This window comes from Symphalangus syndactylus, chromosome X (genome assembly GCF_028878055.3).
Source record: "Symphalangus syndactylus isolate Jambi chromosome X, NHGRI_mSymSyn1-v2.1_pri, whole genome shotgun sequence".
NCBI classification, from domain to species: domain Eukaryota; kingdom Metazoa; phylum Chordata; class Mammalia; order Primates; family Hylobatidae; genus Symphalangus; species Symphalangus syndactylus.
In genome coordinates, this window is record NC_072447.2 from 53,428,302 (window position 1) to 53,500,390 (window position 72,089).

A 72,089-nucleotide genomic window follows, 5' to 3' on the forward strand; every position below is an offset into this window, starting at 1 on the left:
CTCAGAGATATCCCTCACCCTTTCCACCATGTGAGATCACAGCTGGAAGGCACCATCTGTGAATCAGAAAGTGGGCCCTCACCAGACACTGAATCTGCTGGCACCTTGTTTTTGGACTTCCCAGTCTCCAGAACTGTGAGCAATGAATTTCTGTTGTTTATAAGCCACACTGTTTATGATATTTTGTTATAGTAGCCTGAACAGACCAAGATAGCAACTTACCCTCAAACTGTATTTTAAAAATTATATATGGGTGTATGTATATATAGATAGAGACAGAGAGAAGGTGCATGAATGATAATGCAAACGGGGTAAAATGTAAAATGTGAAAAATAGGTGAAAATGGATAAAGCGTGGTTGGCTGTTCTTTGCAATATGATCATTCTTGCAACATTTCTATAAGTTTGAAAGTTTTTCCAAATACATTTTTTTTAATTGGCTTCATTTTCATTTTTTAATTTAATTTAATTTAATTTAATTTTTTGAGACAGAGGCTTGCTCTTTTGCCCAAGCTGGAGGGCAGTGGTGCAAACATGGCTCACTGCAGCCTTGACCTCCTGGAGTGAAGTGATCTTCCCACCTAAGCCTCTCAAGTAGCTGGGACTACAGGCACACATCACCATATCTGTCTAATTTTTGTATTTTTTGTAGAAACAGTTCTCACCATGTTGCCCAGGCTGGTCTTGAACTTCTGAGCTCAAGCAATCCTCCTACCTTGGCCTCCCAAAGTGCTAGGATTACAGGTATGAGCCACCACACCCAGCCCAGTTTTGTTTTAAATAGTCGGCCTTCCCTGTGTGTCCAAGCATCATTTAATTCTGCAAAATTCAATTTACACTCAACTTTTTGGGGACAACTCTGATACATGAAACTCAGGTACATCTGGGATTGTATTCCTTACATCTTTCATTTATAGCAAATACACTCTACACCAAGGCTGTCCAATAGAAGTTTCTGTGATGATCAAATGACAGATAGCTTTACTGTCCAGTATGGCAGCCAGTAGCCATATGTGGCTATCGAGCATTTGAAGTGAAGCTAGTCCTAATGGAGATGTACTGTAAGTGCAAAATACCACATTTCAAAGGTTTCTTGTAGAAAAAAAAATATGGAAAGCATTTTGGGCATACTGAGTTAAATGTATTAATAAAATTAATTTCACCTTTTTCTTTTTACTTTTTAATGTGGCTACTAGAAAAATTTAAATTACTTACATGGCTCACAGTTATGGCTCATTTTATATTTCTATTGGTCTAGAAAGTCACGGAAGACAGGCTGGTTCTGACTTGGCCTCTCCTGGCCCAACTGTTCTGGCACAGTGAATAAATACCCTTGGGGAATAATGGATGATTTTAGGGTATCCGAAGAGCTGAATACTTCAGAGCCTGAGAATAGGCAAGGGAAAGAGTTGGCAGAGAAGTGTCCTAAATAGAGGCAGCATTTTGTAGAGAAGATGTTTCGTTCAAAGCCCACAGGCAAGAGAAGGCCTGGTGGGTTTGAGACACAAACTGGAGCTTGGAGTGAGAGGAGAAGGAGAGTGGCAAGAGCTTGGGTTGGAGATTAGAACTTTTAATCCCCACTGAGAAGCTTGCATTTTTTCCTAAGCCCAATGGGAAAGCATCAAAGTATTTTAGGCTGGGAAGTGCCCTGATCCAAACTGAGTTTGTGAAAAAAATCATTCTGGTAATTTCCTTAAGTCTGGCTGTGTGGTTGAGATTCCAGATTTCTCCCACTGTAGAACATTATCAGGGTGATCACTTGAGTCTCTTTTTCTTCCAACCAAAAGACCATGATCAACAGCTCTCAACCAGAGGAGAGGACAGGGCCTCACAGAGGACAGTCCCAGTGTGGCCAACTGTATTTTCCAAAAATGCCCATATTATGGTCCTGTGTGCTCTTCCAGCCCCTTGTATTTCCCATTAAGAGGTGGAGGAGCCTATATCTCATGACTGCTCCCACCAATGGTGCTCAGCAGAAATGATGGTATGGGACTTCCAAGGCTAGGTCATAAAAAGGATGCAGCTTCTACCTGGCTCTCTCTGAAGACACTCATCCTTGGAACCAAGTCGCCATGCTGTGAGGAAGCCCAGACTACACAGAGAGGCCACAGCCAGCTAAGGTCTCAGCAGACAGCCAGCCTCAGCTGCCAGACACGTGAGTGTACAAGCTTTCTATTAATCATCATTCCAGCCCCCAGTCTTTGAATCTTCCAACTAAGACTCCAGACATCATGAAGCAGGGACAAACCATTTCCGCAGTGCTCTGTCCAAATTTCTGACCCACAGCATCTGTGAGCATTTAATAGATTGTTGTTTTAGGCCACTAAGTTTAAAGGTTATTTGTTTTGCAGCCCTAGTACTTGGAGCATCCACAGTATGGCCGTAAACATCCAAGCTTTATCGAAAGAGGGCAGCAGCTGCAGTGCATGCTGGGGTACTGGGGTGAGGCCTAACCAATAGCCATTTGCCACAAGCCACTAGCCCTTAGCACACTGTGAGGCAGGGCACATACCAGCTGGTATCCACTGTGAGCCTAGTATTAAGCAGCTGGTAGATAGTTCTCCATTGGGTTTTCTAGAATTATCAGTGGCTTGGGCAACTTTGTAGAAGAAAAAGTCAAATAAAATGCAGAGCAGATTTAAAAGCACTAAGTTTGACATTAAATAGGTGTTAAAATATGTGTCATCTCTCTTGCCTTTTAGCTCTAGAGAACCCCAATCATGACAATAATTAATATAATGGCTTGATTTATTGCTACTCTTCCTCAGGATCATATTTATTTCATTATTTTAAAATGTTTGAATTACCCAGGCAGGCTGGCTAAGGTAAAAGATTATAGAGAATGTTCTGCCAGAAAAAAAAAAAAAAGACAAAACATAATTTATAAAATTAGTAACATAAGGGAAAAGCGACTGTCCGTGTACTTGAAAAATAAGCTAGCTCTAGGCAATCTTGAAGGTAAGGTCAATTTTTTAAAAAACATAGAAGAAACCAAAGCCTGAATTACCTAAGTGGTCCAATGGAGTGTTTTTATGAACTGGTTGCTGGTGTCTCCTGACCCAGCCTGTGTTTCCCACAATGCCTGACGATGCCCCAAGGAAGAAGCAGTGATGTTGGCCTTCTTGGCTTGGGTCTTGTTGTGGGTAGGGGAAAGTGACAGGGCCCTCCCTCCATGTGCAGTCATTCACAAGCACACACTCTGTTATCACCTGCAAGGAAAAAACGCACCCTTCTTGCCTGGACAAAATGCCTTCATGCCAGCCTACTAAAGTGAGTCACTGGGTTGGGGTGGGGACAGAGAGAGCACAGAGGAATGTGTCCCTCCCAGAGAAGGGCAAATCCAGAAAGACAGGATGGAAAAAGCCTGAAGGGATCAACCTTTTGAGTGGGAGGGGGAGAGAAAGTGCTCGGAACTCTCACGTGGATAGCATCATGCCCTTTAATCCTTACAACAAGCCTATGAAGTAGATGCTTGTAATCCCCATATTACAGCCAAGAGAACAGAAGCTGTAGGTTTAATTTCACAAGACCACAAAATCAAAAATTAGAAAACAATAATTATCAGATATTAATAACTACTATTTTTTGAGCCCTTCCTATGGTCAGAGGAAGGATTCCTAACAACTTAACTTGCATTACATGGATATCATTATACACAATGTACAGATAAGAAGTGGCTAAGAGAGATAATTGGCCCAAAGTGATATGGTTTGATTATGGTGTCCTCACCCAAATCTCATCTTGAATTGTAGTTCCCATAATCCCCACATGTCATGGGAGGGACCTGGTGGGAGGTAATTGAATCATGGGGACTGTTACCTTCATGCTGTTCTCATGATAGTGAGTGATTCTCACACGTTCTGATGGTTTTATAAGAGGCTTTTCCCCCTTTTACTCGGCATTTCTCCTTGCTGCCGCCATGTGAAGAAGGATGTGTTTGCTTCCCCTTCTGTCATGATTGTAAGTTTCCTGAGGCCTCCCCAGCCTTGCTGAACTGTGAGTCAGTTAAACCTCTTTCCTTTATAAATTACCCAGTCTCTGATATGTCTTTAATAGCAGCATGAGAATGGACTAATACACAAAGTTATAAGACTTACCCTGCCATCCCTCATCACCTCCCCAACCAAAATATCCCTAGGACTTTGTTCAGCCCAGAGAAATGGCAGGGCTGCACCAAGAATGGGAACGAGGCAGCGAGGTGGGTGAGCCAAAGGATCAGGTGGGGTGAAGCACCTGGAAAGTGGGGACAGTACTAATGGATACAGTGCAGAGAGTGTGTCCCCTGAGACAGACTCAGACAGAAAACAAGCTGCAGCAGCGTCTCTGTGGACGGTGGGCCCAGGGATTCACAGCCTAATGAACTAGATCATGAAATCTCATTTGCGTGTTTGATAGCTCCTGCCATGCGCTCGGGTTCACTTAGGACGAAAAGAAAAGGGGGGGGCACTGGGAAAGGGCTCGTTTTTCCTGCTTTCAAAGAGTGGGAAGATTGATGGGGAGAGAGGTCCCAGGGGGCCTCCCAGGGAGGTGGACATGGCACAGTAAGCTGAGAGAGCTGGGAGGCCTGAGTCGTCACCAACAGCTGAATGGATGTCCTACACAAGCCCTGGCCAGCACAGCCGCCTGCATGGAGCAAGCCTTGCTGTTGACAATTCATAATTTAACTTACAAAGAAAGAAGCTATGCACATCCTCCTACCATCTCCCAGCAGGATGCTGTAGGAGGGTAGCCATGAGACCCCACAGAGCACCGCTTCTCAAACTATTGGTGATGAAGGACTAGTTGTTTCTTATTTTTTTGTTTTCTCAATCTGTCACGGACAAATCTTTGATAAAATACAACAAAAATAAATTACTGGAGAAAAAAATGAAAAGTAAAAAGTCCAAAGTTTTAGTATTTGGATTCAACAGATGTAAAATTACTCTGTCATATTGTTATAGAAGTTTCAGAATGCTTATTCTCAGTCTCGGTGCTATCTCGTCATTTATGGGTAACAAATTGTTCTTGAACCTGCCCTGGTCTGTAGACCACTCTTTAAATAGTGCTGTTGCAAAGGACTTCAGAACAGCTTGGCAGAGCCTCCTGCCCCCAACTAGTTATCCAGCCTGAGGGTTTGGAGGTGGGGATGAGACAGCCCTAAAGAGAAGATCTCTGGGCAATGGGTTTGGCAGGACAAGAATCCGTGGCAACCTTTAGTTGAAACCAAAATTCTACAAATGTTGGTGCTTGTTACACTTTCATTCATGACAACTCCCTGAGGGACCCATATTGCATTTGGTCTTCCTTAAATGGGGAAACCAAGCCTCAGGGCCGTTCTGGGACTTATTCAAGTTCACAAGGAGCTTGCAAAGCCCAGGTCTTCCTCCTCATTTCCAATAACCTCTTCAACCAACTTCCTCGTTCTGATGGGAGGATGCCATTATCTACACAGAAGCCCCCTGAGGGAGATGTCCTCTTCTGCAGGGGCCCCTCTTCCTTGTGGTTGCTGACAGCTTCTGTGGGCATTGCTCAGATTCCTCCTAACCCTCTTATCTGCCTTCCTCATTCCCTCTTTCATGAGGAATGGGATCCCAGTCCCTCCCAAGGAAGGAGCTGAGCAAGATGCCAAATCACAAAACGTCTTCTTGTTGGCCACAGGAACCAGGAGATCCACCTCAGACATTTCCTCTCGCCCACTGTTGAATTGTACCTTCTGGAATTGAGAAGGCATCTGGAACCATGGAGGTCTGGACCCTCTGAGCCCTTACTCCTGCACCCCTCTGTCTGAGCCTGTTTTCCTTATCACACTCAGAAGGGAAGGGGCTGTCCACCCCTCTTTCTCATCTAAGCCATCCACAAGCTCACGCTTGTGGACAGACCACCATCTCCCGGCCTGGCAGCTGTCAGCAACAGAAAAACCCTGCTTTAGTCAGTTCCATCTTTGCCAGCAGATGTCACTACAGCCTGACCTCAGGTTACCCAAAATGAGCTCCTAATTTGGGTCGTGAAGCTCTAGGAGGACCACGGACAAACATGCACCCAGAAGAGAATCCTTTTGCCCTTTTTCTTTTTTTCTATGGGGCAAACTTACTGACTGCCAGTAAGATGTTTTTTATACCTCTGTTTCACCATCTGTAAAATGGACATTTCCAACATGTTCCCTATCTTCCCTACAGGGATGCTGTGGGATTCTGGAATGCCTATGATGTTCCAGAACTAATTGGTTCCCCTCCTCACAGGACCTCAGTTATTTCCTCAAACAGAGGATAAAATTGGAGCACCTTTATGATAATTGACTTACCTCGCATTTGCCTTAACAGGTACCTGGAACCATCTCCACCTACTTCTGTTTCCATAGTAACAGAAGGGTCAAAAAAAATCTAACAAAATAAGACACCTAAGAGGCATAAACAAAATATGTGATGGTGTGGGAGGCTGTAAAGTTTTTATTGCCACCTGTTTGGGAAGACCTGCATAATTCAGTCGTGCTCCTGGCATTTGTGAGCAAAGCAATCACCCCAAAAGTTGTGGCAATAAAGCCTTTATAGCCCCCCATGCTGGCACGCCCGCTTTCTAGGTACAAAGCCCCAGTTTGATAAACTTCCGCTTCTCACATTTGCATAATGGAAACGGACTAGATTTTAAACCCAGACTGTTGGGAAGCATAACTCGCAACTCTCCTGGAAGTGAATCACGAGCTTTCCTGGGTGGAGGTAGCTGGAAGAGGGACCAAACCCCACCGATAATACCGCAGGGCAGGGCAGGGGCACCAGAAAAGACCCTCCCCGCTCCCTTGGATGTAAGGCCGGGCCAGGTTTTGGTTGAAGGTTACATTGCTCCTGGGTCAGAGAACTATAACATCAAAGCGCCTTTATTGTAAGCACACTGGCAGAGGGAGCCTGTCTAGGGCAATTTGGGGGCAGAAAGGGTGGTTATAACCCAAGCGTACACGTGATGTTCTTTCCCCTCGGCCCCTCCACCCCCATGCTGCTCTCTGGCACCCTCACATTTTCTGGTACCCCCTCCTTCAACCTGCCATCCATTGCCCACTATTCCCACAATTTTTTTTGCAAAATGTGCCCATTGGGGATGGGGGGAAGGGGTAGCAGTGGCTGCGCTTGGTGCCTCCCCCTCTCGGGAGATTACTGCAGCCCTGCCGGCGCTCAGTGGTAAAAGTTTGAACGTGTCTGCAGAGCTTAATCAAATGCTAATTCCGTGTGGTGAAAGAATTTGCTGGAATCTGCAAGGGAGCTCCTGGCAGCAAGAAAATGCGTTGATTCACTCCCAAATCTGCTTTGCCCAAGCCGGGTGCGATTTAGACTGTAAAGCTGCATTAAATCACAAAGTGCTGTGTGGATCACACAGCCATCCTTTGTGTCGTTAATGAAGGGAAAAACAGGGCTTTATTCTGAAGCTTTGTGTATAATCAGATGCCATGTTGTAAAGCTCTGGAAAACACACCAGAAATCATAATTGGGAGGAAATAAAAGGGTTAGTCCAAAACAGCATATGATTTAAATAAGAAGGAAAAAGAAACTGCCCCCAAGATTTGTGCATTTCAAGAATCAACTTTTAATTCATTCGCAGGGAGATTACAGAAGGGGAGGAGCAGCCTTTAAAATAGTATGAAAAGCTAGTTTAGATGTAAATGAGAGATAATGGGCTTTCACCAGGAAATAAGCAATGGGTCCAAGTTTGTGCCCAGGGCTGGGGGATGGAGGTGACATCTTGGCCTGCAGGGCTCCGGAGCCCTCTAGATCCAGGTGCCGCAGACAGCGTGGGGTTTGCGGCCTGTTAGGAGCAACGGGAGGATTTGGGGCACAGGGTCTGGTAACCAGCATTCGGAGGAAGAAAAAATGGTGTTGCCTGCCCGTGTTGGTTCCCAAGGGTTCTGGGGCTTGGCGGAGTTGGGGCTGGGGGAGGGCTTGATTGTCGCTTTAACACAGAAAATCTCCTTGGTGTGAACATTTTGAGATCGGTAAGGAAAGGGGTTGGGGCTTTTACGCTTGTCTTACAGCTGGAGTTAAGGAGCGCTGCACGGAGCCCTCCCCAGCCCTAATTCACTAATGATTTGCTTATTAGTTCAGATCAGGGAGCCAGCTTCTGGAGAGATGTGAATTGGCATTGATTTAATCCTCTTCCCAGCACGCGTTCCCGGCCCGGGGTGAGGCTGGGAAGGGAGAGGGGGGCTGCCAGCCCTTTCAAGAGCAAGTTGCTGCTTCTCCTGTCTGGCTTTGTCTGCTTTCCTTACCATCTGCTCTCAGGCAGAGAGGAGCCATGGATGGAGGGGGCGAGCCCCAGAGTCCAAGCCCAGGCTCTAGATCTGGTTGACCCTAGTAACGCTGAGCTCAGTGGCCTCCTGGCAGGTACAGCACATAGATGAGATGCTGTGAAGCTCCCTCAGCTCTGGCATCTATCATTAGAGGGACTGGAGCCTCTGGAACATCTTAGTGGGGAGGAATTTTGCCCATAATGTATTTGGTGTCCTGTGAGCCAGGTGCTGTTTCATGTATGATGTCACCTGCCTATCTGGTAGATACCATGATTATCCACACTTTACAAGGGAGGAAGCCGAGCCTCAGAAAGGTTAAGTAACCTGCCTAAGGTCACACAGGTAAAACATGGGAACCCAAGCTGTATAACTCAAGTCTTTGATCTTCACCACACATTATGTGATTTAATCTGAGCTGCTTCTGCTTGAACATACCTTCTTGTTTGATTATCTCTTTATAAACTGCCATTGAGAACATTTTTCTCCATCCTTCTTCTAGTTAGATGATTTAATAATGGCCACGGACTTAGTATTCTAGAGCATACTGCCCATGGTTCATCTTAGCGACTAAGTACACTTTTCTGAGCAAAGCAAGAAGTACAACCCAATGTTTGTTTCTTCCAACCTGATTGGCCCAATTCTAGTCCCAGCTCCGCAGCTTTGCTTGGGTGGTTCTCATGATCTACGCTCCCCATCCCTCGCTTCTCCACCTATCTAAAGCCTGCCAATACCCCCAAGACTTAATTTAATCCATTAGCACCCACTCTCACCTCTCCCACAGAGAGTTCTCTTTTCTAGACCACCATTGGGCACTTAACACATACCTTCCTGCGTCTCTCTTTCCATATGTATCTGTGCTTTTCTCCTTTGTCAGCCTGAGCTTTTAAGAACGGAAACTGAGTCTTCCACTTCTCTACATTTCTAATTCTACAGCGTCTTGAACATAGTACTCCCTCAGAAAATACTTGCCTGTTAGCTGATTAATAAAACTCGGGACTTGACTTATGGTTTCTTTGGAAATCTCTGGTGCATATCTTTTCAATCCCTGTAAGCCTGGCTGCTCCTCAACAGAGATCCATTACAGATCTCACTCAGTTTCAGAATGCTATTAAGGGTCCAAATAAAGTTTGAGTTTCCAAGAAATCCCTGTAGTTGGCTTGTTCTCAAGTCAGTTCCAAAAGAATCCAATCAACATTTATTAAACTCCTACTGTGTGCCCAGGCACTGTGCTAGGCATGGAGGATATCAAAATGAATAAGATGTATAGGGTTTGCCTTTTCATCTGGAGTATGATTATATCCTGAACCAGACAGCCATTGCATGGGGCTCCCCCAGTAATGGTAAGCTTTGTAAGAATTGGGATAATGCCCAGTTTTGTTCACTATTCTATCTCTAGCACATTACACAGTAGAAGGCATGCTCAGTAAATGTATGTGGAATATGATTATGCAGAGAACTTTGCCATGTTATCTCACTGAATCTTTACCCCAACGCAGTGAAATTCATATATTGATTTCCATTTCATTGACGAAAAAACAGATGCAGTGACTTTATATAAGTCTCTGGAGGTCATATGGTAGAGGAGAGGCGTGGTCAAACCCATGTCTGTCTGGCTCCAAACTCATTTATCACATCCCTCACCCAGGACACCCAGGACTCCCTCCTCAGTCAGTAGAAGATGGGGCAGAAAGGTATGAGCCAATTCTGGCAAAAGTGTAAGTTACTATCGTCCCCTCAACGCCCAATTCATAGACCAGCTTAAAAGAAATTGCTCAAAATGAGCCCACCTAGTCCTTGGTTTCTAAATACCATTTCCCATCAAAAGGAGGCAGCTTCCTTGGAGAAACAGATTAAAAGAGGCTAAAGAGACATGACGACTAAATGCAATATTGATCCTCGATTGGATTGTGGATCAGAAAAAGAACATGCTACAAAGTATAGTATAGGAACTACTGACAAAATTTGACTATGGCCTATACATTAGATATTTTTCTATCAGTATAAATTCCTTGAATATAAAAATGGCCTTATGGTTATGTGAGAGAAAGTCCATCTTCTTAGGCAAAATATGTAGAGGTGAAGTGTCATGATGCCTGTAAATTACTTTCAAATGGTTCAGGAAAAAGACAGACAGACAGATGTGTAAATATGGCACAATAATAATTCATGAATCAAGGCATGGGGCATATGGATGCTCGTATTATTTTTTCTACTGTCTGAAGGTTTAAAACTTTTCAAAATAAAAATTGAAAGAGGAGATAATTATGCAGAAATGGCCCTGAAAATGTTACCCACATCCACCAGAAAGGTCTGGAATGGAGACTGGGGGTCACAGTAAGTAGACAGCTGCTGAGAAAATGGGTACAAGAACACTCTCAAGAAGCTTCTGTGGAAACAGACCGTTTTTTATAGGGTTTTCAAATGCAAAAGCAAATTAACTACTACATGCCATTAAATACAGAGCTATACCTGTGAAAACCCTTGAGTGGTAACCCAGAAGGAGGCAGGAGCAGGTTTGAGGTATCCCACCTCCACTTCAGAGGCTAAAACCTGGGCCACTTATTACCTAAGGTAACAGCTAAATGTCAAAAGGCAAGGACAGAGCCAGAGAGCAAAGCTTGCCTGTGAATACAAATGGGAACAGGCTTTCAAAATAAAGCTGAGGTTCAGGTTCCAATACTCCAAATGCCAATCAAAAGACTCATTTATTTTTTAAATATGTGGGTGAGAGTTGAGAATTACATCTGAAAGGCCACTATCCTGGAATAAGCACAGAATCATCCTGTAGATTTCTGAATATGCTTGCCTGCCTCAGCTTTGGTTTAGTGAGTTGGGCTGTGTGTGTGTGTGTGTGTGTGTGTGTGTGTGTGTGTGTGTGTGTGTGTGTTTTAGAATAACATGAGGAGGAGGCATTGCTAATTGAAGTTTTCATAAAAGAGCATCTATTTGTGATTTTTTTTTCAGAATAAAAATTGGGGTAAAAGAAAAAAGAAATGCTCAGACCTGGCCCTGAAAATATCTATCAAAAGTGGATCTAGAGAGTGGAGATAGAATATTTGTAATTAAACCCTTGAGTGGTAATTACAAGGTGGCTGGGCGCACTGGCTCACTCCTGTAATCCCAGCACTTTGGGAGGCCAAGGCAGGTGGATCATGAGGTCAGGAGATCGAGACCATCCTGGCCAACATGGTGAAACCCTGTCTCTACTAAAAATACAAAAACTTTGCTGGGCATGGTGGCACGTGCCTGGAATCCCAGCTACTCGGGAGGCTGAGGCATGAGAATCACTTGAACCCAGGAGGCGGAGGTTGCAGTGAGTCGAGCTCGCACCACTGCACTCCAGCCTGGTGATAGAGTGAAAGTCCGTCTCAAAAAGAAAAAAAAAAAAAGAGGTTGGGGGGATGAATTGGGTCTAAAATTTTGCCATAAGTGGAACAATCGTTGATGACAGTGATGAACTTTTATGTCAACACTTTGAGGAAGAAGGGGTGAAACCCAGAGGGCTTTCTGGAGACAGCCTCCCTGCTAATAAAAGTTAGGATGCTTTGGTTTAAGAAGTCTCTGATTTCTGTTAGTGAAGTTCTGGTGATGCCTTTAGTAGCTAGTGGCAGAATTTCCTCCTAAGACCTGGCAGTTGAGGGGTGGTCTCTAACTAGGGCAGCTTACAAAGCAGATGATCTTGTTCTCAAGCGGATGAGTTCAGCTCACTGCCAAGGAAAACTCTCACTGTCACCATGACCACCCTGCTATACCAAGCAGCCACTCTGAAAACCAGTTATGGGTAGAAGTCCTGCTCAGGGCTCAGGAGAGTAAAGCCTCTCTCCTTCCTGGCTGGGCGCCATTTTGTTTCTCCTGAAGAGAAACTCAGAACAAAGGCAAGAACAGAGCTGAAGAGAACCAGGGGTAGACCCTGCCAACAGAAGATAGTTTCATTAAAAAAAAAAAATAGGGACAGCCTTGTTCTTTGCTATAGGCCATGGTTATTGCTGTTTGGGTTTTGCTTTTGCTTGTGGGAGGTGGATTATTGCAGAGAACAGAGTAATTCAACCTTCTCCTGCTCTGCCTTTGAAAAGTTGTCATAGAGAAGTGTCCCTGGGCTGAAATAAAAAATGGGTCCCAGCAGGCTGGGTGCAGTGGCTCACTCCTATAAGCCCAGCACTTTGGGAGGCCGAGGCGGGCAGATCACCTAAGATCGGGAGTTCAAGACCAGCCTGACCATCATGGAGAAACCCCATCTCTACCGAAAATACAAAATTAGCTGGGCGTGATGGCACATGCCTGTATTCCCAGCTACTTCGGAAGGGTGAGGCAGGAGAATCACTTGAACCTGGGAGGCAGAGGTTGTGGTGAGTCGAGATCGCGCCATTGCACTCCAGCCTGGGCAACAAGAGTGCAACTCCATCTCAGGCGGGGCGGGGGGAATAAAAGGGTCCCAGCCCTGAATGACATTGAGTCTTTGGAATGTATTTAGATTGCCTTTTTGGTAAGTTGCTTTCTCTCATTTTGTAAACGTGCCATGTGCATTCAAAAAGAATATGTAATCTGTTGGTTGAGTGTCAGATTCTATTCATATCCGCTAGTTAAAGTTTATTAATTGTGTGGTGCAAATCTTCAATAGCTTTATTTTTTGTCTCCTTTATTCATCAGTTTCAGAGGCAGGAATCTTAACATCTCCACCTACACTTCCTGGTTTATCTATTTTATTCTCTAGTTCTGCCTATTGTTGTTTTAAATACTTGAGGTTGTGTTAATAATTGTATAGAATGTAAATTCTAATGAAGATAAGTATTTCTGTCTGTTTTGGTCTCTGCTATCTCCTTCAAACCTAGAGCAACGCCTAGAATATTATAGGCATTCAATATATTTTACTGGCCAGGTGCAGTGGCTCACGCCTGTAATCCCAACACTTTTGGAGGCTGAGGCAGGCGAATCCCTTGAGCTCAAAAGTTGGAGACCAGCCTGGGCAACATGGCAAAACCCTATCTCTACAAAAAATACAACAAAAAGAAATTAGCTGGGTGTGGTGGTGCACACCTGTAGTCCCAGCTCCTCAGGAGGCTGAGGTGGGAGAATGGCTTGAGCCCAGGAGGCATAGGTTGCAGTGAGCTGAGATGGCGCCACCGCACTCCAACCTGGGTGACAGAATGAGTCTCTGTCTCAAATATATCTACATGAATAAATGTGCTTTCATAATTGTTATATATTCTAGAACTATTATTCCTTTTCTCCGTATGTACCATTCCCCTTTGTCCTTTATGATATCTGTAGTTTTGAATGCTGTTTTGTCTGATATTAAAATTGCTGCCCCAGCTTTATTTAATTTATATTTCCTGATATATCTTTTTCCATTCATTTACTTTCAGCTATTCTGTATTTCTTAGTTTTAAGAATACAAAATAGATCAAGGACATGGTGGCTCATGCCTATAATCCCAGCAATTTTGAGAGGCCTAGGTAGGAGGATTGCTTGAGCCCAGGAGTTCGAGATCAGTATAGACAATGTAGCGAGACCCCATCTCTACAAAAAAGTATTAGCCAGGGGTGGTGGTGTGTGCCTGTAGACACAGCTACTTGGGAGGCTGAGGTGGGAGGATAACTTGAGCCTGGGAGGTACAGTGAGCCTTTGAGGGCACAGTGAGCCGTGATTGCACCATTGCACTGCAGCATGCCCAACAGAGCAAGACCCTGTCTCAAAAAAATAATAATAATATAAAATAGCTGAAAGTAGACAATAGCAGTCTGGGTCCTGATAGGTGAGTTTGGCTCACTTATATTTGTTGTAACTACCATTAGAAATTCATTTTGCCATCTTATTTCCCATTTTCTACTAACTGTAATTTCTTTTTGTTTTCTTTTTTTTGGACTATTGACAATATCAAATGTTTCTCTGCTAGTTTATAAGCTACAAATTCTAAGTTTAGTCTTCTGGTGATTACCTGTACCGTCAATCAATTTGTTAAACTTACCGATACCTATACTGTGGCAGCTCGTGTTTTCCAAAGATGGCTCCACCAATATCCCCCATGTCAATACTATTCTATGTCCCACAGTCGTATTCTACAATGGCATATTGACACTCCTCCCATCCAGACAGAGTTAGGAGTGGAGGGTCTATATCCTCTGCCTTAACTCTGGGCAGGCTTGTGATTTGAGTGTAACTTGAATGCATTGTAAGTGACACTCAATGACTTCCAAGGCTAGGTCCAAAAAGGCGAAGCAACTTCTACCTTGCTTGTTGGATCATTGGTGCTGGAGCCCTGAACCACCATTTTTAAAGTCCAACTATCCTGAGGCTGCCATGCTATAAATAGCCCAAATAGCCCACGTAGAGAGGCCAGCTGGAGAGGCCCTGAGACCATGTGAAGAGAGAAAAATGCCCAACCAGCCCTCAGTTGCTACAGTTCCGTGTTGTTTCAGCTCAACAACAACAGGCGGCTGTAGCAATGGGGGGCTGGATGGGCATCTCAATGTGCTTCTCCCACATTGCTTCAGCCACAGTCTAATTGTAACCACATGAGAGACTCCAAGCCAGAACCACTCAGCTAAGCTCTTCCAGAATTCCTGACCCACAGAAATCATGAGAGATAATAAAATGATTGTGGTTATTTTAAGCCACTAAATTTTAGAGTAATTTTTATGTGGACATAACAACTGAAATAGATACATTTGCCTTAGAACAAGAAAAGTACTATACAGCATGTTCTAGCATCCTTCTCTTTTCTACCCACACTGCTACTGTGTTGATGTCCCTAGAATTTTGCTCTGGATTGATATGAATGTACTTGGTAGAATGGTGTCTGTTACCTTTTTGTTTATTTACTTATCTTTTAGCAACAGGGTGTCACTCTGTCACCCAGGTTGGAGTGCAGTGGCAAGATTATACCTTACTGCAGCCTCAAACTCCTGAGCTCAAGCAATCCTCCCACCTCAGCCTCCTGAGTAGCTGGGACCACAAGCACAGGCCACCACGTCAGGCTAGTTTTTTGTTGTTTTGTTTTGTTGTTTGCAGAGACAAGGTCTCCCTATGTTGCCCAAGCTGATCTTGAACTCCTGAGCTCAAGCAATCCTCCTGCCTCGGTCTCCCAAAGTGCTGGGATTACAGGCATGAGCCCCCACTCCCAGCCCACTTTTACCTTTTTATAGAGCAATATGCATACTAAGTTATGAAATCTATCCAGCTGAGGATTCTGAATCTATGTATCATAAATTCTGAAAAATTCCTAGCTATTATGTCATTGAACATTGCTTCTCCCACATTGTCTTTGTTCTTTCCCTCTGGAACTCCAATTAGTTATATATGAGAATTTTTTATTCTATTCTCCATATCCTTTCACCTCCCTTTTTTTGTTTCTCTGTGCTGCATTCTGGGTAATTCTTTGACATCCCTCTCTGGTTCAATAATTTCTGTTTAACTTATATACTGAGATTTTTTATTTCAGTGACTGTGTGTGTGTGTGTGTTTGTGTGTGTGTGTGCTTCTTTGTTTTGTTTTTTGAGGTTCGTTTTTTTGTTTTTTTTTTTTTTGAGACAGAATCTTGCTCTGCTGCCCAGGCTGAAGTGCAGTGTTACAATCACATCTCATTGCAGCCTCAAGCTCCTGGGCTTAAGTGGTCCTCTTGCCTCAGCCTTCTAAGTAGCTAGGACTACAAACTCACACTACCACACTCAGCTTATTTATTTATTTATTGTAGAGACAGGGTCTTGCTATATTGCCCACACTTGTCTCAAACTTCTGGCTTCCAGCAGTCTTCCCATCTCAGCTTCCCAGTGCTCCGGGAATATAGGTGTGAGCCACCATGCCCAACCTCAATGACTATATTTTTTTATTTCTAGAAGTTCTATTTAGTTTCTTCTAAAAATATATATGCATGTTCCTTTTCATAGTGTCTGTTTTTTCCTTTATGTTTTCATTGTTTAAAAACATAAGCTTTTAATCATTTTAAATATGCTAATTATGGGCCAAGCACGGTGGCTCACGCCTATAATTCCAACACTCTGGGAAGTCAAGGCGGGTGGATTGCTTGAGCCCAGGAGTTCAACACCAACCTGGGCAACAAAGGGAGACCCCCATCTCTACAAAAAAAATTTAAAAAATGAGGCAGGAGGATTGCTTGAGCTGGGGGAGTTGAGCCTGCAGTGAGCCATGATTGAGCCACTGCACTCCACCCTGGGTGACAGTGAGCCCCTGCCTCAAAAAAAAAAAAAAAAAGCAAATTTTATGGTCTCTAATAGATTGTTTCATTATCTGAATTTCTTGAGTGTCTAATCCTGCTGTCTCTTGCTCATAGTGAAATCTTTTTTCAACTGTTTCATATTTTTGAATTGTGAGCTCATCATAAACACGGCTTTATGTGTAGGAATTTTGTGAGGCCTGATTAATGGGGTCTCCTTCTGTGAAGTTTCGTTTTTGTTTTTGCCAAGCTGTCCAGAGGTTTCACTATCATTTTTGTAATAATTTATGGCTGGGCACGGTGGCTCACACCTGTAATCCCAGCACTTTGGGAGGCCGAGGCAGGTGAATCACAAGGTCAGGAGTTCAAAACCAGCCTGGCCAAGATGGCAAAACCCTGTCTCTACTAAAAATACAAAAATTAGCCGGGCATGGTGGTGGGTGCCTGTAATCCCAGCTACTCGGGAAGCTGACGCAGAGAATTGCTTGAACCCAGGAGGCAGAGGTTGCAGTGAGCCGAGATCATGCCACTGCACTCCAGCCTGGGCAACAGAGCAAGACTCTGCCTCAAAAATAAATAAATAAATAAATAAATAAATAAATAAATAAATAAATAAATAAAATAAAATTTCTGAGCTTGGGGCTCCAGCACCACATAAGGAATATATATTTAATTCCAAACCCTCATAGGATATAGTTCAAAAATTTCTCAGGAGACATTTTTTTTTCCCACTTGGAGCCTAGACCATGACAAACAAACCCCTCTGGGTCAATGGGCAGATTTTTTTCTAATCTACCCTCACACAGAGGTTTCCACTTTTGTAGAATGTATGTATCACATGTCCAACTTTTTTGCCTTACAGGGACCCAAAGCATCAACCGTTTGTCGCCCCCCCACCCCTCCCACGACCTCAAATGGACATTAAATGGTCTAAGGACCTAGAGTACAGAATCATTGTCTCTTCCCATTTGTCCCCACCCTAAAACAGTCACATAATCATTCACAAACTCACTGCCCTAGTTTTCAGTACCTTTTTCATTCACAGCCCCTGTCAATTTCCTGTGTGCTCATCTATTCATTCAAATAAATATTTGTTTATTTCTAGATAACTGAGGAAAATGGGTTTTCAGGTTATCTTGATCACAGTATTTCCAGAACTAGAAGGAAAAATGTATTTATATAAGCAAATATGAAATCCACCAGTTTCTGAGATTTCTGGCGGTGATACTGATATTCTTTACTTAAGTATCTCTGACAGATAAATAAACTGGTTTACATTTGTGCACATATTTTTAAACATTGCAATCATAAGGGCTAGCCACTGCTCTTTACATGCAGTAGTAAAACTCCTGGCAGAATGTTTGGCCTGCTGAATGGAATTGTTCCTTCATAATTAGAACTCTATCTTAGTATCTCTTCTGTTGGTCTCTACCTAAAAATACTCTTGCCTTTATATTTCAGTAGTACTATTAAGTCATTAACCAGAGAAGTAATTCTGAGTATGAGAAAAACATATATGGGCTTTGGATTCAGGAAGACATGGCTCTGTCTTACTTCCCAGCTGGGTGTCCTTGGGCAATTAGTTCTATCTGAGCCTCAATTTCCCCATCTGTAAACTGAGGATGATGATACCTATTTTAACTGTATATTAGTCAGGGTTCTGCAGAAAGACAGAACCAAAAGGATAGATAGATAGATAGGCAGACAGATAGATACGTAGATAGATGACTAGATAGATAGATAGATAGATAGATAGATAGATAAGAAGATATTTATTAGGGGAATTGGCTCACACAATTATGGAGGAAGCAAAATCCCATGATAGGCCTTCTGCAAGCTGGAGAACCAGGGAGGCTAGTAACATGGCTCAGTCCAAGTCCAAAAGCCTCAGAACTAGGGAAGCTGATGGTATAACTCTCAGTCCAAGGCCTAAGGCCTGAATAGGGGAGGCCACTGGTGCAAGTCCTGGGGTCCAAAGGTCAGAGAGCCTGGAGTTCTTATGTCCAAGGGTAGGAGAAGAAGGGTGTTTCCAATTCCAGGACAGAGACAGGGCAAATTCACCTTTCCTCTGCCTTTTTATTCCGTCTGGGTCCCCAGTTGATTGGATGGTGCCTGCCCATGTTGAAGGCAGATCTTTCCCACTCAGTTCACCGTTCACATGCCCATCTCCTCCAGAAACACCCTCATAGAAACACTGAAAAATAATGCCTTACCAGCTTTTTAAGTATCTCTGAAATTGGTTAGGTTGACACCAAAAATTAACCATCACAAAAGGGTTGAGGTTAGAATTATAAAGATAATGTCTATAAAGTACCCTTCACGAAATAGGTTCTTCAAGTATTATTTAATCCACTTTTGAGTTCTTTTCTTTTAACTACATAAGTATGCCACTTTGACATCATCCACAATGACTAAGAGGGTATTCCTTCAATTATGAGTTCCTTTATCTCAGTGGTCACCACTTATTTCATTTTCTTAACATTAACAAAATTCCCCTTTTTATATGTTTTTGGTCATTTAAGGAGCAGTCACGTTAACTTGAATTACCTTAACAAAACCTCTACACCCAATAAATGTGCCTTGTTTCAGCCATAAAGTTGATCATGGCTTTATCTGCATGTTTGTTGCTGGGATGATATAAGTAGGAAAGGCAAGGTCAGATGTAAGTACCTAGTTGGAAAATACCTGATCCAGAGGCTGTCAGAGCTGAAAGGGCCCTTGGAATCTCCAAAACGAGGAGTCTAAGGGACAGTTAAGAAAGCTGAACTTCCCAGGTTCACCTAACCACTGAGCAACAGAGCTGAGATGAAAAGCCAGACTTTCTGATGCCAGGAGCAAGGCTCTAACTGGAGTCATTTTCATGACCAAACGACAGAATTTGCAACTAACCTTTCGGTTGGATCATTTTGTCATCTGGAAGCAAGCTAGATCATCATTGTTAATAATTCCCCTTCCACTTTGTTTCGGTGGCTCTGTAAACCTATCAATTGTAGTTTTCCAGGGAGCCTTATGACTCAGCGTACACAGTAGAGTTGAATAACTGTGTGCTCAATGAAATAATGAAGAACTATCTGACATTATGTGCCATGAATTCTAAGCCTGAATAGAACCCTTTTACATTCTGGATTTCTGTTGGAAGTGGTCCTTATTATTCTTCTGGTATTGCTATTTGTATATGTTTTTAATATTTTCCCCACTCAATAACTGAAAACATGCCTTTCTTTCATTCCTGGGTGGTTAATCCCTCTCAGACACAGGAAATTGGCAACCTTTCCATGATGAGTGGTCATCTCCAGACTGTACTCTAAGTGGTGACCACCCAATTGATTGATGAATGCCATTTGTCAACAAGGAAACAGGCTGGGGCAGGGGTGGAGGAGGAGGCTCAGTTGAGATCCATTACTTCTATGAGAAGATTCAAATGTTTTATCTTACCAACAGTGGGTTGGGAATGTGCTGGATCTAGAAAGAGATGTATAGTCTCCTGGAGCTCAGCCAGATCCTGCAAGGGTCTTGAGCAGAATGGGAGGCTGAGGGTGAGTGAAAGCATGTGTCCTAGACTTTGGGAACAGCACCACTGTTACAGAACATGGCAGCAGGAAGGTACGAGGCCCATCAGCTGTGGTGATCTAGGTGGGCGGGAGTGGGCACCAACACTGATGCATCTTTGAGGTCTGACTGATGGGTTTGGTCTAGCCACTGGTTTAGGGTGATGTCCTGAAATCAGGTGGACCTTCCTCTAAAGTGAAGGGCAGTGTGTCCTTCAAAACTTGGAGCTGAAATATGGGACCCCTTAGGATTGGGCTGAGTCTGGCAGCTCACCATCAGACTATGTCATATGGAAATAGCTGTGCCATGGAGGTCCCTGGCACAAAATAAATTATTCTCTCCTTGAGCCTTGAACCTTGACCGTGTCCACTTGAGACTTTTGGGCCACAAAACTCAATCCATTCACAACAGCCCTAACCTGGAAGGTAATATACAGAGAGCTAGCTATTCCACCAAAAGTGTCCCCCGCTTTGCATAGTATAGAGTTGTCATTGATACACAGTTGTGCAACCAGATACTACATTTCCCAGCCATGCGACTAGTTCTCTCATCTATTGAATGAGAGAGAAAATGATATTTATCACTCCCAGACTAAGGCGTTTAAGAAGCACACCTGCTTGCCTCATCTCTGTTCTCTCTTTCCTTTTCTTTTAGACTGGAAACTGAGGACACTCAAGCCCTAAGGCGGTGGTTCTCAGTGTGGTCCCTGGACCAGCAGTGTCTGCAACGTCTGATAATTCATTAGAAATGCATTTTCTTACATCCCACTCCAGACTTATTGAATCAAACATTCTGGGGATGGGGCCCAACAATCTGTTTTAACAAGCCCTCCAGGGGATTCCGTTGCTCACTAAAGTTTGAGAACTACTGTCGCTAGCTGATAGCAGAGCCACAAGAGAGAACTCTGAGTTCCTGAATCACCACATAGAAGACAGCCATATACCACCCAGAAAGATCTGCCTCAGACTTTTCTATAAAATAGAAATAAAATTTGGTTGTGTTAAGACCCTGAAACTTGAGGGTATATTTGTTGCAGCAGGCAACATTAATACAGGCTGGAAGTCCAAACCTCTCCCAAACACAATCGCAATATGGGGGGAGTGCTGAATATCACTGGACTCCTGACACTTAAGAGGGCGTACAGAAGTGTCTTAATATAGCTACAGTTAGTGGTGGCAACAGTGGGAATCGAAGATCAGAATGTAGAGGCCACAATGGTGGATCATGCTGCTCAAACTAGCAGGCCTCAAGCATCACCAGGAAGAGTAAGAGACATGGCTAATGCTGAATGTATGTATCTCCCTGGGATCCTCTGCCAGTCTCACATGAATGATTTTCACAGGAAACAAGGCAGACGCCAAGGGCCATCTGCCAATTGTCAGCTGACTATCCAGCGATATAACCACTGCTACTGGCAGACCAGGACAAGGTCCAGGAATTTTCCAGTGCCCATGAATCTACCAACACCTGGGTTTGAAACAGCTACTATCATGCTACGGGCCTCACTAGATTAGCTTCAGAAACACCTGCAAGAATGCAGGGCCTGGTAGGCAGAATTTTCAGATGACCCCCGCTCCCAGTGACTCTTGCCTTTGTCTAATCCCCTCTCCTCTGAGAACCTCTGAATATGATGAAATATCACTCCCATTATCATGTTACATTATGTGGCAAAAGTGAGATCATCGTGGATGGGCTTGACCTTATTATGTGAGCCCTGTAAAAGCCGAGAGTTTTCTCTGGCTAGTGGCAGAAGAGGAAGGCAGAGTGACATGTTCCAGGAGGCCTAGAAGAAAGCAAGCAACCTTGTGGGCTGCCTATGGGGGCCACATGACAAGGAACTACAAGTAGCCTCTGGAAGCTGAAAGCAGTCCCCAGCCAATAGCTTTCCAGAAGATGGAGCCCCAGCCCTACAACCCCAAGGAACTGAATTCTGCCAATAACCAGTGAGCTTGGAAGAGGATCCCAAGCCTCAGATGAGAACCACAGCCCCAACCAACACCTTGATGTCGGCCCAATGAGACCTTGAGCAGAAAATCCAGTGACATCGTGCCAGGACTTCAGATCTACAGAACTGTGAGATAATAAATTGGAGGTGTTTTAAGCATCTAAGTTGGTGGCAATTTGTTAAGCAGCAATGGAAAATTAATACACAGGATACTATGAGTCTGCCAGGGCAGCAGACACTGCCCATGCTTGGCTCTGACCCCCTCAGATCCCTTTGCTGACATCTGTGTGTCCTCCGCCATCTTCTGTGTGCTTTTAGTTCTAACAGCCCACACCTGCGATTCTCTTTAGCCAGCTGGCTTGGGGCTTCTAGAGCCGCTTTACCCAGTTTGTGCGGAGCTGGAAGTGCCTGGGAGTTTATGCTCCCCCAGGGAGACACTTAGTCAAAGAGCAAATGGCATGGGAGCATAAAATTCAGCTTCCCTGCCTCAAGTTGAGCTAAACTCAGAGATATAACTCATGCTCCAGTGATGCTCTGTGGGATCAGGTTAAGGCTGAGACTTGGCCCCAGATTGTGCCTTGCCTGGTTCCCTAGGCTTCCCTGCCCTGCTTCCCCAACCCCCTCACCAGTCTCCCCGGGAGCCTCACCTAAGCAATCCTTTACCCCTTTCCCTCTCTGACCTCCCTCTCTCGGATGAAGGAAGAATCAGGTGAGATGACATATGTGGTGGCACTTTGGAACTGCCAAGTAGCCCCCCACGTGAATTCCCTGATGTGCAGCTCTGCCTCTGCCCTCCTCCTTAAATAGCAGTGTAGCAGAGTGAGGTGATTATCTGAGTGTCTGGTAATGGAGTTCCTCTCAGGGAGGAAATAGTCTTTGTTTAGGAAAATACCTTGAATGGGCAGGGGGGGCTCTAAAGGTATGCTTGAGAGGGAGACCACTAAATGAGGTCAATAAAACGCTTGTGCATAAGGAATGAACAGGAAGAGAGGAGAGGAGAGGTGGGCTGGTGGGAGAGGAAGCAGTCAACAGGCACCCATCGAGGAAGGTGGCTGGTGAGGAACGCACAGTGGTGTGGTGAAGGGAGAACACAGACCGTCAGCCATCCTTGCTCTGCCAAGTTATCTTGCTTACGTGACTCTGATGTGAATCTCCACCCCAATCGGCATGAGCTCGAACCTCAGAAAGTCAGCTGTATACACAGTTGCCCTGTAGGAGTGGCTTTTAGGAAAATCAGGCTCCTGTTCTTGGCCATCCAGGAGCAGGGGAAGAGGACACCCAGATGTCATTCCAGGTTCTGGTGGCATATGCCAGCTGCACACTGGCAGGCTACATCGGCAGCCCACAGGCCAAGTGTCAGTCTCAGCATGGCCCTACCTGAACTCACCATCTCTCCCTCCCAAGCCCCATCCCACTACAGGGTGCCTGGACTCCGGTACTCCCACTGCCCATTCACAAACTGTGGCAGTTCAGGTTTCTCCCAAAGCAGATCGTGAAACAAGGACTTGGGTGTAGGTAGTTCATTTGGGAGGTGATCTCAGAGGACGGGTTGGGCAGTGAGACTGGGAAAAGAAGCTAACCTGGAGAATGTGTGGGCAACTGGGCCTCTATCTTGCTGGAGGACCTCTGAAGAAGTACATAGAACATACCTCAGAATTTCCCACCAGGCTGGGTGCAGTGGCTCACGCCTGTAATCCCACCAACTTTGGGAGGCCAAGGCAGGAAGATCACTTGAGGCCAGGAGTTTGAGACCAGCCTGGGCAACATAGTGAGACCCTGTCTCTAAAAAAAAAAAAAAAAAAAAAATTTTAATTAGCCAGGCATGGTGGTGCATGCCTGTGGTCTCAGCTACTCCAGAGGCTGAGGTGGGAGGATCACTTGAGCCTGGGAGGTTGAGGCTGCAGTAAGCCATGATTGCACCACCACTGCATTCCAGCCTAAGTGACAAAGTGAGACCCTGTCTAAAGGAAAAAAAAAAAAAAGAATTTTCCAGCCAAAGCATGGGAAGGTGGGGTTTTACCTACTGTCCCTCATAGGCTGATCATTGCTCTGGGGAGCGTTAAATCCTGAAACTTTGAGATTGACCATTGCCTCTGCTGAGCAGCTCCCACAGTGCCAGAGAAAGCCCTCAGAGCAGTGGGGAGGCTTGGGCAGCCCAGGTGGGAAGCTGTCAGTGTGCATGAGGGGCAGAGCTGCAGGTGAACTCAGAGATAGGCCACAGGGATGTGGGGTGGAGTGCCGATGACATCTGTAGAAAAGCCTCAAGCTCTGCCAGCTCCTCCTCACCCTTATCCCTCTCGTTCCCTCTCTCCTGCCTAACTCCTGGGCATCTGCTATCACTGCTCCTGCCTTCTCATTCTCAGCCACTGCTGAAGCTCAGTCCCTCATTTTCTCTCTCCTAGAAACAATAACTTTCTGTTATGGACTGAATTTTGTCCACTCTGCCCCCTAAAAGTCATATGCTGAAGCCCTGAGCCCCAATGTGACTAGTTTGGAGATGGTGCCTTTAAGGAGGCAATTAACATTAACCGAGATCATAAGGGTGGGGCCCAAATTCAATAGGATTGGTGTCCTTATAAGAACAGGAAGAGATGCTAAAGCTCACTCTTTCTCTTCCCACAGGCACACAGCCATGTGAAGACATAGCAAGAAGGCAGCTATCTACAAGCCAGGAAGAGAGGCTTCACCCTAAACCACCCCTGCCAGCACTTTCATCTTGGACTTCCAGCCTCCAGAACTGTGAGAGAATAAATGTTTGTTCTTTAAACCACCTGTGGTATTTTGTTAGGGCAGCTGACCAATACATTTATCTACTGATCACCCCACCTCTGATTTTACTGCCTCCCACTGTGATCAGAGTGATCTTTCTGAAAGGCAAACCCACCCTGTCTCTCCCTAGAGCAAACATTTTTGAGAGCTCCTCAGCACCTCCAAGATCAAACAGAGATCCTTGGCTGGGTGCGGTGGTTTATGCCTGTAATCCTAGCACTTTGGGAGGCTGAGGCTGGGGGACTGCTTGAGGCCAGGAGTTCAAGACCAACCTGGCCAACAGAGCAAAACCTTGCCTCTAATTTAAAAAACAAACAACAGAGATCCTTGACATTGGCCCCAATGTCCTCCATGCCCTGTGCACTTATCCAACCTTGTTCTTAACATTTTCTGGGTTTCTCTCAGTATTCTGGCCACCTCAATCAAACACTCCATCTCTTTATTTATTTTAGCTTCCCAACTATGCCATCTCTCTGCCACTGCAATACTATTCCTGCCTCCTCAAATGCCTTTCTCCCTGCTGTCCCCTGACAAATCCCTGCTCCTCCATCAATGATTCCTGCCTCACCCTTGACTGCTGCAGCCAGAGTCAATTCCACCTCCCTGTTTGTCATGACCCCAACCTGGCTTCTAACTTCTTCTGTGGCACAAGCTTGTATCAGGCTTCTCCTCTACCTGTCTGCCTGCTCCCCTATGTATCCCAAGCATCAAGACCAGACTCTGGGCCAAACACAGTGGCTCATGCCTATAATCTCAGCACTTTGGGAGGCCCAGGTGGGAGGATCACTTGAGTCCAGGAATTTGAGGCTGCAGTGAACCATGATTGCACCACCACACTCCAGCCTGGGGGACACAGTGAGACCTTGTCTCAAAAAAAAAAAAAAAAAAAAAAAACCGTGTCTGACACATCATAGTATGTATATTAGTAAATATGCTCACATATTTACTAAATCAATAAGGGAAAGAAGGAATAAAGAATTATTATTTCATAGGTCACTGAGTATTACGATAGAAAGAAACATTAAAAATAATATGGTTCAAGTTCTGTATTTTACAGAAAAGAAAAATGTAGTGACTATCAACATTCCACCCTTCCATTCTTCTGCTTTCCCGTTCTGGTGAAGATCAGCCTGAGTTCCCACTGCCAGGACTCATCTCTGCCTGAGGGCTTTCTCTGGCCCCTGGCACCTGCCCTGCCTATAATTGCAGCAGGCCAGAAATGCTAGGAATTAATGTCTGCTGCTGCTCCAGGAGCAGCCCACAACCAGTGACTGACAGGTGTTGGTGTATGAATACCCCAGCTCCCTCACCCCTTCATCAAAATGTCACTGTGGCATGTTCTGCACTGTCTTCCAAAGATCCCCAGCAGGGCTGACCTCGTTTCCCACAGTAGAAACTAGTTTGATAATTCCTCCTTTATTAATTTCCTTCTCTTCCCTGCCATCCTGGGATTACTTCCCAAATAAATTGTTTGCATTTGAATTCTTGTTTCCAGGTGTCTTCTAGAGAAACCCAAGCTAAGACAGAGACTAAAGGACAAGGAATATGACCAAGGTCACACTGCTGTTCAACGCCAAAGCTGGGTCTATGTGCTGACTCCTGACTCCTCCTGCCAACAGCTCATTCTACTGCCCAGCACAGAGAACTTTCATGGTAATCCCAGGCCCAGGTTTGCATGACAGCGTTTCCCTGTGGGATCCAAAGAAAGAGGCCCCCTCACCCTTAGTGAGGGGCTGGGCCAAGACTGCAATGTGGGTGCCAGAACTAGGACCCCTTTCTTTTCCTTCACCACTGTGCTTCATCCAATTACTGGGTCCTTGCATTAGCACTGCCCAGCCCTGGGGCATTACTTCTAAACCATTTCTCACTACCTCTCTTTGGAGCCCCAAACTTTCACCTCCCAATACAGACAATTCCAGCTGAAAGAGACTTTCTTTTGTGTGTTCGTCAGACCGGGCTACTATAACAAAATACAATACACTGGGTGGCTTATGAACAACAGAAATGTATTTGTCACCATTCTGGAGGCTGAGAAGTCTGAGATCAAGGCACAGGCATATTTGGTATCTGATGAAGACCCGCTCCCTGGTTCATAGACGGTGCCTTCTTGCTGTGTCCTCACATCAAGGAAGAGGACCCGGGACCTCCCTGAGGTTTCTAAGGGCACTGATCCATTCATGAGAGCTCCACCCTCAAGATCTACTGATCTTGAGTCCTCACCTCCTAATCCCATTCACCTTGGGGGTTGGGTTTCAACATATGAATTTTAGGGGGACACAAACATTCAGACCATAACATTTGGAGAACCCCAAAATGTTCCAGCTTCACATCCAGCCCAGCCCTCGTCCCCACCCCTTTCCATTCAGGCTGAAGTGTATGGGAACACTGCACTGATTTCAATGAAGATGACAAATTCCAAGCCAAATACAATGAGTCTTATATTTGAAAGCTCATTTCAAGCCCCTAGAGCTCTGGGGAACTGATAGTAAAAATCTTTCATTCATACAGCATACACATACAACACAAAAAATACATAAACACAATGCCCATAGGCAACACGCACACAACATACAATGCACACAATGCAAACCTGGAATGCACACAACACCCAAATCCCACCAACACATACAATACAGGTAGTGCAGATGACATATACAATGCACACAAATGTGACATATACAACATATAAACATAACATGCACAACACACAGGGCACATGCAACCCACAAAACAAACACAACACACTTATACCACCCACGTGTCCACATACACACACACACCACTTCTTTTCTTCCTGTCCCTTGCCCACCTGGGCAGGAGGCAATGTCTGAAGCAAGCATGGCACCAGCTATGATCTCGTCAACACATGCTGACTGCAAAAGGGCCAGGCTGAAGACAAGGCTATTCCAGTTCATTTCTACTCAGCGTTTTAACTGACTTTCTCCTTTCTTTCTCATGCCTTGGTATTAACTAGCCCCAGGATTTAAGTCTGATGCATTAGGCAAAAACAATTCTAAATGCTTTTGGAGAAACAAATTCCAAATTAGCTGTGGCTGAACATGCATCTATTTGAAAGGCAGGCAGTGTGAACACTGACAGTGTAACAAACAGAAGAGAAGCCCCCTGAGAGGGAAGGCCAAAATCAGTGGTATTTGTTGGCTGCCTGGTTCACAGCCTGGCCCTGGCACGAGCTGTGGGGCAGAAGCTCTTAGTCCACAGGAAGATGGGAAAGACCAAACAAGTTTTACATCCAGATTCCACGTGAGAGAGAGTGACCGCAGTTCTCTCTCCTTTCCACATTCCTCTCCCTGGCTTTCTCTTGTCTTTGGAATAACACTGACTAGAAGCCTAGAGAGACCAATTCTAAGGCTGCTAGAGGCAAAATCCATCTCCAATTTCTCCCCTCTCCAAGCGGTAATTTCCCTCCAGCTGCCTGTCCTCCTCTGCAGTCCACAGAGTGGAGGGCTGGACTAGACCACTGCAGGGGCTGTGGAACATAGCTCAAGGGCCTAACACCTCACATCAGGTTCTGTCTTTTCCCCTCAGTAAGACTTCCTTAAATGCAGGGATGTGGCACCTTGGTGGTTAGGGACACCAGACTTGCAAATGTTTTCTATGTTCAGTTGCCTAACTGGTTGTATCAGCTGGAGTTTGACCAGGGAAGCCGAACCACTCTAACTGCTCTAAAGAGTCGGGAGTTATCGTAGACATCAACCCTGCCCCAGTGAGGGAGCTGCTTCAGCAGTCTAGGGAAGGCTGCTGCTTCTGTGCTTGGTGATGGCTCTCAAGGCAGCATGGGCAGCACTCAGGAAGAGAAGATGGATGTGAAATGGAGGGGACCAAGGACAAACTGAGCCTTCAAGGACAAACTGGAACTTTCATCTATCTCTCAATACCTCCAACCTCAAAGGCATGGGTAAACTGCAGGCTAGGCCAGTGCCATCCACCATGTAGCCACACACACGCCAGCCCCAGAACTCCGAGAAGCCGAAGGAGGAAGTCTGGCACGCACTGGAGGGGCTGTGGGCCCTGCTGCCGCCCACACCAGCAAGGTGAGTCCACAGATCAGTGACAACACGTGTGAGCTGTGACAGCGCCTGCCAGCCCTCCTCCCAACTGTGAGAGTATAGGAATGACTGCTGCTTCACTTCCACCCACACATCGCACATAAACTTCACTTCTGGCCAACCCCAAACAGAAGGAAAAAGGAAAGGAATTCTGGGAAACATAATTCAGTCCAGTTAGGTTCACACAGTACAAAGCCATCAACTGGATAATTCCTTCCCCATCTACTCAATGCCCCCCCTCCAGCAACTCACATTTGCTCCAGATACTAAATAAGCTGGATTACTGGTGTATCGGTCAACTGTTGCTATGTAACAATCTCAAAATCATAGCAGCATCCAACAATGAGCATTTATTTCTTATCCACAAGACTGTGGGTCAGCTGGGAGGCTTGGTTCCACAAGTCTCTCATCCTACTCCTGGGGCCAGTGCAAGCTGGGGCGATGGCAGAGACCCAAGAGGACAGGCAGAAACTCATGAAGCCTCTTGAGGCCTAGGCCCCGAGCCAGAACATCGTCCCTTCTGCTCCTTTCCATTGGCCAAGCAAGTCACATGGCCAAGGCCAAAGTCAAGTGATAGGAACATACAACTCCCCCTGTGATGAAACCATGGCCAGGAAGTGAATGCAGAGAGGGGTAAGCCATCAAAACCAATGACTCAGCTCACCCCAAGGGAAACATTCCCTCCATCTAGATATAGCTCTCCTGCCATCCCATCACCAACGCAAGGAGAGGGCATGCTTTTTGCTACGTTTCTTCAACTTTGACTGCTCAGTTGATGAGTCTCAGACTACATCTGTCTCATTCTTTTATCCCTGTCCTTCTATCTTTCTCTCTTCTAAATCTTGTCTGGCTAGCGATCACAGGGGGAAAAAAATCTCTTTTTCTTTTTCTTCATTTCATTTTTGAGCCAAAAACCATGTGATGCTACATGAAATTCTGCAACAGATACAACTGAACCAAGGAAAAGAAAGGCTGTTAGTTTTGAAGTGAAATTAGATAAAATAAAGAGTCAATGTCATCAATCTGTAACAACCCTTGAAATTGTCTAGAAGTGCCATCCATAATCACTGCAAAGTTTCCATGTGCCTCCTCAGACCTAGCTAATTAATATCTGTTTCTCTTTCTGCCCCAGTATTGAGCTATAAGAAAATTTCTCCGTTTAAAGTTACAGTTGGTGGTATTTGTATTTAAGGACAATGATTACTTTCTACTAGCTTCTCTCTTAGGGTGCTCTAAAGGAGTGGCTGAGTTCAGCCACAGAATGCACTTGGCACAGTGCCCAGCACACAGCCAGATCTCACCACTGTTAGCCACTGTTAGTGTAGCCAGAGTCTTCATTACAAGAGCATAGTGCTATGGATAGCTACTGCTGCATAAGAAACTATCCCAAAATAGAGTGGTTAAAAAAAAATTGCCATTGTATTAAGCTCACAGATGTCACAGGTCAGGAATTCAGACAGGGCACAGCACGGGTGGCCAGACTCTGCTCCATGTTGTCTGGGACCTCAGCTGAGAAGACTCCAATGGTGAGGAGTGATTTGAATGACTGTGGACTCACAGGGACTCATAGGGCACAGGGCACACCTCTCTCCTCTCTACTCTCTGCTCCCCACCACCTTGTGGTCCCAGGGCCTCTCCGCATGGCCTCTTCAGCATGGTGGCCTCAGGCCTCCAAGAATGAGTGTTCCACAAACATGGCGGAAGCCACATGGCCTTTTGTGACTCAGTCTCTGAAGTCACATTGTATCACTTCTGCCATCTTCTCGTGACTGAAGTAGCCACAAGCCCACTGGACTCAAAAGGGAAGGGATACAGACCCCAATTCTCAGTGGGAGAAGAATGAAAGCATGTTCGGCCATGTTTTAAAGCCACCACTCCACAATTTCTGGTACAGTGACAGTTAAATAGGCTTTTGTGGGTTAACCAGGAACCTCAGGACTTTTCTTAGCAGTGTTTCTACGGGAACTGTGTTTTCAGGTCCAAATAAGAGACATACAAGTTCACCTTGGAACAGAATTTATTTATAAGGTGGGACTTCCTGAATTCCCATTTCCCCCTCTAAAATGTCTAATACTGTGAACACTACTGCCAATATTACTTCTTAATGCGCCATGCTGATTGAGCACTTCCTAGGTGCTAGGCTCTATGCTACGTGGATTGTGTCATTGGATCCTCCCAACCACCTGATGGATGCTATGGTTATTTCCATTTTACAGATGGAGGAAGTGAGACTTAGAGAAGGCAATTGATAAGCCAAACGACATGCAGATGGAACTATGACCCAAATTTAGAAACCAAGTCTGTCTGATCCCCAAGCCCATGCTTAACTAACCACAGTGCATTGACCCCATAAATACCATTTAAGTAAACAAAAACCTCTGGAGATCCGTAAAGGCCAGAGGGCTCTCTCCAGGGGAGGAGGCCTAACAGGGGAACTGTCAGAGACGTAGCCATCAGTCCCCACCATGGGTGACTTGTTCTTGTGCCAGCAGGTCAAGGGGCACCAAAGGGACAGCCCTCTTTGCTGGGTGGATCTGGGTCACACAGTCCCTTCATGTGGTCAGAGCTAATTTGTGTCTTCTAGTCTTCCCTGCCTTGTCCCTAGTTCCCAGCCTTCTCTGCCACCACAAGTTCCATCTTTCCTAAACCAGAGCAAACTGAGCCACACTCAGCTTTTTGTCCCTAGGCATGGATGGGGAATGAACGGCGTTTTTTGTCCCCTGCCGTACAATGCCATTTGTTCGGACGCAGCTCTGAGGCTGTGCAGGGGATGGGGGTTGGAGGGAGTGAGGCGAACACAACCCCCTTTCTCCAGAGCTGGGTAACAGACAGCCACTGCGCACCCAGCGGGAGGCCAGGCTCTGGCTGGAACGGCCATCGCCTGTGGGCTGCTCAAGAGGAAAAGAGGTCGCTGCTCTGGTGAGCGTCCCGAGTTTCACAGTCAAGTGTCTGTGTCACCAGCACTGGCCATCCTCCCCCCACTCCCTGTTTCCCCAGCACCCCTCCTCCACCCCGTTCTGCAGTTTAGGATGAGAAAACCCTCTTGTCTGAGGTCTTTGCAATAACCGATGAAAGCCTTTTTTTTTTTCTTTTTCAGAATTCATCTCTGCATTCCAGTGGGGACATTTATCACCCGGTGCCCAGGCTGCAGACATCTCCCTCCTTAAGATCCTCCTGCCCAGAAAGGCAGCCTTGTCAAAGACATGAAACCAGCCCCTCTGGACATCTGGACAAGGCGCAGCCCTTTGGCCAAGCACGAGGCCGTCCCGAATGCCTCAAACAGTCAAAGGAGAGTCCTTGTTCCTGATCCAAATGGCCCGGCTACATGGATGCAGCTGGGTAGAGTGGGGGCGGCGGGGGTGAAGAAAGGAGCCAGCCCCCTTGGCTAGCAGCCCCAGGCACCTCCACAGGGCAATCTGAAAGGCCAGCCTGCATTCGGAAGAAGCTTCTGAAGCCGCCTTAGTAACTTAGTAACTCCGCCAATAGTTAAGAAAGCTCAATTGGTAACCGGTAGTAGATAACTACTGCAATTGTCTGCCTAGCACCCCATCTTCTAGTGAAAGAATCTTTCTTCCTTGTGGGCAACCAATTTCATTAAATGATCTGAGCCTTCCACGACCCCCCCACCTACCCCATACACTGGACTCCAGGACTCAGCCCTGGTTGGCCAATCAGCGTACTCCAATACCCAGGCACAGTCATTGGGCATTTAACACTAGGTCAGCCAATCAGAGCCCTCCTTGGGATTTTTCTCCCAGAGATAAGAACTGTTTCCACCAGGGTAGGATGAGGCCTGCAGCTGCCAGCAGCTATCTTTTCCACCATGTGGCTTGAGGCTGGCTGGGAAATGAAGTGACAGAGCCCTAAAATTAGTGTTTGAGCACCTAAATCCAGCTATGTCTGAACCTATTTGTTGGACATTTCAGGTCTCTCCACCAATAAATTCTACTTTTTGCTGTAGCTGGTTTGAGTTGGGTTTCTGTCACTAGCACCCCAAAACACTCACTCATAGTTCCTCCTTGAACAAATATAAAGTCCTCATATTGGCATTCGAGGCTATCTGTGATGTAGCCACAGCACAGACAACCCAGGCCCCATGGGGCAGCTAGGCCAGCCTTGTCCCTGCTCTAGAAGCATCAATCCCAACTCAACCCTCCAAAAACATGGATGCCCCTGACAAAGTGACTCTGGGAGCAACTGTAACTTCAGGATTTCTGATAATCTGTGGCCTGAAGAAGCCCCAGGAGGAACTTTGCCCTGTGGTCTGGGCAAGGCTCTACCCTTGGTAGCAGGTCAGTAGCCAAGTCTGGGCACGCAGCTCCCACCAAATCACCTCAAGCATGCTCACAGCAGCACGCTCCGGTGCCCCCGGTTGAAGGTGACAAAACAGGGATAGTCTCAGACTGCCCAGGGCCCAGCTGCTCCCAGCAGCATCTCTGGGGCAACCCTCTTCAGGGCCAGTTACCATTCCTCCAATGTGAAAGAGCTGCAGCTGATTTCTGGCTGTGCGAGAAGGTGAGAACACACAAGATCAGCAATTTGGGCAGGGTGCCTTGGGCAGGCCAGGAGAGGAGCCCAGGGAGAGCTGGGCTTCCTGCTTATCTAGGCAGCTTGGGCCTGAGTGTTGCATTTTTACTCCACTAACAACGGGCTGGAATTTGCTTCCCCAACTACAAGGTAAGAGACTCCAGTGACATTGATAGCTCTCTCTCGACACCAACGCACTCCCGGTGCCTTGCACAGAGTAAGCATTATGGCAAAGCTGCTGAAATTGAAAGCAAGCTTTAGGCTCAGAATTGATGTTCAGGCACACTGGTAAAATTGAACCAAGTGTTAAGACATTGAAATACTGAGGCCAGGCCTGGTGGCCCACACCTGTAATCCCAGCACTTTGGGAGGCCGAGGCAGGCGGATCACCTGAGGTCGGGGGTTCAAGACCAGCCTGACCAACATGGAGAAACCCCATCTCTGCTAAAAATGCAAAATTAGCCGGGCATGGTGGCATATGCCTGTAATCCCAGCTACTTGGGAGGCTGAGGCAGGAGAATCTCTTGAACCCGGGAGGCGGAGGTTGCGGTGAGCCTAGATCAAACCATTGCAATCCAGCCCGGGCAACAAGAGTGAAACCGCCTCTCAAAAAAAAAAAAAAAAAAAAAAGACATTGAAATACTTAGGCGAAGGTTAGTAAATAACCACCGACCCAAATTCCCTAAGGGTTTCTCCTGCCACCTAGACTTCCAGCTTTCCTATAATCTGCCAGCTGAAGGGTTAACTCTGGAGCCCTAGCCCAGTCCCAGTAAAGCACCAAGGGACTTTTTTGATAGGTGGGTGGCCAGGCCTTACTGGTGGTTAAATATTCTCTCATCATTAGTTAAGCAGAAAGCTGGTGGCTTGGGGGCAAGTGAACCAAAGGCCAAATCCTGAGGCATGGGGCACTGAGTCCTCGCCAAGGACAGAGTTGGCCACCAAGCTTCACCGGCATTTCTCATTGAGCTTCCCTCCCCAATTCCTAACCTCTCTGCCAGCTCTGTGGTCTAGCACGTACTGTGTGTGTGTGTGTGTGTGTGTGTGTGTGTGTTGAGTATGCAGTGTGTGTGCACCTGTGTGTGTGTGAACAACCAGGCACAAAATCAACCTGAATGGATCCATTCCACCAGCCTTCTTCCCCCTCCGTGCTCTGCCCCAAGTCATTTTCTACCCCACACTCGCTATTTCTCATGCTCTTCCCCTGATGACCACACACCAGATGAGAACATCACCGAGAGCCTACTTTATGCCAGACTCTTTACATGTATAGCAGTCCTAAGTAAGTATTGTCACCTCCGTTTTACAGAACAGAAAACTGAGGCTCAGAGGGGTTAATTATGTTGCTCCAAACCACGAAGCAGGGCTAAGATTTGAACCCAGGTCTGAGGGAAGGGTACACCAACACCCACAACTTCCCACTGCACTTCGCTGTCTCCAATATGGTCACATGCAAAAGAAGCTGCCTGTGGTGTGGCTAGCTATTTGGAACCATTCTGAAAATGGTCTGGCTCTCCTTCCCTGCCTGGATTATAGGCCCTCAGGTGCAGACACTCTATTCTTTCTCTCTCCTTGAGCCCCATCTTCCTCCAGTACTGGCATTATTCAGGCATTCAATCAATATTGATTAAATTGAATATCATAAGATGCAAAGAATTAAGCCATGTGGCCAGGAGGGTGCCAAATCTTTTAAAAAGAGCTAGCTGCAGGACATGGTACTTATCTTCGGTCTACGAAAGAGAAATACTAATAGTATCTACTTCTTAGGTTTATGGTCAGGTTCACATGCAAAAAAAAAATGTTGACTATACAACACAAGGCTGACACACCGTAAATGCTCAATAAATACTAGATAATATTATTGTTATTATTCCCATCCAGTGGTCTAAGCTTGAAATAAGCTTTTTAATTCCCCTTGCTCCATGGCAGCTCTGCCAATTGCTTCCTTCAGTGAGGAAAACACCCAGGAAGACAGATCTACATAACCCAGTGACTGTCTCCTGGACTCTCATGGCAGAATGTGAACTGCTTTTAAGGTCTCTCATAAACGCACTGCTCTACTGAGACCTTTGGGGTGTGGCGGGGGGACTGCCGAGAGAGCCATTTTGTGTCTTATTTAGAAGCCGTCTTACACGCTGGTGTAAAGGTCGCTGTAATGCAGCCCACGTGACTGAGCCTGTGTCCAGCAAAAGTCCGTGGCCAGGATCCCCTGTAGAACCCGTTCCTGCTTCCTGCAGGTCACCAAGCACAGACCCACTGCGTGCCTGAATGCCAAAATCATTTAATGATTTAAAAAGATTGAGATCAATGGCTTCAGCAATTTCTGGGAAGCAGTAACTCAGTGAGCTGTGGAAGGTTCTCAATTTGCTGTCTGCAGCCTGGCCCTATGGCAGGATTTATGCTGAATGGGCTCCACAAGGCAAATATATCCGGGGATCGGGCCCCATCCAATCACCCCGCCCAGGAAGTGCTGGCATACTAACATCACCCTCGCAGCTGCCAAGTCCCCCTTGCTCTGAGGGGCACTCTCTCATTTCACATTAATTAGAAGGCCATTTTCCAAGCATTTCCATCCCATAATGAAGGGCTTTCTGCAGTGGCTCAGTGAAATATTAAAACATCTGACTTGGAATCTTAAGAAAAATCCATCCTGCCTGCTCAGTCTGTCTGTATATTGTATAACCCTTTACATTCAGGGAGGAGTGGGGACGGAATAAGTTCAGAAATAAGGACAGCTTCTCCCAGATTCTGGCAGAGGAGATGGGGTGATAAAGGGGGAAATGACTACACCACCACCATCAAATACTGACCACTGTGCTATCCTCCTCACCCCACATCTGCTTCTAATGGGGAAATACGGGGAGCGGGAGAGAGGAAGGGATGGGAGAATATGGAACACAGGAAGAAAATAAGAACCTGTAAGAGGACAGAGTAGTCCCCTTGTGGTAGATGGTTATTTTGGTGGCTCACTGTAAACTACAACTCCCAGTATTCACCCCCTTGTGTAGTCCCCTCCCACTCTGACTCTGCCTGGCCATATGACTTGCTTTGACCAATGGGGCCTTAGAAAAAGTGATGCAGGTGGAAGCATGTGCACATTGTTCTCTTGGAACACTCTTGGGGTCCAGCCACCATGCAAAGCAGCCCAAGCCCTTTAGAAAGACCATGTGGAAGACCCCAGCCTTCCAGCCATGCCAGCCAAAGAGCTAGGCATATGAATGAAGCTATCTCAGACAGTCCAGTCCCATCTACCATTGCCTTCAGCCACACAAGATACCCCAAGCAAGACCAGCAGAAGATCCACCCAGCTGAGCACTAAACCCACAGAGTCATCAAAAATAATAAAAATCATTTTTGCCTTAAACCAATGAGTTCTAGGGTAGTTTGTTACTCAGCAATGAAGAAATAAAACATTCCGTTAGTTTCCCATGAGAGAGGTCAAGACCACATTTCCTGGTGAGCCCTGATGAAAGTTCCACAGATGTCTCACTGGCATTCACTGATCTACTGTAGGTCCCCACTGTCACCCTTCTCCTACCCACCCTACTCAGTAAAAAATAGGGTTTCTGCTAAACCCTTGCATCTACGTTTCTCACACAGTAAATCTTGATTATAAAGTGCCTCGCTCAGTCATGAACCTTTACTGTGATACCAAACCAGGGCTCTGGGGTTATAAGGATATAAAATAAAATCTCCTTCATTCCACCCTGCATGCAAAGGGTGTGTTTGTATAAAGCACTGTGTGGATGCTTAGAAATGAGGTCTGATTTACTAAAGGTGCTAAATTATATAGATATGTATACACATACACACATATAGTGATTAGATAATTTCTTGGTTCATGCTATATCAGAAACTAAGCATTGAAAGGCTGTTTTGCTATGTGGAAGTCCTTGCTATAATGAATTAATAAGAACGCTGTGCAATCAACATATTAATTGTATGTAAATGGTGCTTTTTAAATGCTTTAAAACAATTTATTCCCCTGAGCATTTTAAATAGGCCCCCTGGAAAGTTGTTTATGTAGTCATTTGCTTGGCAAACTTCTCTCTCTTAGTGGGTTCCTTCAACCCACAAATGAGCACTTGAGGAAACCTTACTGCCCTCTTCCTTTTCTTTTCTAGGACCCAGGAGCAAGTGCCCAGAGGGTGGGGGCCTGGGATCTGCCCTAGTGGTTTTGAAATTGAATCACTTGTCCTTTGCCTCAAACGTCTCTTATCCTTTCTTGCAATTAATGCCTATCCTTCATGAGGTCTGGGTAAGGTTAAAACATTGGTGACGGCCGGGCGTGGTGGCTCACGCCTGTAATCCCAGCACTTTGGAAGGCCGAGGCAGGTGGATCATCTGAGGTCAGGAGTTCGAGACCATCCTGGCCAACATGGTGAAACCCCATCTCTACTAAAAATACAAAAAAATTAGCCAGGTGTGGTGGCAGCTACTCGGGAGGCTGAGGTAGGAGAATCGCTTGAACCTGGGAGGAGGAGGTTGCCATGAGCCGAGATCACACCACTACACTCCAGCCTGGACAACAAGAGCGAAACTCCATCTCAAAAAAAATCGGTGACTATCAGAGACAAAAGAGATTTAATCAAACCACAAACAACTGCTCACTTAGCACTGTCATGTTCCCACCTGGGCATGGAAGGAGAAAGTTACTCAAGCCAGACATCCCATACGTTCCCAAGATGATCATTATTAAAGCAAACTAAATATGACCTGAGAAGGACTCTGTACTTCTATATTTGGGTCCTTGTGGATGAACTGTAACCTAGCTTAGTAACCAGCCAAAAACTGAAAACCTAACTTAAAAGTATGCACCTGTAACAATGGCTGGGTGATGGCCAATCCCAGCGGCCATACATCAACCACTCATTGACTGCTGAATGTTCAAACTGCCTTCAAATAAGGCAAATGCCGAGCTGTAACCAATCTCACTGTTTCTGTACCTCCCTTCCGATTCCTGTATGTCACTTTACCTTTTTTGTCTATAAATTTGTTCTGACCACGAGGCATGCCTGGAGTCCCTGTGAATCTGCTGTGATTCTGGGGGCTGCCCAATTCGCGAATCATTCATTGCTCAATTAAACTCCTTTAAATTTAATTCGGCTGAAGTTTTTATTTTATCATCATCAACATTAAAATGCCACAAGTCACTCCGTGCCTTCCCATCAAGCTAAAGCAATAAACGAGGAATCGTACAGCACCAAAACAAGATGTTCAATAAAGAAAATGCATGAATCTGTGACATGGAAAGAGCCACTTTCTTGTTTTGGTTTGTTTGGGGCTCCAAATAAATTAATCCAGTCTCCAAATTTTCAATTTCCAAATTAACTCAACTTCCCAGGGACCTTTCTGATAAGCAACATTTCTAACAAGTAAGTCCTGATGTAAGGCAGTCCTGTTATCCATCTAGAATTTCCCCACAAGCCCCCACAAAAGTATCACTCTATTTATTTTCTTGAGATACATACTCAAGAAGAAACGTGGATGGCCCCATGTGTGAGGTGTGCTTAGAATTCAGTGCCTCTCACCTGAATGTTTCAAGATGGGTCCTCAGAAAGCTGTTTTAAGTCTTTCTTCTCCCCACAGGTCTCCTTTGGGTTGGCTCCACTGATTTTCCCCAAGTTCCTAAGAACAGAAGCAAGAAGCTTGAGGGAACAATTAATGAAGCAGCTGCATGTCTTGACCTGGGGACATATAGCACAACTGCAGCCACCTTGGTGACAAAGGTAGCATTTGCATCTTATGGGCCAGGACAAAGAAAGAAAAGAAGTAACAAGGGATACTGAATGAGCAATTACCTTGTTTCAGACACAGTTTTAAATGTAGATGCATTACCTTATTTAATCCTCACAACAATATTAGGAAGTTGGTACTTTTATTATCTTCATTATATGGATGAGAAAACTGAGGTTCTGAGAAGTTCAGCAATTGACCCAAGGGGACACAGCTAGGAAGTGGTGGTGTGGGGTACAGGGGTTTCAACCTAGGAACAATTCAGGACAGGCTCTAGGAGCTAAGCCCCCTAACCCATCAGATGCTCCAGGCCCTCTAAGAACCCTAGAGTGGCAGAGGGCATTCTGAGCTGACATCTGAAAAGGGTGTATTCTTGCCGGGCATGGTGACTTATGCCTATAGTCCCAGCTACTGGGGAGGCTGAGACAGGAGGATCGCTTGAGCCCAGGAGTTTGAATCCAGCCTGGGCAACATAGCAAACCTTGTCAAGAAACAAAGAAAAAAAAGAAGGAAGGAGGGAGGGAGAGAGGAAAGAAGGGAGGCAGGGAGGGAGGAAGGGAGGGAAGGAGGAAGGAAAAGGGAAGGACAGAAGGAAGGAAAGGAAGGAAGGAAGGAAGGAAGGAAGGAAGGAAGGAAGGAAGGAAGAAGGAAGGAAGGAAGGAAGGAAGGAAAGAAAGTATACATTCTGGGCCTGAACTGACCATGTGGCTTTGCCTGCTCCAACAGGACATTCTCTGAAGGAGGATGGGGCCAGCTTTGTATTCCCCAGCTCAGGAACCTTCAGCAGTGATGAGTCGAGGGTCCCTCTGCCTCCCTTTTGCAGTCTAGGCATGTGGGAAGGTGTCAAGAGCCAGCTGCTGCTCTCAACACAGCCACAGCTGGCCATAACCAAACCCTGGAAAGGGGTGTGGAAGCTGCTTCAGATTCACCAAAGCACCTAGGCTAGGGTGCTGAGGACCAGGTTGGCCCATTCTGTACCGCTGTGACACTCCAACCTCAGACCTGAAGTTCCCCATTCCCCCCCCCAACAAAACCCCTCCCAGACAGACGGCAGCATCCATGTCTTCCAGCTGGGCAGGCCGGTGAGGTCAGGTGGGTATACCGCCCCTCCCTCTTGGCACCCACTCTTCCCTGGCTGCCTCATCCTCAAGGCACAAGATTTACAAAGACTAAGATGTAAAGAACAATTGAAAACAGGACCATAAGGGAGGCCAAAGATTAATACACAAACAATGGAATCATGGGAGAGATATTTGGAGCCTCCGTGGAAGGAATATTTGAGGATGAGGTCTCTCAAGTTCACCAATAGGTCACCAATTGGCCATTGAATACTTTTGGTAAAAACCAGGTCCAGGGACAGCCTGTCATCCCCACTGACCCATCAGGAGGGACGGGACGTAGACTGAGACGGGGGTCCTGAAGCTCCCCTGCTGTACCTGCTGTTAACCTTTTCATTGTTGGATGGGAGGACAGGCGGAGGGGGCGGTGGGGGCAGAGCGGCAGAGCCTGGGAGAGGGGTACTTGGAGAGTTGAGGCTGTTTACCAAGGAGCACAGCAGATTTTGATATTTTAACAGCTGCTACAGCCTGGCTTGAGCAGGCCAGCTTGAATATGACCCAGGACAGGGTCTTCTGGTGGCTGGGAACCCCCAGGTACAGATGACTGCTCTGTAAGGCAGGTTCTCCCAGGCCCCCAGAAAGGAGTCCTCATGAAAGAGGGTCCCTTCTCTAGCACACACTCTCTGCCACCACCACTGCAGACGCACGTACGGCGTCCTGTAGGGCTAGCTCATGGAGATATCATCCCCACAGGGAGGACAGAATGATTTGCACTGAGCCTGAGCCTCTCAGGTGCTCTCTCTCTCTCTCTCTCTTTCTCTCTCACCCAGTGCCTGGTCTTTGAGGCTGCCTTTGTGAGAAAGAGGAGGCCAAGGCCCCCACTGGCTATTCTCTGTGCAGAGCTAAGTAGCCTGGGGGGCTGGGAGGAAGCCCTTGACCTCAGGGGCCCTAAACTGCCGCTGACAGCAGGCAGCAAGGGGGGCCCTTGGGAATGGCGCTTTATTGAGGAACATTTGTCTTCATTTGGGGCAGTCTACATCTCATCCCACAGGCGTGCCCTGAGGCCCAAGTCTCCCTGACCCCTACCCTGACTGTCTCTGCACTGCAACCCCTGTCCCCTGTACTGGATTGAAGGGGAAGTTGTCTCTTAAAGCTCCTTGGAGCCAAGGTGACAGACGTCAGGGAAGAATAACAGGAAATTCCCTCTCACCCTAGAATGCTCCCAGACCCTGCCCAGGAAAAGAGGCTTAAGATAGGGATGGGCACCTCACAGACTCAGCCCCAAAGACCTGGGTCCTCCCTGGCTAAGTGATTCTGCTAATTCCAACTCAAATTCAGCATAATAGTCATAGGTTTGGATAATGAAAAAATATGTACCTATGATTTTCAGTATGCAAACTAAAGAATTAAATCTCCTCAAAATAATTGTGGTTGGTCAGGAGGTCCCCAGACACTGTCTTCTCTCTCACAGAAACAGACTCTGGTGGAAAGGACTCTGCGAAGGGGCTTTAGAACCTGAAAATATCAGAGTGCAAGACTGTGGTGTGTTTTTCTTTTCCTGAAAAAGTCGGAATATTTAAAATGTTAGAAGACCACGAACTATGCCCTAGATGCTGCCACAAATCTGAGGAGCTGTTAATAAATCATCTCACCTCTCTGTGCCTCATTTTCCAATTTTTAAAAAATTGCCTAATCATGAAAGAGGCCCGGAAGCTGGGCTACCAAGGCGCGACGCTGTTTACACCCCAGACCCAGGTTCTCAGCTCGGCTTTGCCTGGGAAAGGCTCGAAACCTGTCTGGGCCTGGGGGGTTAGCACAGAAGGCTTTGGTTAGCTGCACTGTGCTGAGCGCAGCTCTACAGCGAGGTTTAGGGAGCTGCGGTGCGTTAGGCACGAGGCACGTGGCGCGCCTCGCTCCAGCACTTTGCAAACGCACAGCAGCGCGGGGCCAGAGCGGCTGGCCCCCAGAGGTGGGGGCGACCAGGGACAGGAGGTCCCATATGGTGTCGTCGCCTTAAAAACGCAGGTCCTAAGGGGCGAGCCGCGTCCGACCTCCGCGCCCCTGCCCGGCGCGCCGCCTCGCTCGCCGGCCCCGCTCGCTGGATTCATTTCCATCTGGAGCGCAGCGCGTCCCAGCCGCCCTTATCTCGCCGCCGCCGCGGCTCTGCAGGCGCGGGCGCCCCGGGCTCCCTCCCTTCCTCTCCCCTCCCCCGCCCGCGCCTTTGTCTGGCCCGGCGGCGCGCTCGGAGCCAGCAGGGCGGGTAATTGGCGGCCGGAGGAGGCGAACGGGCCGGCACGGCCTCCGCTAATGAGCGGGCGGAGCCGCGGGGAGGGCGCGGCAAGGCTCGGGCGCGGAGCCGGGGAGGGAGCTTCAGTGGCCACGCGGACCCCGGGATGGCTCTCCGAGTCCCGGCCGCCCCCTCCCGGGCTGTGGCGGGGACCGGCGCCCTGAGGGACATCCCTTCCTCCTCCCCTCTCCCGTCCCCGGCGCGCTCCAATTACCCTGGGGCCGTGCCAAGGCTTGCGGCTGCCCCCAGGCCGCCCCCGCGTCCCCGGAGAAGTGCCAGGGACAGAACGCGCGGGCAGGAGGGCAGAAGGAGGGGGCTCCGTGGGGGCTTCGCTGCGCTGCAGGGGACCCAGGCGGCCCTGGGGCACGGCCACCGCTGTTGTGGTGGTGGGGGGCGCCTCCGGGGTCCGATGCCAGACAGCTCTCTTAGGGAAGCCCTCAGGCAGCTGCGAAACCTGCTCCAGCATAGATGGTGATAAAACCCACCCTGGTTTCTAAATTAATTATACTCAATCCGTCTCGCTCTGCCGGCCCCGAGCTACACTTGTGTATCGAAGGGCGCGGTAGCCCCTCGGTGGGGGTGGAGGGGATGCTGTGTTGTTGGCTCCGAGAAACGCCCTTTCCAGGGCTGTGTGCGGGAAGTGACAGAGGCCAGCGGAGCTTTAAGGAAAATAGGGGCAGGAATAGGGGACAGAGGGAAGCCTTTCTCCAGCCAGTACCCCCCTCGACTCCCCCTCCTGGAAGCCCGCCCTGCTGCCACCACTGGCCCGAGGACCTTAGCTCCAGGAGCGGGTCGCGCTTCCTGTGGTGCAGTACTCAATTGTCAGGATTTCTACAACAAACTGGCCCTTGTCCCTCCATGCTCAACTTCCGCTCATCTCCATTGAGCCCGGCTCCGTCTCCATTCCCGCCGGTGCTTTGTTCCCTAGCTGCGTTCTGGGTTCTTGAAGTCACTGATGCTTAGCATTAACAGGATCCTTCGTGGCCGCCCTTTCAATCGTGGCTTCTCAGACTTGGGAGCTGAGGTTCTGTCTGTGAAAGGAAGGGCCCACACCTCAGAGACTTGGGGTCCATGGGGGAGCCCCACACTCGCCCCAGCACAGCCTTAGGGAATCACAAGGAGCCTAGGACAGCCCCAGAGAGGGAGTGTCCCAGTGGCTTCCAGGGTCACTTGACTTAATGGGTGCTACCACATCTTAAGGGAAAAAAGGTCATTTTTCTTTCAAAGAGTCCCCAGCTAGAACCTTTCCCTTTCCTGCCCAGCTCCCCCCACAGTGGCCACCTGGGAGCAGACCACCCACAGAGAGCTTTTCCCTCTTTTTATTTACCTTTTTATTGAGGGATATACTTACATATTAAGCATTACTGCACATATTAAGTGCACTGCTTGATTCATTTGCGCATATGTATATACCTGCATCATCACCACCCAGGTTAAATATGGAACATTGCCAGCAGCCCAAAAGGTTTCTGCTTATCTCAATCAGTCAACATCTCCCAACTCTTCTGATCTCCGTCACCATAAATCAGTTTTGCCTGTTTTTATAAACGAAATCATGCAGTCTGCGCTCGTCGGCGTGTGGCTTCTTTCACTCAATGTCAGTTGCATCCATGCTATTGCATAAAACAGTAGTTCATCCTTTTTAATTACCGAGTGGTATTCCATTGTAGGATTATAAGGCAATTTATGTATCCACTTGACTTTTGATGGACATCTGGATTGCCTCCAACTTGGGGCTGTTATGAATGAAGTGGTTATTAGCGTTGTTCTTTATTATATGTCTTTTGGTGGATACAAGGGCCTATTCTTGTTGGGTATACACACCCAGGAGTGGAATCGCTAGGTCATAAGGTAGGTATATGTTTGACTTTATTGCCAAAGAGTTTTCCAAAGTAGTTGTACCCAGTTAGCCTTTAAAGCTACAATCAGGGCATAAGTGCTATTCAGAGAAATAAATTGCAGGCATAGCATAATAATGACGGCAGACATATATTGAGCACTTAGAATGTGCTAGGCACTGGTCTAAAGGATTTGCATGTAATTAACACTTACGTGCGTTTCTATGCAAACTTTCTCACAGTGCCTAGTTTTGTCTTAGAATGTGTACAAGATCTCAGGGGCTGATCAGCACTGATCTTTGTATTGCATGCCCCAATTAGGACCCATATACAATACTCTGTGTTTGTTGAATGAATCAGCTCCATTTTACAGATGAGAAAACCAAGGCACAGGAAAGTGGTGGCTTGCTGGAGATTTGGGGGCTAGTAATGGGCAGGGCCAAGTCTGCAACTCAGGTCTCCAGGCTCATGACATTGCTGGCATTCTTATGAATGTAAGCCTGACTCCACTTGAAGCCTCCTTTGATTTCTTCCCTCTTACACCCCCGGTTGGCACTCTCAGCACTCCAGAGCTCCAATCTTATGAGGTCCTTGGCTTTCATTATCTCATCTTGTGTAATAAACCATCCGAAGACTTAATGACTTAAAACAATTCTTATTATCTCTTGGCTTCTGTGAATTGAGTGGACTCAGCTGGATGGTTCTTACTTGGGGTCTCTCAGGCAGCTGTAGCTGCAGTCATCTGCAGGCTGGACTGGGCTGGGTGTCCAAGACGGTGCATGCACATGGCTGATGGATGATTCTGGCTGTTGACTGGTAGCTCAGCTGGGGCTGATAACTGGAGCACCTTCATGTGGCTTGGGCTTCTCACAGCATGGTGGTGGATTCTGAGAGGGTGTGTCCCTGTCCCAAAAGCAAGAGTCTCAAGAGGCAGGAAGAGGAAGCCACCAGGCCAATTAAGGGCTACACCAGGAACAAGTATAGATTCATTTCCATCATACTCCATTGGTCAAAAGAGTCACAGGGCCTCACCAGATTCAAAGGAGTGAAGACAGACTTGATGGATGGTGGCAGGTCACATTGCAGAAGACCATGTGAGAAGGCAGCTATATTTATAGCCATCTTTGTAAAGTATACACCTTCCTTGCCCACATTTCTTGCTCCCAGTTGTAGGTCCAAGAGGGCCAAAAACATCCCTCCACATCTTCGGTTTTTGAAGACACAGGGTTCCAAGGATTCCTTCCATTTCAGGTCGAAACCACCACACTGAGTCTTCTCAACATGAGACCCTTGGCATGCCCCAACTGGGCCCACCCTGTACTGTGTCCAGAGCCAGCTCACCATTCCTCCCTGGGTCCCTCCCCACACACATCAGTTCCTCTTCAAGCTCTGGTCACTGTCACCACTCCAGGATGTGAAACTTTAACCTTGCTCATCATGATCCTCCAGCCCCAGCTGTCACTATCCAAGCCTTCACCCTCTAACAATCATCTCAGATAAATACAGACCCCTCTCAGAGCCCTGAGCAAACTAGGATTTTCCTGTAGCTACCTAAGGTGTTTAGGGAGGCAAACCTCTACCCTTACGCTACATTGGAAAGAACAGAGACTTTCTAGTTAGAAGACTTGAGTTTGAATCCTTGTTCTATTGCTAACTGGCTGTGTGGTCGGGCAACAGATCAAACCTCTCCATGACTTGATGCTCACATCTGCAGAATGGACATAATTATTGGACCCACCTCATAGGGCTGTTGTGAGCATTAAAGGCAGTAACCCATAAACATCTGGCACAGTACAATGGAAAGAATAGACACTCCCAGGACCAAGTCTTCTTTTCCCACTCCAAAGTCACTTTTTGAAAGTGAACTTTTTCATGTGATTAGTTTTTATATGTGATGAATTTTCGTAAGCAAACCACACAACCCACACCCAGATCAAGAAACAGAACATGACCAGCACCTAGAAGTCCCTGCCCCCTTACAGTTCCTACCCATCCCCAAGATTATCCAGACTTCTAACACCCTAGATTAATACCTGGCCAAATTTGGGGCAGCCACTTCCCCTGCACAATTGGCAAACAAGATAGTCACCTAACTGGTGTGATTTGAAAGGAGCCAGAAATTCCAGCTCCCACTGTGCCTACATTTCCTCCATGATTGAGGCATTCCATTGTGTTAAGCATTGCTCCCCACCCACGGTTCTCTTTGAAGATGCAAATCCATCTGTGTTGGGGTAACAGCAATTCCCTAGTCTCATAGAAAAAAATATCTGGTCAACTTTTCACGCCCGCTCCCAGCACAGCTGAACCTTATTCACCATCAAAGAGGCAGAAAACAGACAAGCACAGAAGAAGGAAGACAGACTTTACCTGCTTCACGATTTGGCCCAAGGCTTGTTAAGACTTTTAGCATATTTTTTAATCTCGTGTTTAAGGGACTTAAGCCACCATCAACTACAGCAATTTCATCAAGCCATCCACTATACAGAAAAGAAGCAGGTGGTGATAAAAATGAATCTGGTGGGAAGGGTGGGGGGTGTGACTGAGAGAGAGTGCCCCCTCCCTGTTTTCATAACACACCTTTCTAAGTCAGGCCCAGGAGAGCTTCTGGCTCTATGACGTCATCAGATGTCAGGCCTTTGACAAATGAGGCTGGCCCGCAGCTGGAGCCTTTGATAAGCCATTTGCAGGCGTCTGGGAGACATACACGCTGGTCTTGGGAATGCATCCTAGCCCCATCTCAAATTCACATCTTTTCATGTTTTTTTTAAAAGCATGCCATGCATCTGTGAAGATTCATGGCTTAAAATATTTTTTCTTTTCTCTGACATTTCACCTTTTCTTCTTATTTTTTTTTTTTTAAGGAAAAGAAAATATTCACTCCAAGGTTCATTTAGTTTCTGGGTAATAACTGTCAGATACTAACGGATAGCCCCATACATCCAGCATAAAATAATAGAATTTGTTGAGTGCATTAGACATCCAATAATGGGTATGGTGGACAGAGTGTAGAGCTGAAGAAAGGTTTCTCTTGGTAAAAGAGAATGCATGCTATGGAAAACAAGACATAAAAGACGTTTATCAAAATGCTCTCCTGCACCTTCCTGCATTTGCATACACAAGTCCCCCTACCTAGATTTTTTTTTTTAACTTTCCCAGGCACCTCCTTTTCAGCCTGCAAGACTCAAATCAGCCACATCTCTTCCAGGAAGCATCCCTTCGCCTGTCTTCTGGACTCCCCCTCATCACACCCTGTCCTCATAGCATCCTGGGCTTACTTCTGCTGAAGCACCTGTCATATTCCATTGTAGCCATCAAATGTACTATTGTCTTCTGCAAACTGCTAGCTCCTTGAAGACAGGGCTGGTGTCTTCTACACCTGCAATCTGAGCCCCTAACACTGTATGAGACTCAATCCAGCAGATGCTGTTGGTGCCAACCTGTGGCCCCCAGCCTTTACCACTTCAGTGCAAATCTCTCCAATTCCAACAGGCAGCATCTCCATCTTTGCCTGAGTGTTTTCTCTGGCTTCCAGAGCCCACTTTGCTGTTCCTGTGGAAGGCTGGAAGTGCTAGAAAATGAATGCCCTTCCTAACAGTGTCTGAAAGAAGTGGGCATACCCCTGTGCCTTCCTCCCTGGAGGGCAAAACTGAGGCTTATGTTTGACATTGTCTTCAAAATTCCTCAAGTGGTATTAAACTCCATTTGCCCTCATGGTAATAAGCTTGATAACACACTCTTTGTTGCCTGCCTTTCTCTTCTTTCCTGTCTCACTTGCCCACTCACTCCCCTATCAATGTTTCCTGGGATCATCTCCCAAATAAACTACAGTACAGGCGGACCTCAGAGATCTTGTGGGTTTGGTTCCAGACCACTGCCATAAAGTGAATATTGCAATAAAGCGAGTCACACAATTTTTTTGGTTTCCCAATGCATATAAAAGTTATGTTTACATTATACTGTAGTTCATTAAGTGTGCGTTGCATTATGTGCAATGTATGTAACTTACTTTATGGCCAGGCATGGTGGCTCATGCCTGTAATCCCAGCACTTTGGGAGGCCAAAGCTGGAGGATCCCTTTAGCTCAGGAGTTACAGTGAGCTATGATTGCATCACTGTACTCCAGCCTGGAAGGCAGACTGAAACCCTGCCTCAAAATAAAATAAAATAAAATAAAATAAAACCTTAATTTTAAAATGCTAAATACTTTATTGCTAAAAATGCTAATGACCATCTGTGCCCTCAGTGAGTCATAATGTTTTTGCTAGTGGAGGGTCTTTCCCTGATGTTGATGGCTGCTGAGGGATCAGGATGGTGGTTGCTGAAGGCTGGGGTGGCTGTGAAAATTTTTAAAAATAAGACAACAATGAAGTTTGCTGCATCGGTTGGCTCTTCCTTTCATGAAAGATTTCTCTGTAGCATGAGATGCTCTTTGATAACATTTTACCCACAGCAGAACTTCTTTCAAAATTGGAGTCAATCCTCTGAAATCCTGCCACTGCTTTATCTACTAAATTTATGGAATATTCCAAATCCTTTGTTGTCATTTCAACAATGTTCACAACATTTTTACCAGGAATAAATTCCATCTCAAAAAAAACCACCTTTGCTTATCCATAAGAAGCAACTCTTCACCCGTTAAAGTTTGATCATGAGATTGCAGCAATTTAGCCACATCTTCAGATGCCACTTTTAATTCTAGTTCTCTTGTTATTTCCACCATATCTGCAGTTACTTCCTCTACTGAAGTCTTAATCCCCTCAGTCATCCATGAGGGTTGGAATCAACTTCTTCCAAACTCCTGTTAATGTTGATATTTTGACCTCTTCCCATGAATCACAAATGTTCTTAATGGCATTTAGAATGGTGAATCCTTTCCAGAAGGTTTTCAATTTACTTTTCCCAGATCCATCAAATGAATCACTATCTATGGCAGCTATAGCCTCATGAAATGTATTTTTTTTTTGAGATGGAATCTCACTCTGTCACCCAGGCTGGAGTGCAGTGGCATGGTCTTGGCTCACTGCAACCTCTGCCTCCCAGGTTCAAGCAATTCTCTTGCCTCAGCCTCCTGAGTAGCTGGGATTACAGGCATGTGCCACCAGAGTTAGCTAATTTTTGTATTTTTAGTAGAGACAGGGTTTCACCATGTTGGCCAGGGTGATCTCGAACTCCTGGCCTCAAGCAATCTGCCCCCCTCAGCCTCCCAGTGTTAGGATTGCAGATGTGAGCCACCATGCCCCGCCAAAATGTTTTTCTTAAATAACAAGACTTGAAAATCAAAATTAGTTCTTGATCCATGGGCTGCAGAGCAGATGTCTTAGCAGGCATAAAAACATTAATCTACTTATACATCTTCATCAGAGCTCTTGAGTAACCAGGTACATTGTCCATGAGCAGTATATTTTGAAAGGAATCTTTTTTTCTGAGCAGTAGGTCTCAACAGTCGGCTTAAAATATTCAATAAACCATGCCATAAACAGATGTGCTGTCATCCAGGCTTTCTTTTCTATTTACAAAACACAGGCAGACTAGATTCAGCATAATTCTTAGGAGAGGAGTTTGGGAATGGTAAATGAGCCTTGGCTTCAACTTAAAGTCACCAGCTACAATAGCCCCTAACAGGGGAGTCAGCCTGTCATTTAAAACTTTGAAGGTAGGCATTGACTTCTCCTCTCTAGCTATGGAAATCCTAGATGGCATCTTTTTCCAATAGAAGGCTGTTTTGTCTGCTGGACTGGCTCCTTAGCCTGCTGCATGCAGGCAGAGTGGGCTCTGGTGCCTGAGGAAGCCAAGAGATGCAGATGCTAACAGTTAGAACACAGTCCTATGTGTATTGAAGTACAAGGGAGAAGGAAATATGGGCAAGGTGCCGATTGTGACTGCAATAGTATTATTATTCTCATTGTATGGATGCAGAAACAGAAGCTTTATAATCTATGATAGGAATCTGGGTTACTGTAGATGAAGGCCGTAGTAACCACAAATCTTGAGACAGCAAGGACAGAAAGCACTGTTTCTGCCCTTAAAATATTCCTCACTTTAAACTAGATCAAGGGGACCCCCGAACCCTAGCATTGCATTGTTGAGGGGCTACTGGGTCTCCTTGATATACCCCGAGGAAGACAGAGGCAGCAGACAGTGCTAAGAGAAAAAATGGGAATAACAAAATTGAAAAGAGAGAGACTTTGTATGCTTGCTACGATGTGACAAAGCCCTAAATAGAAGAAAATTCCAGACCACAAGAGCAATGTTTTAAAATTATTTTGATTATTTAAACAACAACATCATCAATAAACAACATCAATAAAATGCCCTGTGCCTAAAGAGCTGTCTCCAGGTTTGAGATAGAAAATGACATGTAATCAAAATGACTCTCCAACAGAAAATTCCCTGCTCTTACACCATGTTCAGGGGCCACAAACCCACCTTTGCCCAAGCACAGGAAGGAGGAATTGTCTTGAATAAAAACCTTCTTTAGAACTGGCCTGACTCTGGTGCCAGGTGTGGTGGCTCATGCCTATAATCCCAGCACTTTGGGAGGCCAAGGCGTGTGGACCACCTGAGGTCAGGAGTTCGAGACCAGCCTGGCCAACATGGCGAAACCCCATCTCTACTAAAAAAAAAAAAATACAAAAAATTACCCAGGCATGGTGGCACATGCCTGTAATCCCAGCTACTTGGAAAGCTGAGGCAGGAGAATTGCTTGAACCCAGGAGGCGGAGGTTGCAGTGAGCCAAGATCGCGACATTGCACTCCAGCCTGGGCGACAGAGCAAGACTCTGTCTCAAAAAAAAAAAAAAAAGAACTTGCCTGGTCTGATTCTGAAAGCCATGGTGCCCTCCGCAGAATGTTCCTAGAAAATTTGTTTATCCCAAGCGAGAGAAGCCAATTCTACTAAGGAAATGGCTCTTGAACCATAAAATTCAAGTCATTTCTTTTATGCCTCTTAGCAGTGCCATATTGCCAAGTGTGATAGGCCGAATAATAGCCTCAGAGACGTCCGTGACCTAATCTGTGGAACCTGTGAATATGTTACCTTATATGGAAGAAGAAACTTTGCATCGCTTCTCGGCCTTTTGGCTAAGATCAAGTGAAACTTTGCAGATGTGATTAGGTTAAAGACCTTGAGATGGGGAGAGTCTCCTGGCATTTTGGAGGTGTCCTCAATGTAATCACATGGCTCTTAGCTAAGGAAAAAGGGGAAGCAGAGGAGGAGGTCGGAGTGATGCCATCTGGGAGGGATTTGACTGGCCATTGCTGGCTGCAAAAATGGAGAAAAGGGACCACGAGCCAAGGAATGTGGGCATCCTCTAGAAAGTTGAAAAGGCAAGGAAACAGAGCCTTCTGTGAAGCTTCCGGAAGGGAACACAGCCTACTGACCCCTTGATTTTAACCCATTGAGAACATTTCAGATTTCTCACCTCCAGAATCATAAGATCATAAGTTTGTGCTGTTTTAAGCCATTACATTTGTGGTGACTTGTTACCACGCAAAACAAAACCAACACGCCAAGATACCCTGGGAGCCCCCAAGTCAGCAGGCTGCTCACGTCCACCGTGAGCGCTGTCGGGATAGAGTGACATCACAATTACCCCTTTGAGAGGTTCCAGGGAAAACTGCAGAGGATCCTGCTTGGAAGACGGACAACAGTAGTTCCCAGGAAATGTCAGGGAAGTCCCAGTCCCCATATCCACCTGGGAGCTAAACACCACAAAAATTAGCAAGCAGTTCCCCCTTCAGGGATTTACTGCATTAAGCAGTAATGCAGTAAATTCTACTCCAGCTGTTTCTCCATATTCCGATGGCTGTAATTGCATCTAGAATCATAAACCAAAGGTTCCCAAACCTGTTTGGCCTCAGAATTACCTGGGGGTACTTGCTAAAGAAACCCAAGGCTACACAATCTCTGCCCTGAGGTGCTTCATCTCAAGCCCCTTAAATTAGAATCTCTGACGGTGGGGTGTGGGAATATCTGTCTTGACAAGCATCTCTAGGGAGATTCTAGTATCTGTCTGTGGACCAGGATTTAGGAAACCTTGTTTAAACTACTCAGCTTCAGAGCCTCATGTGATTCTTCAACCAGCTGAGATAGTTGGATTCCCAAACGCTTAGGACTGCTGCGTTCATGAAAAGGTTTAGCCATAAGAATGTAAACTTGGCTGGGCACAGTGACTCATGCCTGTAATTCCAACACTTTGGGAGGCCAAGGCAGGCGGATCACCTGAGGTCAGGAGTTCGAGACCAGCCTGACCAACATAATGAAACCCCGTCTCTACTAAAAACACAAATATTAGCCAGGCATGGTGGCAAGTGCCTGTAATCACAGCTACTCGGGAGGCTGAGACAGGAGAATCACTTGAACCCGGGAGGTGGAGGTTGCAGTGAGCCGAGATTGTGCCATTGCGCTCCAGCCTGGGCAACAACAAAAAAAAGAATGTAAACTTGCAACCTAAGTGGCTTTCACCTGGACAATCTTTAGCTGAAGTTTGGTCCCAGAACTCAAAGTCCACCATGTCAGCAAAGGCCTCTGCATGCAGGTTCCAGCTCCATCACATTTCTCAGACCCCTGGCCGCAACTTTGATGCCCCACTGCTCCAAAACCTCCGTTACCAGAAAGAAAAACTTGGGCAATACCCAAATACAGCAGATACTGCTGGTTGACTGCTCGCTGGCCTCTCTTCCTTTCTTCCTTGCTAACAGAAGCCTGGTTTTGCTGGCAGGCAGCAACTGAGCAGGAAAGGTAGGACTCTCCCCAAGCCCCAGAGGCCCATTGCTGTAATCCAGCAATGGGAATCCCAATCCTCTTTGCCAGCAATTGGGAAAGAAATGATCCCATGACCCAATTCCAAATAAGGAGTCATAATTAGAAGTCTGCTGGGCATTTCAGAAAGAGAGTTTTTTCTCCTGATAGAAGAGAAAGCACTTCAAGCCAGGTGTGGTGGCGCATGTCTATAATCCCAGCTACTCAGTTGACTGGGGCAAGAGGATCACTGGAGCCCAGGAGTTCAAGACTAGCCTGGGCACCATAGTGCACCCTATTTTAAAAAGATAGAGAAAGAGAGAAAGCATTTCAAGAATAATTTTTTCTGCCCACTCTCTTCTTGCCTGCTTGGGATGCTATTATGTGGGAACATAAAACTTAGTGCTGTAACTGCCATCTTATGTCCATAAGGTGACAGATTTAAAGGTTGAAAGAACATGCTAAAGATTGCAGAGCAGAAGGATGAAGAAGAGTAGCCCTTGATAAAAATCACCGGATAGCTTGATCAACCTTGTAAACACCTACTTGCAGGCTTCTTGGCATGAAGATTAAATAAAAGTCTGTATTGCTTAGGCTACTGTTACATAATTACTCTGTATGGCAGTTTTAAAACATGACCCACCACCACCATGAACAGAAGAATGGATAAAGAAAATGTGACGTATATAGCTCTCCTTTGGCATCTGTGAGGGATTGGTTCCAGGACTCCCACGGATCCACAGAAATTCAAGTCCCTTACATAAAATGGTGTAGTATTTGCATATAACCTACACACATCTCCCTATATACTTTATGTCATTTCTAGATTATTTATAATATATAATACAATGCCTACATGTCACTTTATTTGTGTAGATTCAACATATTAAGTTGGTGCAGAAGTAATTGTGGTAATGGCAAAAACCACAATTACTTTTGCACCAACTTAATAGCACATGGCAAATTTGAGTTCTGTTTTTTGGAACTGTGTGGAATTTCTTTTTCCAAACATTTCTAAATATTTCAATTTGCAGTTGGTTGAATCCAAGGGTGTGGAACCCATGGACATGGAAGCCCAACTGTATACAAAATAGCCTTTAAAAAGGGGGAAATCCTGTCATTTGCAACAGCATAGATGAGCCTGGAGGACATTATGCTAAGTGAAATAAGCCAGGCACAGAAAGACAAATACCGCATGACCTCACTCATATGTGGAATCTAATCAAGTTGAACTCATAGAAGTAGAGAGTAGATTGATGGTTACCGGAAGTTGGGAGGGTGGGGAGGAGGGAATGTGGAATTGTTGATCAAAGGTTACAAAGCTCCAGATAGCCAGGAGGAATCAGGTTTGAGATCTATTGCACAACTGGGTGACTATAGTCAATAATAATGTATTGTATATTTCAAAATAAAGAATCCATTTCAAGTGTCTCACCACAGAAAGTGATAGGTAAGCAAGGTGATGGATATACTAGCTTGATTTAATCATCCCATGCTGTATACATATATCCAAATATCACACTGTACCCCATAAATGTAAGCAATTATTTGTCATCAAAAATAATATTAATCACAAATTTTTTTTTTTTTGAAATGGAGTCTCACTCTGTTGCCTAGGCTGGAGTGCAGTGGCACGATCTCAGCCCACTATAATTTTTTTTAAAAGATGACCCCTGACAATTTTTTTACCTCTCCTCCATTGAGAGGTAGGAAGTCTATGCCTCCTTCCCTTGAGTCTGGGTGTATGGCTACTTGATCAATAGAATATAATGAAGGTCTGTGTCAGTTTCTGGGCCCAGGCCTTAAGGAACAGGTCATCTTCTTCTTCCTGTCTCTTGGGACTCCTGCCCTTAGGACCCAGATTCCAGGCTGTGAGGAAACCTGAACAGCCTGTAGAGAGGCCCATGTGGAGAGGAACCGAGGTCCTTGGCCTTCAGCCTGGCTGAGCTCCCAGTTGGCAGCCAACTGCAACTTGCTAGTCATTTGAGTGAGTCATCTTGAAAGTGGATCATCCACTCCAAGCTGAGCAGTTCCAGCTGATGCCACAAGGAGCAGAGATGAACCTTCCTCACCAAGCTCCACTCAAATTTCAGATTCAGTGGAAAAATAAACATTGTTGTTTTAAGCCACTAAGTTTTGGAGTATTTTATTATAAATCAGTAGGTTACTGGGACACTCTGTCACTTGTAACTAAACTCTTTCAGATAGGTGCAGAGCCATTCTGTAGACCAGAAGTCTGCACATTTTGTGTGTAAAGGGACAGAGAGTAAGTATTTTCAGTTTTGCAGGCCATATGGTATCTGATGCAACTATTCGACTCTCCCATTGTAGCATGAAAGCAGCCATAGACAATAAATAAAGGAATGGGTGTGGCCATGTTCCAATGAAACGTTATTTATAAAAGCAGGTGGTGGGCAGGATTTGACCCTTGGGCCATGGTTTGCTGACCCCTTCTGTAGATCAAGACTACACATTCTGCCTCCTCCCATGCCCAGTTCCTTCTGTTAATCCTTGTCCTTGTCTTGCTGTCATCCCAGAAGAGACCACTGGACATATTGTCATCATCCATCACAATGTTTTCACCAGCCAGCAGGGAAGTTAAAAAATTCAACCCTCTACTGTGCATTGAACCTGGGGCCTGACCAAAAAGCCTTCCACGAGCCTGTGATTTCTCCCAGGGAGCCCAGACATCAAAACCATAAAGACTCTTCCCCAGGCAAATCGTTACCCCCACTTGACACTCTATTTAATGGAAAGCCTTTCCCAGAAATAAGTATATTAAAATAAGCTTTGCATTTTTTACATTAACTGAAATTTGATGCAAATTGATAATAAATTACCTTCCCCTGCTCATTCATTTGGGAATCACATAAACTAGTTTACAGTTATGTATTATTACATTTCACATTAATATAGCCATAGGAAGCTAGGCTTTGGAGAAATTTGCTTCCCAGAAAACTAACAGAAATAGAGGAGGTAAAAGTGGGATTTGGTGGGATATCTGACTCTCCTAATGTGCTAGCCACTGAGAGTTGTAGAAAGTAAGGCATCAGTGCACCCCTTGAGGCCCAACCAATTTATCAAATGATCACTGTCTTATTTATCTGGCATAATTGTTGCAACTTCAGGATCTTACAGCATTCCTTTCTTTCTTTCTTTCTTTCTTTCTTTCTTTCTTTCTTTCTTTCTTCTATCCTTTCTTCCTTCCTTCCTTCTTTGCATTTTTTCTTCCTTTCTTTCACTAACTTCTATCTCAGTACCTTTGGAACCATTAGCACTACCTCTGGATGCAAAAGGTTTACAATTTAGTGGAGGTAAACCTTAGAAGAAGGTGCAAATTGACTAAAGGTATTCAAGTTAGAAGTTCTAAGTATACCTTCGCATCTAAAATAAAAGTTCAGTGGAGACTTCTGTTTAAAGATGGTGGATTGAACACACACATTTATCCCTGCATTCTCTTGAAATATCACTAAACAACAAAAAGTGAATGTTTAAAAAGACAAACCCACAAAGGCAAAGGAAACGGGCAAAGTAGCAAAGCAAGAAAAATTTAAAATATGGAAAGCAGGTGAAAGAGTAGTAACTAATTGGCAGACTTGAGAAAATGAACATTAAGCAAGCACTGAGGTTGGGGAGAGCCTAGAACCTCATATGCAGCATAGAACTGCTCAAATGCCCAGAAATGAGTGACACCAGATGCCTCTAGAAGTAGAGGTAAATGGGGGGCTGAAGATAAAAGAACTGGTTAAAAGTCTGTTTAGAAGACCACACTCCAGGTTTCCTACTCAATTTTACACAGATAGGCTACTGTCCTTCTCATGGGATGCATGGTCCCTAGACAGCATAAAAATGGAGATCTCTGGGCAGGAGGTTACCAGGTAGAGTTAAAGTGTGGGTACCATCTGAAAAAAGAGGTAAGTGAAGTTAACATGCCAAATATCAGGAATACCTATGCTCTTCTTCACTCACTCCCAGAATGATGTCAGGCAGACTTATACCCACCCCTTAGGAAGGAAACTGGAGTATCCTATTCTGAGGATTCTGGTTAGCCCAAAAATAAAGGTCTGAAAATACTGATACTCACTCTTAAATATCAACTGATAGCCAAGGGTCAGCAAACACCTGCAGGAATTCTCTAACTTGAAAAAGAGATGCCAAAGCCAATCAGCAAAAGGACATAACTTGGTAGAGACAAACACTATGCAAAGAAAAGAAACCTGAAAAAAAGAAAACTATTGTTAATATTATCAGAGAAATAAGATGGTGATAATAGTTGAAATTTATTGAGGATTTTTACTATGTGCAGATACTATTCTAAGCCCTTTACATGAATTAATTCATTTAATCTTCTCAATGACCCTATAAGGTAAGATTATTATCTTCATTTTTCAGATGAGAAAACTGAGGCCTAAAGAGATTAAAGAAGTTACCTACATTTATGCAATGTGTAGGCTGGATCTAAAAGTAGCAATCTGGCTTCAGAGTCTGCACTCTACCAAATAATTTTGCATCCTTGAAGCAAGAATAAGATGATATTTTAAAATAACTTTTGGAAAACCCCAAAACAAAACAAAAGCAGAAAAGCTCCTGAGAATTGAAAGCGAAGAAGTTAAAAAGGCATTAGGACTGTTGGAAGATAAACGTGAAGAAAGTTTCCAGAAAGTAGAGCAAAAAAGACAAAGAAATGGAAATTAGGAGTGAATTGATAAGAAAATTGAAGGCTCGGTCCAGGGGGTCCAACATCTGGATCATAGCCTTTCCAGAAGAAGAGAGAAATGAAGGAGATGATATCTTCAAAGAAAAGAATTCAAGAAAATTTCTTAGAACTAAAAAATATGAATTTCTAAAGTAAGTATCAAACCTGATGGAAACGGCTCTACATACAGGCACACCATTGTGAAAGTTTAGAACCCAGGACAAAGAGAAGGTCCCAAAGCCTTCCGAAGAGGAAAAAAAAAAAACATGTGGGTTGCGTTAAAAAGGTGAAGAATCAGAATTGAATCAGAGTTCTCAACAGCAACTGCAAACTAAAAGATGATGGAGAAATGCCTTCAAAATGGTAAGAGTAAATCATTTCCAATTCTACATCCTATACCCAGAGAAAATATATAAATATATTAATATGAGGAAGTACAATTTATAACCCAAAGACATTTGCAACCATGAAGTGCCTTAAAATTTACATTCTATGCAGCCTTTCTCAGGAGGCTAATGGAGGATTTCCTTCACAAAAACAGGAGAGCAAACCAAAAAAGAGGAAGACATTGGATCTAAGAAACAGGAAATCTAATATGGAAGAGAATTATTACATCCCATTAAGAAAGGGGATCCCAGGAAGATGGTAAGGGAAAGACTAGGGAGGACAGTTGTATAATAGGAGTAGGGAGGGAAGGAGTCCAAATTAGAGTAGGCCAGAAGATTCCAGAAGTAATATCTTTAAGATGATGGAATTAACAGAATGTTGTATGTGCTTGATTTTATTAAGAGGAGATTTAGACAGCAAGGAAAGATCTGGAGGTTAACAATAGCATACATAGAAAAATGCCTCAGTGATCTATTTCTGTGTAACAATCCACTCAAAACTTTAATGACTGAAAACAACCACCATTTTATTTGGTCACAATTTTGAGGATCAACAACTTGGGCTGGGCTCATCTGAGTGGTTCTGCTGGTCTTGCCTACTTATGCCTCTGCAGTCATTTGGTGGTTCACTTGAGGCTGGATGGTCCAAGACAGCCTCCCTCACATTCTGGTGGTTGCCAGGCTATTGGCTGGGAAGTCTCAGTTTTCCTCCACATGGCCTTTCCAGCAGGGTAGCTCAGACTCAATCACATCATGGTCTCAGGCTTCAAACTGCACCACATTTGCCAATGTCTGTGGCAGGCTGAATAATGCCCCCCCAAGTATGTCCACATAATCCCCAGAACCTGTGAACATGACCTTATATGGCAAAAGAGATTGTTGCAGATGAGTTAAGATAAGGATCTTAACATGGAGAGGTTATCGTGGATTGTGGTGGCAGGGGAAAAGAGGAGGGGGACTGATGTAATCACAGTGGTGCTTATAAAAAGGAGACAGGAGGAGGTGGAGTAAGAGGAGAAGGTGATGTGATGATGGAAGCAGAGATTGGAGTGGTGCACCTTCAAGATGGAGGAAGGGGCCACAAGTCAAGGAATGCAGGCAGCCACCAGAATCTGAAAAAGACAAGGAAATGGATTCTCCCCTCAGAGCCTCCGAAAGGAACTTCTAAAAGCCCATCTTTTGGCTTTAGCCCAGTAAAATTGATTTGAGACCTCAAACCTCCAGAACTGTAAGAGAATAAAACTGTATTATTTTAAGCCATTAAATCTGTGGTAATTTGTTATAATGGCAACAGGAAACTAACACAATGCCCCATCACCAAAGCAATTCACATGGCTGAGCTCAGATTCAAGAAGCAGAGAAACCAGCCTAGAGGTGGGGGAGCGGCAAAGTCACATTGCAAAGAGGTGTGCATTCAGGGAGGAATTATTACAGCCATCTTTGCAAATCATCTACCCCAGGGAGAAAGTGAGAAAATAGAACTGTGTACTGCATGGCTCAGCTATGAATATTGTTTGCATAGTCATAATAATGTGAATGCTGAATATTGATCTAACCTAAATTAGAATACAAGTATTTTGAGAGAAAGTGAGACATGGAACAATGAGTACAGGTGAAGGTGGTGAAAGAGAACTAAATACTTATATTTCATCAGAGGAAGTCAATAGGTATTAAAAGATAAGGCCTATAACCGAAAAATCCTGAAGTAGCAGTATAAGCATGTTATTTAGAGTTACAGAGGTAAATACCTGAAGAGATAGCCAAAGGAAATGGAAAGGGGATGGATTTGCCAGAGACTTCTGTGTGCTCATAAAAAGCCTTGTAGAACGATTTCACTGTTTAAATTATATACATGTATCAATGACCAAGTACATAGAAACTAGTATTTTGAAAGGAAGGTGCACTACCTTTCTTTTGGTCGCTGTAAAGGTCTCATTATATTTAGAACTGCTTCACTTATATAACAATACAATCTCTCACTTATAACCCAAAGCCAATGCTAAAAGCTACATTTTTTTCCTCACTAATGAACAAATAAAAATAAAATTAAAAGGCAACATTTTACACAAATACATGTAGATAAAACTAAAGGGCCTCCAATAGAAATGAAGACTCCAAGCTCCATAGCCTGGAGGCTGATAAAAGGCCACCATAATGTTAGCAGGCATTTGCCTGATAGTTATAAAGGTAATTTATACCCAGAACATTTCCACGCATGTGAGAGAATGACCCTTCATTTTACTACATGTTGTATTAATGTCAATCAATATATGTTTGAGGGCTTTATACATTATGGATAATAATGTTGGAGCTTTGCAAACCATTCCTCTTGGGGGAGCTACACAAAATTCTGCAGGAGAGAAGAGAGCAAAGCAACCAAGCCCTGGATGGCCAAGCTCTCTTTGGGTTCAGCAGATGTTAATCAGCTCAGCTATGCAAATGAGACTAGAAGCAGGCCAACTCCCAGACTGAAAACAGAAAATGCCCTGAGAGTAGGTGAGGCCATTTGAAATAAGAAAGTGGTATCTGGATGTGTTCAGGAAGGAGGCTGGCTGGACAGGGGACTTACTCCTGGCCCACGATGCTGTGCCAAGGAAAGACAGCCATGTGGGGGACTTTAGCCAAGTTACTTAGTTACTTGAACTTCTCAGTGGTTGCTTTGTAAAACTGGGCACATCAATCACCTATACAGATGCTCCTCAAGTTACAGTGGGGTTACATCCTGATAAACCCATCGTTAAAAATATTGTAAGTTGAAAATGTATTCAATCTACCTAACCCACCGAACATCATAGCTTAGCATAGACTACCTTAAATATGCTCAGAGCACTTACATTAGCCTATGGTTGGGCAAAATCATCTAGCACAATAAAGGATTGAATATCTCATGTAATTTATTGGATACTATACTAAAAGAGAGAAACAGAATGGTTGTATGGGTAGCTGATGTACAGTTTCTACTGAATGTGTATCACTTGTACACTGTTGTAATGTCAGAAAACTGTAAGTGAAACCATTGAAAGTTGGGGACCATTTGTACTTGGAGTTGTTGTGAGGATTAGAAAATCTATATACTGTATTTTATTTTATTTTATTTTATTTTATTTTATTTTATTTTATTTTTTAAGAGGCGGGTTATCTCTCTGTCACCCAGGCTGGAGTGCAGTGGTGCTATCACAGCTCACTGCAGCCTCAAACTTCTGGGATCAAGAGAACCTCCCACCTCAGCATCCCAAGTAGCTGGGACTACAGGGGCACGCCACCATGCCTAGCTAATTTTTTGACATTTTGTAGAGATGGGGCCTTACTATGTTGCCCAGGCTGGTCTTGAACTCCTGGATTCAAGCAATCCTCTTGCCTCAGCCTCCCAAAGTGCTGGGATTACAGGTGTGAGCCACTGTGCTGGACCTGTATATTTATTTTTGAAATTTTCCACTTCTGCTGGTGGTAAATTATTGGGCTTGATTCTTCCCCTTTCTCTGCTTCCACAACTTCTGTTATGCAACTTGGTAGTCCTTTCTCCTTCCCCTAACTTGACTTTGAGCTTGGCCAAATGACTTGCTTTGGTCAATGGAATGTAGCTAGAAACCTGTATATCATCAGTTCTGAGCTTAGATCTGAAGAGGCCTCACTTGTTTCTGCTTGCCTTCCTGTGCCTCTGCCACTGACCTGTTGGTCTAAGAGGGATGAGAAACATATGGAGCAAATCTGGAACCAACTTGCAGCTTAGAGTCAAGCCCAGCTGAGCCAGTCAAGATTAACAGAGCCACCTCACGTGTGAGAGAAATAAATGCCTATGATTGTGCTACTGAGATTTTGTGGGTGCTTTTTACACAGCAATAACTGACCGATACACATGGACAAGCCAAGAGACTATAAGGACAAGAGCAGGAGCTGGAAGGGAAGGAATCCAGGCAGCCCACCTATAGGCAGTGGCCATCTGGAAAGCACCTAGAGTGATATGATTTTAGAAGGAAGAAATTCCATGTGCTGAGAAGCTCAGGATATCTTACTAGAATTCTTAGGATAAGGAATTCTTACTCCATAAACAGAGTTTTATGCGTTTTTGAATATTTATGCTGTAGAATTTCTTTTTGTCTTTAACTTTTGTGGTGGCCTGCCCATTTTTCAAAGGGGAAAGAAAAAGACCTGTGCACACATGATAGGGCTAAAGAGAAAAAGGAACAGTAAATTCCTGGGGTCCAGGCACAGACAGGGAAATAAGTATAAAAACATTGCTGAGGAAAAGGCCGAAATTCGGGGTGATAAAATCAGGGAACACAGGTGGCTTTTCTTGTTTGGAGTTGCATCTCCTCTAAGATCTGCTTCTCTCATCAGCTGGAGAATCAGCACTGTGTTAGGTTGAAGCCTGTAATTCTTTTTTGTTTGTTTCTTTGTTTGTTTTTTAGACAATGTCTTATCCTGTCACTCAGGCTGGAGTGCAGTGGCACAAGGCACAATTATGGCTCACAGCAGCCTCAACCTCCCAGGCTCAAGTGATCCTCCCACCTCAGCCTCCCAAGTAGCTGGTACTATAGTTGTGCACCACCACACTCAGCAAATTTTTGTTAATTTTTGATTGTTTATTTGTTTTATAGAGATGGTCTCCAACTCCTGGACTCAAGCAATCCTCCCACCTTGGCCTCCCAAAGTTGTTGGGATTACAGGTGTGAGCCACCACACCTGGCCTCAAGCATATATTTCTTGTATGCAACCAAAATTTACTTGGGTTTGAATTGAAGGCATAATTAAAAGTTGTTCCACTAGACCCTGAACTTCTTGAGTGTAAGAATGTCTTACTTCTCTGTGCACCTCCTGTGTCTAGCACAGTGCCTGGCCCATGTTACATGGATGGATGGATGGATGGATGGATGGATGGATGGATGGATGGATGGATGGTCAGATGATGGATGCATAGATGGATGGTTTGGATAATGGATGGATGAATGAATGCATGCATGGGTGTATGATCAGATGATGGATAGATGGATGGATAGATGGATGGATGGATGGATGGATGGATGGATGGATGGATGGATGGATAAATGGATGATTGGATGTTTAGAGAGTGGATGGATGCATACATGCATGCATGGGTGGATGGATGGATGGGTGGATATGTGAATACTCACTTCTTGTAATTTGTGGAAGTGTAAATATATACAGAATAGAGGCATTTTTGCTTAGAGATATTGAACAAGGATTTCATCTAAGTTCTTAAATCACTTTGTATATTCTAAGTGCTCAAATATCTTTAGCATTATTGCTGTCATTTAATAATATTTTGGAGCCTCCTCCACTAGCTAGTAGCTAACAGAACTCATTAAAACAAGTTCTCTGGTATCTAAGACCTTACTGTGTAATGAAATGTTAATGCAGTCTTTAAATTGCAACCAGTATTTATATCTTTGATTAAATGTAATTTCTCAGTCTCATTAATTTATATTTTTTGTAGTCTAACTGCTAAGGTGTCAACTGGGGCAGGCATGTTACAACTGATGGCCAGGTGAACCAGATGGTTTCAGAAAATAGCTTCTCTGCCCCATGATGACAGAGTACACTGGGGCCCCAGCCAGCCCACTCTCAGATTGAAGCCACTGGTCACGAAGAGGATATGGTAGCTGGAAAACTCATGCACTGAGCACATCCGGATGAAGAGAACAGCCCATGGCATCGCAGGTCGGGGGCAGAGTATGTTTTCCCAAACACCAGTTGCCTCTGAATACCTTTCTGGTATGTTTCGTGTCTCTCTGATGCCCATGACTTCCCTCACTGCCACCTGGATTCTGCCTCCAAGCTCTGAACACTCTCACATGCCTGAGGATACTCCTACCCACTACCTGCTCTCCCCTTCCCTTCCGTCCATTCCCACCTCAGTCCTAAACTCAGCACCTGCCCCACCCCAGAGAGTATCCTCCCTGGCCCAGACCCTCCCATTGGCAGCATCAAGAGATGCAAGAGGAATTTTCAGGAGCTGCTGATGGCTGCGTTGCTAATGTGGCTGTGAAGAGTACCTGCAAATGTCGAGCCACTTATTTCTGTTCATTGATTTCAATTTGCTGTGCAGTCATCTCCTGGGCTCCCATTGGCCCAAGCACTCAGAGCCCTCTTCAAGGCACTGCTGAGAGGAGCTCTGGAGTTCCTGGAGCAGGCCAGTCCTTCATCGCAGGGCACAGCCCAGAGCTCCACGGAAGCAACTTCAATATGTGGGCCAGCGCCGAGCAAATGGGAAAACATTTTGAAGCCGCAGGCTTCTCTTGAATTAAATATTTACTCATTTCATGCCTCTCCCTCTGTCCATGGAGAATCCAGCTCAAACTAAATAACAAAGGAGGTCAGGCTTGTGATCTGCACAAAAATACTTACCCTGCAATTATAGGAATATTGGGCCTTACAATTAATGCCAGGCCTGTGGAACTTGGAGAGGGTCCAAAGAAAAGCAACAGAAATGATGAAGGGGCAGAGAGATAAAGCTAGTAGGAAAAGCTAGAGAGGTAGGACTTGTTTTAAATGGAAAAGACCTTGGGGGTGGCTTAATTACAGTCTCCAATACATTTTGGGGCTGGAACATGGCAACGTGGGATCTCTATTTCCACTAGGGACACGCTTAACCTCTACCACAAGGTTGGCCACCTCTTCTGTGCAAACATTTAGATCTCACTTCCCTGTTAATAAAAACACATTGAGCACTCACCCACTGATTGTGCTCATTCATTTAATTTTAACTTATAGAAATATATCATTGTACTAACATTATCTTCATTATGAATCACGCACAAAAATAGAAAATATTCAAGGGTGGGACAAACATAACTTTTAATAGATATTTGAAACTGTTCTTCCCACATCTCAGTGGGAGTCCACCTCGGAGTCCACTGTCTGGACTGAAGATACTCCCAGCCACAAGACCTTCGCGACGGCAGGGACCTTGTCATGCCTTTCTTGTCCAGCCCTGTATCCCCAGAACCCAGAATGGCGATTGATTGGGATCCCCAGAAGCAGATCCTGAGATGGAAATTCACGTGTGAGTATTTGATTAAGGGCATGCTCTCAGTGGGAGGTGGGTAAAGGGAGCCAGGAAGCAAGACAGGGAAGGGGAGGATGCCAAATACGAGGCGATTTCATGCCAGGTCCCCGCAGAGGGAAGCTTGTGCCTGATACTGGCCGGGAGCTCTGGAGTGCGAGTTACACCTCAGCAAGGGAGCTGGGCTTTCAGACTCTCCTACTGGTAGTCACTAGTGAACATGGCCTTGGGCCTGAAGCAGGCAAAGCGATGGACACCCCAGGATTTCTCAGGCTCTCTGGGGAGGCAAAGTGCTGCCAGTAGCCTGAGGGCAATCCTCTGAAAAGAAGCCCCCAGTGCTGGCTGGAGAAAGCACACTGCAGGGGGTTTGGGGGCTTGCAAAACATGGGGACTGTGTGTACAAGGCGATGGGGGACACCGACACTGTGCACTATGGTAACTAATTCATCGCATGTACTCCATTAATGTTTACTGACTGGCGGACTGAACTGTGCAATGCATGCTCCCAAGTAGGTCCCCGTGCTCTCTGTGCATGGCTCTGGAACCCTTTTCCATGACAGTGGCTGGGGTGAGATGGCCAGTTTCCCTGCCCAGGCCTGGATTGCAGAGGAAGCACCATGAGGAGCGTGGGGAGCAGCCCTCAGGAGATTGAGGCCTTTGTAAAACACGGACAAAGACAAAGCGCTGCCCCAGAGGTGGTGATCTGGCAAGCTGGAACAGAGCCTGCACTTTCAAAAACCATTTCGCTAGGCTTGACCAAGCAGCAGGGACCTGCCGCCCCTGGAAATTTGGGCCAAGGACCGAATGCCCCATTTCCCAGCTTATGCTGTGGCCGTGTGACCTTGAGTAGAGTTTGGCTTCTCTCAGCGTGGACATTTCTGCATCTATTAAAATGAGGCAGGCCAGGCTTGCTTCCTGCCTCGTGCACATGTAAATATTCTGCTTCTGGAAAACTCAGGAGCCTTTGGAAAAAGAGAAATGACAAATACCTGGAGCCATGGGTTTATCCTTTGTGGCTTGGATGGGCGGGCAACAGCAGAGTGACTTGTTAGATGTGCTCTGAGGGGCCAGAGTTTGTCCTAGGGCCATTTTCGCAGAAACTAACACCCATGGTTCCCTGCTATGATGTTATCACCCTCTGTGCTCTGCACTCCATCTCAGATATATCACCATTAACATCTCACCATTCTTGCAGCATTCTTTAATGCAGAACTTTATTTCATCATCTGAAATGTTGTGGAGTTAAAAGTGTGTGGATGTGGATTCTAAGGCCACTGGATTTCTGAGCCACCAGACGATGATCAAATTTATATTTTTCTGTACCATCCACCTTTTAGATGGTGTTTATGTTTCATGTTAAATATAATTCTCTTTGGCTTCCCCAGCTGCCTGGGGCCTAGTTTTGCTCTGTCCTAGAGCAGCTCACCCAGGAGCTGCCTCTCCATGTGGCCTCTGGGGTCGATTCATTTTTCTCCCAATGCCTTAATGAGTGATGATTTCTAGAGACAATCAGATCGGCTGTGCGGGAGATTCAGCTCCATCATTACGACAGCCGGATACATCACAGGCACCATTTTTCAAACCCATGTTTTTCATCACACAGATATGACTTGATTAAACCTTTGTGATATTACATTGGGATATTTGAAAATAGCCTTTAGTGACCAGCATGTGGGTCTTGTTTCTGATAAATCTATTACTGCTACGTGAGTTACTTTTACATATGGGATTTGAGCGCAGAGACCTTGAAGCCAGAATGCCTGGGTCCAAATCCCAACTCTGCCACTTACTGCTGTGTAACTTTGGTCAAGTTACTCAATCTCCCTGTGCCTCAGTTCCCTGATCGATAAACCAGAAATCATATTAGTAATAAGATACCTACCTTATAAGGCAGTCACCAGGGTTAATATGTGTGAAGCGCTTGGCACATAGGAAGAGCTATATATATATATATATAAAATATATAGTTTGCTATATATATGTATATAGTTTGCTATATATATGTATATAGTTTGCTATATATAGAGAGTTTGCTATATATATAGTTTGCTATATATATAGTTTGCTATATATATAGTTTGCTATATATATATAGTTTGCTATATATGTATAGTTTGCTATATATGTATAGTTTGCTATATATATAGTTTGCTATATATATATAGTTTGCTATATATATAGTTTGCTATATATATATAGTTTGCTATATATATAGTTTGCTATATATATATAGTTTGCTATATATATATAGTTTGCTATATATATAGTTTGCTATATATATAGTTTGCTATATATATAGTTTGCTATATATATAGTTTGCTGTATATATATATAGTTTGCTATATATATAGTTTTCTGTATACATAGTTTGCTATATAGATATAGTTTGCTATATATCTAGTTTGCTATATATAGTTTGCTATATATATAGTTTGCTATATATATAGTTTGCTATATATATATAGTTTGCTATATATATATAGTTTGCTATATATATATAGTTTGCTATATATATATAGTTTGCTATATATATGTAGTTTGCTATATATATATAGTTTGCTATATATATAGTTTGCTATATATATAGTTTGCTATATATATAGTTTGCTATATATATATAGTTTGCTATATATATATAGTTTGCTATATATATAGCTTGCTATATATATAGTTTGCTGTATATATATATATATTTGCTATATATATAGTTTGCTATATATATAGTTTGCTATACATATATAGTTTGCTATATATATATAGTTTGCTATACATATATAGTTTGCTATATATATATAGTTTGCTATTATTATTATCATCATCATTATTTGCTCTACACTACTGGAAACTGATGTTTCAGAAGGGTAAAGGAACTCGCTCAAGAGGTGGGGACATAGAGCCAAATTTTATGTCCAGAATCGATTGTCTGTGCTAGCTGCTACCTGACATTTTTCTCCCTTCAAGGTTAGCCTTTATGTGAAGATAAATAAAAATGTTGCAGAGGAGGAGGAGGCACAAAGATAAGTTAGTTAGCCATATCCCAGACCTTCACCCCCAACAACAAGCAAAAGGAGCAATTGAAGTATACACTCAGTCAGTCAGCAACCAAGCCTGGATTAAGCATTCACTATGTGCCAGCCCTTGAGGCTCTCCCATGCTATCTAGAGAGCTGGACAGAGACACAACTGACCCAGCACACCATAAGGCATGCCAGAAAAGACACCTACACCAAGTACTAGGGGAAACAGATGTCTAGGGAGAAGGGACAAGCAGGGAATCTGGTTACTATTGTTGGCTCCCCTAGCTCATTCCTTGTATCAATCCGGTTTCTGTCCACACCTCTGTGTAACAAACAACCCTGAAGTCTCAATGGCTTATAGAAACAAGCATTGTATTTTCTTCAGTTGAGCTTGGCTCCAGGCTGCAAGTTGGCTTCAGGGCTGCTTCATGTATCTCTGCCTTCTAGATCCAGCAGGCACCAGCACAGGCTCTGCCCACAGCAACCAGCAGGCGAGCAAGAGGCCAACACAAATGCACAGGCATATTTAAAGCTGTCAGTCTTGTTACTTCTTCTGACTTCCCATTGACCACAAGTCACATAGCTCAGCAGTATTAATGACACAGTGAGGTTCACTCTGCCTCCTCTATCAGGTGTACCTGCAAAGTCACATTGGCATGGTCGTATAATCCTATCATCAGGATGGGGTAAAAAATTGGGAGCAAAATGCAATCTACCATTAGTGCTGTGGGCAAGGGCAAGCAAGGAGAAGAATGCAGGTTTATACAAGCACTAAGAGCTGCTCCAGGAAACAGGGTGTGGCTATTATATTTATTAGGTGAGAGACAGATGCTCAACTCAAATTCTCTCTCACTTAAGCAACATGAGAATGCATTTGTTCCATAACAGGGAAGTCTGGGGGTTTATGGAATTCCAGTTTGACTCTTTCCAAAGGCTGTAATGATGTTGTCAGGATTCAGTCACACATTCTCCATCTCTCCATCCTGGTTTTCTGTCATTGGAAGTTGGACTTGTCTGCCTGAAGATTTTGTGGTCTTAACAGCTTGAGATCCCAGAGGGAGATTCTTTCACAGCATTCACAAAACAAACCTCAGGGAAGCTGCGGATTGGCCTAGTTTGCCCATGTGAACATTCCTGAATTAATTATTATGACCCTAGCATAGAATGCTCTGGATGACCAACTAGAAGGGTGGTGGCTTGGGGACACAATGATTGTCAGCCTGATCAAGACCATGTGGAGTGGAGGAGAGCCACTTCCCCAAGGGGAATAAGGATATTATTTCAGGACAAAGAGAAAATGAATGCCAGGCACTCCTAAAGATTCCAGGTCAGTAGGTGCTTCCATTATATCTTGCTGCCTAACCAACCACCCTGGAACCTAGTGGCTAGTCTACCCTGGGCTCATGCATGTGGCTGCTATCACATGATGGGTTCACTAAGACTGGAGAATCTAAAATGACCTCATTCACATGTCTGAATTTGATGCTGGCTATTGGCTGGGGTGCCTCAATTCTCCTCCACATGGCCCCTCACCCTGCAGTTGGCTAAACTGGGCTTCTTCACAGCATGGCAATCTCAGGGGTCCAAGAGAGGATGAAAATTCAAGCTGCTAGGTTTCCTAAGGCCTAGTCTTGGAAGTCACACAGAATCACTTCCACCACATTCTATTAGTCAAAACAAGTTACAAGCCAGTCCAAATTCAAAGGAAGAGAAAATAGACTTCACTTTTTTTTTGGACAGGGTCTCTCTCTGTCACCCAGGCTGGAGTGCAGTGGCACGATCGCCAGGCTATTGTATTTTTAGCCGAGACAGGGTTTCACCATGTTGTCCAGGCTGGTCCCGAACTCGTAAGTTCAAGTGATCCACCTGCCTCGGCCTCCCAAAGTGTTGGGATTACAGGCGTGAGCTGCCGCTCCTGGCTAGGCTCCACTTCTTGATGGAAGAAGAGGCAAAGTCATTTGGCAAAGGGGCCTGGGGAATGAGAGGATCTGTTGCAGCCATCTTTGCAAACCACTGTAGGTTTGGGGTGAGCCCAGGATTCTTGTTTGTCAAGCTCCCCACACTCAGGTGATATAGACAAGAATGGTCAGGGCACACATTAGGTTCCTCACCACTGCAGTACCGCCCCTGTCAGACTGCTCCACTCACCCCCTACCCAAATCTCCCCTTCAAGGCAAACCTCAGGCACACACCTTCAGCAGGAAGCCTGCCTTATCCCTCTGCCCTCAGTCCACTCCTGCAGCCACTGTTCTAGGGTATTCTAAAACCACTACTGTAGTCTCTTTTCTTGCCTTTTGCACTGTGAACCTGTAAAGTAGAGACTTTCTCTCCAAGATTACCAGATCTTGGAGGGCAGAAAAAACATCTTAGTAACACAGGCCCTGCTCCATGGCACTGGAGACAAGGCAAGGCCCTCATCGACACTTAGCAACTGACAGATGGAGAGAGCTGCCACTCCCTGTGGGACTCTGCCTTTCTTCCAATGCCTCCTAAGACAAAAATCCCATCCCCGTGGTTGGGTAGCTTTCCAGCTCTTTTCTAGGGGGAAAAAAAGAGTAAAGGTAGGGGAGCAAAAGGGAGAAGAGCTGAGCTATAAAACTGCTGGATCCAAAATGAAGGAGGGAGTAGAGCCAGTGTGCAGCTTTAATTCAAAAGAACAAAAAAGAATACTGCCATCGCTACAAACCACAGGCTCTCTCAGTTCTTGCTGCCTCACCACCCAGTAAAACTGGCCCAACTTCAGCACTTTGCTTGCCTTCTGCAGCCTGGCTTCACTCCACGGGCAATGAGAACCAAAGCCCAAATGCCTTTCTTCCATTTCTCATTCATTCAGTTTTTAAGTAACCAGGAAAGAGCATCATATTAGGAATCAGAAGAAGTGGCATTATCTAATGTTAAGTGTCTCTGCTACTATCTAATCTCATTAGAGAGGCCAATGTAATATTTGTAACATATTGCTGGACTCGCATAAGAAAGGAACTTGATATAGGAACCCACAGGGGTTACTGCTATGAACTCTACGGAGTCCACCCTCACCCACCAAACCCCAGTTTCTAGAATGTTCAATAGTGAAGTGTAATCCCACCATTTGGAAGAAACACAAGATCTCCTCCCACGCCATTCAGCAAACACCAGGGAAGCATCCTGCCCTTTTCTGGGGCTTCTGTCTTTGACAAAGTTTCCGAAAAGTCTTGAGACCATCTAATAGGCATCCCATGCACATCTTATCAAAAGCATAAAGCTGCCTTATTTCCTTTGGCAGAGGTGCTTGTGACGTAACTCCAGAACCAGTGCTCAGCTGGAATGTGGACTGCCTTCCAAACGCATGCCACACTTCCTCACAGGGACTGCCTTTGCCTCTGCCTGGATCATTTGCGAGGTTTGAAACGCATCCATATTAAACATAGACTACAGCATTTTCCTTCCCATCAGCATTCCACAGACTCGATATCGGGAGACAATTCAGCCCGTTGTACTTAGCTGGAAGGCTGGAGTTCTGACAAGCCATTTCATGAGAAATATCCCTGAGAAGTTGAGAGGGTTGGCTGACAGCAGGTCACCACGGTGTGATGTGTGCTGAGAAGGTCGATGCAGCGAGATCCCTTCGTTCATCCACTCAGCAAATGTTTATTGACTGGGTACTAAGGCGCAAGCCCCAGGGAGTGGTAGGTTGCTGAGCCAAGGAGTGGACCCTGCCCTCAGGAAATTCACAGTCTGGCTAGGGAGCAAATTCCTTCCCAAACAACCACTAGAGAATAATGCACAGCCTAGAAGTGGTAAAGCTTTAACCAGGAGACAGAAGAATTGGAAATAGTGAAGTCAGAGCCCCGAACGTTGTATGGAGGAAGTGAGATCCAGCCCATACCAGCTACTGGGCTAGGAATGAGTTCCTCTGGGCTCATCAAACCAGAGACATTGGAGATAAGATCTAGAAGGAGTAGAAGCCTGAGGAGGTGGTAAGATAGATTGGTGAGGCAGAGGGGTTCAGAACAGGTTCAAAACTCATTCCATGTTTTCTCTCTCCAACTGTCTGT

At 45.2% G+C, this 72,089-nt stretch overlaps 1 long non-coding RNA gene across 1 annotated transcript; it reads left to right on the forward strand.

The window, feature by feature from the left end:
• Positions 1 to 6,727: 6,727 nt before the first annotated feature.
• LOC129475772 (uncharacterized) lies at positions 6,728 to 26,596 on the forward strand. The gene is made up of 4 exons (XR_008654854.1): positions 6,728 to 6,854; positions 20,624 to 22,042; positions 24,537 to 24,653; positions 26,179 to 26,596. It is a non-coding gene; the product is annotated as an uncharacterized lncRNA (long non-coding RNA).
• The last annotated feature ends 45,493 nt before the right edge of the window (positions 26,597 to 72,089 follow it).